Genomic DNA, 72,089 nt, shown 5'->3' on the forward strand with positions numbered 1-72,089 from the left:
ACGGACGGACATTGCTCAATCGACTCCAAATTGTCTGAAACAAATTTCGTCCAAATATACATGGGGTCTAAAACCATTATTTCGATTAGGCACATTTGGCCCGTATGAAAGTGTATATACCCTCGTTAGCAAAAATGCTGAGGGTATAAAAATGTAGAGTATCGTCCTAAATCATATATAAAAAGCGAAAGCTTTTGGAGATGTCAAATATTATAGCTACAAATTTCTTTTGCTCAGAGACTCATAATGAAATTTGATTTGGCACATTTCTTCTTTTGACACAATCCCCAAAAAGTGAAGTATTTTAGGAGATTTTGACTAAGTATGGAATAAATTTTAATTAAGAGTCTAAAAGTTTAAATATCTGGTTTTGTCGCCATTTTCTTAAAGTATTTTACTCAGTATTTTACTCAGATAACCACGAATGCAATCTTTTTGCTGGGTATAAACCCCTTTGTATTTTTCTAGACAAAGTTGCCATATTTCCTATGATTCGTTGTTCAATGTTTTTACCAAATCTCAACTGTCCTCCTAAAATTATGCTACAAATTTACAGACCATAATTTTATTTTCTGGGTCAAACGAAAGTGAAATTTTCAGTCTGATCGCAACAGTTGTTGATCGATGGATGAATCATTCAAGCGGCTGGCTCAGACGTTAGTTGTGTCTCAGTTGCTGCATTTGCTTGTTCGTATTTTTTCAAGCACACAAGCTCGTATTGCATAACATTTAAGCTGGCATTGGAGTTGTAAGTTGTTGCCACAATGTAAATGACCGGCTCTTAAGCCAAATCAGAGCCATGTGTGTGTAATCTTGGTAATACAACAAATATCGCTTCAATGATAATTCGTACTTTTCCGTGATTGCATTTTTATCACTTGAAACCTGGTTTCTTGTGGACGAGAGTTGAGTGGAGAGGTAAAAGGCAAAATAACAATAACATAAACACATCTGATTTTCGATTTTTGTTTTGCTTTTTATTCGTTGTACTTCTTTATTATTGTTATTTCTCGAGCAGCAAGATATTGCAAGGTGATCTTGAATTGGCATATTTGTTGTTGTGAGACTGCCTGCTGCAATCTTGTCTTCATCGTCGTTTAAATGTCTGTCACATAATTTGTGTTGAGGTGTTTTTTGGCACCTAACTATGCAAAGTGGTTATACAGTGGGAGATTTTGCATAATATTTTGAGGCTACTCTTGGGATACTTAATGCAAACAATAAGAAAATGCTCTAAACTTGCTTAGATTCCGGAAATTTTCAAAATATGCTATTAAAGATCAGTTAATCTTTCCAATATTATAGAAAAACTTGTCTCGTATTTGCTTTAAAAAAATTTAAACAAAAATCTTCCACTGTTAATTGATTTATTTTAACAAACCAAAAGGTTCAACCTCACATTTATGCGCCTGAATAAGTATTTGTTTGCATTTGTTTTTGACATGGCTTAAACCACCGGCCGACCCCGTGTGGGATTAACAGCTGTTGGCTGAGTAGTGTCTTTCGGCTTGCGATCGTCATAGTAAAACGGTACGTTGTCGCGTTATGTTGTCTTGACGGTGAAGTGAATTTTAATTTCGTTTTCATTATCGTTTATGAACGCATCGGATGGACAGACGACCGGCGGTGGTTGGCAGACATAAAACAACAAAATTAATCACAAGTGTTTGAATTATTTGTGTCAATTGCAATTCAACCATAAACGATCGTTGATTTGATCGTTTGGTCGTTTAACGGTTAATCCACTGCACTTCCCCTTTCCGTTAAAAAGCAACGCGCGTGTTTGTTTTTACCAAACGTCATGTTCCTTAAGCGTCGTTATTTGGCAATACTGATATTGCTTATCGTGAATTTAGTTGTAAATTGTCATTGTAGCGGTAAAAACATTTCACCTGCGGTCTCGGATTACGAGGATGATCTTATGACCTCATCGTCACGTGTTGTATATACAACTTCCGCTTCTTCTTCTTCGTCTATTGACGCCGCTGACGAAGAAGATGAAAATCACCATCCAATATCTTGTGAAATACCAAATGAAGATAAACCTGGTTTGTGTTTGAAAGTGAGTGAGTGCACTGCCTATTTACAAGTTCGAAATTCTACAAATTTACCGGCAGAAAAAGTGAATTTCCTGAAAAAAGTTCAGTGTGTTAGCAATATTTCGTTTGATGAAAGTGGTGAAAATTTAGAACCTATGGTTTGCTGTACAGCCAACGGTCAGGATTATCGTTATCCAAGTTTGAAATTTACAAAATTCGAATATCGTCGATTTCAGGATGCCACTGCCCGATTTAAAAAGAAAAAACTCAAACGACGCATACAAACCGTGGAGCCAATCGAAGGTTTTAATTTGTGGAACGAATGTGGCAAACAGGTGACACATCGTATTTATGGTGGTGAAATAGCTGAATTGGATGAATACCCTTGGTTGGCGTTATTAGTATATAATACAAGTGAGTTTATATTTATGAAGTGAATGTGTGAAAAAGAACTGATTGTAAATTTAACATTGAAATTTAAAAAATTAACAGAATACTTCCTTTCCTTCTTTCCTGTTAACTCCCTCGCCATCCTACTACATTTCACTGTGGGAATGTCGAATATGTCCAACAAAGACACGGAAAGGGTTAAACAGCGGCATAAGAAAAATATCCCATGAACTGTGTGAAAAATACAAAATATGATATAAGGAAAAAAAAATAAATATTCCCTTTACAAGAAATAAACCTGCGGAAATATATCGTTACCTAAAATCTTCAGGTGTCGAGATACAAAGATTATCGTAGAGTGTATAAAATAGTTGTCTTCAAGAAGCTGCAAGACGTTTTTAAGAGGTGACAAATACGTAGTTATCCTCTTCACGAACGGTTTGACGTTTTGGTTAACATGTAAAAAAGTAGTAGTTGACAGAAATATGTATACCCTCAGCTTGTGTCATAATGAAGAGAAGCAAATCCAGTATGGTTGTGTTTGCATGACCAAAATTTTGGAAGTTCCTGTTTGCAAAAAAATAGTATTTAACCAAGTTTTAGACTTATATTACTGATGAAGTAATTTTCATTACAATTTTTCATTTAAATGCCGTAAGAATTCTTGTGCATTTTTCCATAATTAAGCGAAGTTAATATATTTTCAATACAATGGATCTATCAACAACACCGTCCGACAATTTTCAAAAAATTTTGTTACACTTGAACCGGACTATATACGTTTGAAATTATAGGCAAAATGGAATATAATGGTATTTTATATCACCTTTGCAAATATGTAAAGTAGGTTGCCGTAGGTGGTATAATAATAATGACGAATATCACAGCTTTGGTTGGGGACCTTACCAAAGCAAAGTCTGACTATAAAAGTAGAAAATCCCATATTTACAATGATGCGAAGTAGGTTGGCGTAGGTGGCCAAATAACGGAGATATCGCAATAGTCGGTAATACAACCCATTTTTCCATTTTTTTTTAAACACGCTACAGGTCGCAATTTTGATCGGATCGTCATGAAATTTTGGGGTCTAATGGGGTCCTACAGAGGAAGAAGCCTATTGATTTTGGTAATTGTCGAATATTATTCGGGAGTCGGAATTTGAAAAAAAAAAACTTTTTTAGAGAAAAAGTCAACGTTTTATTTCAAGCGAATATCTCCACATCTATAAGGGGTATATCAAAAGAAAAAACTGAACAAGTAAAAAAGTATCAGTCGGCTTTGGCGACAGAGATATACCCTCAGCCTGTGTATATTGAAACAATTTTCCCCAAAAAACGTATGTATTTAGGGGGTTTTAAAAATTTTGGGCGTTTGAACCGACAAAAATGTTGATTAGGATTAAAGATCAAAAGTTTTGCGGAGGAGATACTACAAGGAATGGATCGACATTGACCGTTACGGAAGTGGATCTCCAGCCGCAACATATGGTGCCACAGGGGGTTTTTACACTCTTCGGGCTGTTTGCTCAAGAAGTATGGACTTGCCCATCGTAAATGATGCAGCGAATGCAAGTTGCTTCAACAAAAATCAAAGTGATTCGATATCAGGTCTTAAAGTGAACTTATCCGAAATGTTGTGTGGGAGGTACCGGATAGAGTGGACAAATATAGTCCATATTTGAACCTGATATATATCTGGTAGATATATTAGGATGTGTAAAGTATAGACCAATTCGGCCACTCCCTTCAAGAGTTACCGTACGAACATTTTTGAACTTTTGTGGGGGTGGTACCTGAAGGAGTGGACCGATATGGCTTATCTTCAAACTTAAACTATGTTTGGACAAAATATTACTAAGACCATATTTTGGACCATAGGGGTTTTTTTGCAACTTTCATGCTATTTTCTCAGGAAGTATGGAAGTGCCCCTGATGAAACATGTACCGTCGTATGGAGGGCAGTGAATACAAGTTGCTAAAACAAAAATCAAAGCGATTCGAGAGATGGCCCTAAACTGAACTTATCCCAATTTTTGTGTGGGAGGTACCCGAAGGAGTGGACCTATTGCGACCATATTGGAACCTCGAATTACTCTGGTAGAAAGTTTACACTATACAAAGTATGGACCAAATCGGTCACTCCCTTCAAGAGTTATCGTGCGCACAAACTTTCCGAACATTTTCGAACTTTTGTGGGGGAGGTACCGGAAGGAGTGGACCGATGTAGCTCATCTTCGAACTTAAACTAAGTATTACTTAAACAAAATATTACGAAAGCCAAAATTTGAACCGAATCGGTTCATCCGTTCGAGAGTTATCGTGCGCTCCAGCCAGCAGGACAGACAGACGGACGGACGGACATGGCTAGATCGACTCCAAATTGTCTGAAACACATTTCGTCCAAACATACTTGGGGTCTAAAACGATTATTTCGATGAGGCACATTTTCATCGTATCAAAGTGTATATGGTAAATTTCAAATTTCCTTTATAATTCCATAGAAAAAAAAATTAAAAATTTTTTTGGCGAGCACATCCGCCATTTTTGGTACATGGGTTACGAAAAAAATTGTGGTTTCAAATCTGTTCGCGTTCACAAAATTGGATGCTGCACTCAAAAGTTATGGGGGGTTTTACTCTCTTATAAAGAAAAAATATTTAAAAATTCCTATTGTGTTGTAATAAGAACATGTATATATGAATCGTTAACAGTATTTGATATCTATCCGTAGATGCTAAAATAGTTGCTAAATTTATTTTTATTTTCGCGAAAAATCCAAAAATTTTAGAAATCTTGGAGTAAATTTTATTTATTCTAACTTAGAGTTCATAAAAATCTCTAAAAAAATAATTTAAAAATACGCACAGAATCTAGACAACTCGTAGAAAAATTTGAGACCAAAATTATAAAGATCGCGTTTATAACTTGCATATTACAGCAACAACAAAGAACGGAAACTTATTGTTGGAAATTATTTCAAAAACATATTTTTTGGTTAAATACGAAAAATTAAAACAAAAAATGTTGGGAGTTATTCTATTATTTCGCTAAATTTCCATACAAATCCTGAAGTATTTTGCATAAACTTCTACAAGAAATGTAATTAGTCATCGGGGAAGTATATTTGCTTTCTGTGATAAGCAATCGAAATAAGTAGAGAATAAAATTGAAATTACAATCAAAGAAAAAACATAGATATTAAAAACCGTATAATTCGCGAATCCGTTTAAATCAGTTGACGTGCATGTGCTTTTCGGATACAGGGAGTCCATGTCTATCAATGTGTATGGATTTTCCCATGTTTCATTCAGCGGCCAAAGTGTGCCATCAGTTGCATCTTACTATTCAAAAAACCTTCAAGTGGGCAAAAGTTACGGGATGTGCATATGATTATAAGGTGCATCCGATTTCAATGGCCGCCTATTAAAAATACGTCAATATAAATTATTTTAGACAGATTCGTCAGGAACTGCGGATGTGCCACCACATTCTATTTTGGGATAAATAGGGATATTACTCCCGACTCTTTATAATTTGTGACACACCTTTTTGGTAAATATTTTAATCGCGTATAAAGGATTACATTTATGTAAAAATAATCAACGAAAATCGCGGTTCAATTCGCGGAAATCAAAACTTTAATATGTCAGCATCGATTTTAGGGGGATGCAGTGTATATATCGAAAAGTCATACACTAGAACCATATTGCCTAAGGGGTATTATTTAGTTCTTTCTTTGAGCACAGGTTTGAATTTTCCGTGGTTTGGCCAGAAATCAAGAAAGAACACAAAAAAACTTGTAAACTTCAACACATTTTTCCCATTTCTTTTTATATTACCACCAGCGCAGCTTCCACGAAAATTATTTGTTATGGTCCATATTATGAGATCGTAGCTAAAACACTTCAATATATATAAACGTATTCATATTTTATAAAATATATTAACAGTTCGCGAATTATTTAATGGTGAACCTCAACTTCAACGATTGTAAAACTTTTTTGAATATTACCATATACCCTCCTTAGCCTATAGGCTGAGGGTATAAAAAATATGACCTTTACAACGATGTATAGTAGGTTGTCGTAGGTGGTCAAGCAACGAAGATATCGCAATAGTCGTTAATACAACCCAATTTTTCATTTTTGCGATTTTAATTATGATGACGAATATCACAGCTTTGGTTTGGGGGCTTCCAAGAGCAAAGCCTGACAATGAACGTAGAATATCCCACCTTTACAATCCACTAAAGTCCCAATGGCAGGTTTCTGAGACAAAAAGTCTATTTTTGAAGTCATATATTTGGATAAAATAGTAAGGGGGTTAGATTCTTAACACTTTGAGCCACTTAGAAACAAAATCATTTCAACCTGGCAACGCTTCATAACCACATACCGGGTTGTCAAATATATTGCATCATACATTGTAAAATTGTTTAAAAATCTATCAAACGAAGAACAAATTTGTTTCGCTCGACAATTAAAAACCGCTAACATAATAAACAGTTTTTTTTAATGGATAACACGTGTATAGGTATATAAATTAATATTCTGATTAAGAATTAAAAAAGTTAGATTTGGTAAGGAATATTTGATGTAGACTTGTGGTGTATTTTTTGCGTATTTTGGAATAGAACTCTCCAGGGACGTACGCAGGATTTCAATTCGAGGGGGGCCCAACTTGACCAAAAATCATGAAAGTTAAAAATGTTGTGTAGCATTACGTAAATCTATTTTAAAGGTTTTTAGTTGATTTGTGTGTATATGCAATATTGATACAAGATTGTAGTTTGGAACAGAGTTAAATGTTTAGAATTGAAAATGAACCATATCAGACCACGTTCGGTATAGTCCCCATACAAAAGTTGTTATTCAAATTCTCCAACCGAATTGAAACAACAACAAAAAAATCTTTCAAGTGAATATTATATATTTGTCCTTTATTTATATCTGCATGTCTTACATAATATAAGTTCATTAATTACATAAATACAAAACAGATGTAAAAAGTTCAGGTTGAACAGGGCTCTCTCCATCTTGTTCTATCGTTGGCCAGGTATTTTGCTTGACCCCAGGCAGGGACGTACGCAGGATTTCATTTCGGGGGGGGCCCAACTTGACCAAAAATCATGAAAATTAAAAATGTTGTGTGTCGTTACGTAAAGCTATTTTAAAGGGGTTTAAATTGATTTTATGTATATTCAATATTGCCACAAAGTATATACATTCAAAAGAGAGAGATCACAATATTTTAGATACAAGATTGAAATTTGGAACTGATTATAATATATTAGTCCTTGGATGAACCATATCAGACCACGTTCGGCATAGTTTCCTTACAAAAGTTTTTAACCAAATTCTCCAACAGAACTGAAGCAATAACTAAAAAATCTTTCAAATTAATATCCCAGAATTTTCAACCACATTAGCTCTTACTTGAGGTTTTGGGTTCTAAATCCCGCAGCGAATAGCTTTCGAAATATTTTCTATATTCGAGGCTATTGGCATAGTTTTTAAAAATATAAAAAATAGTAATATGGATTTTGGAAATCATTTTGTTTTTGTCATCCACGTTCGAACGCAGGGATTGCAATCGCGAATATGTCGAATAGATATATACATTTTTTGGAGGATATAAACAGTTCCTTCTGAACATAACGCCGTTTCTTCTCTATCACACACTAACTTCAGTGCCATTAAAAAAGTTTGGCATTATTGTAAGAAAATAATATTCTTTAAGTGCATAAAAACACCAAAACTTTACTATTTTACCAGAAGTGATAGAGTCCGTGAAAGCCAACTATGAAAATTCATAACTTTTGTTTTCTGGAAAACAAGTAAAAAGTAACAGTGGGGTTTGGCTACAGAGATATACCCTCAGCCTGTGTGAGTTGAGACTTTTATAAATAGACAGATCGAATACGGGCAAGAAAGCCAATTTTTTTCTATGAATTGAATAGCGAAGAAGTTTCAGAATTTACCCCCTGTTTTTGTAACTATTTTTTGTTCGTTCGTCTATATTCGTAATAATTTGGGCATCGATAGCTCGGCCCCTAGATGACATACAGACCTAATTCTTCGTAGATACGTTCTATATATAGTTAAGAATTCCTCATTCAAAAATCAGCGTTCCAAATTTGCGCTAAGGCGAGTAAATCGATCTACAAAATTTGACATTTCGTGTGAGAACAATATTTTTTTTTTTACAAAAACAGGGGGTTAATATGTACGTTATTTTAGGATGTTTCGGTCAAATCGGATAATTGAAATTTTGTGTTGGAGGTATCTGAAGGAGTGAATTGATGTAATCCACATTGGAACCTACTCTAGGTCTCGAAAAAATCGGATTGGACTTTGCTCAAGATTTTAGGGAAACATTTTGAAGTCTGGTGTCCAAAGGAAGCTTGGACAAAATATTGCGAGATCCAAATTTTGGACCAAATCTGTTGATCTCTTCGAGAGTTCTAATGGGCACGAGCCAGACAGATGGACAAACTGGGATAAATCGACTCCAAATTGTTTGACATATGATTAGTCTAAGAACATTATTTCGATGAGGTACATTTTTATCGTTACCCTAATGGTTGCGGGTTCAATATCACGGTGCTCTTGAACCAACGTTAAATGAATGGAGCTTACGACTGGGAAGTTTTTGTGGATTCTGAAACAGCAATGTTCATAGATGAGAAAAATCCCAAAACAAGAAAAAATCGCTGGAGGGAATTTTAAATAAGTTCACATTTTTAGGTTTATTTTAGGTTTTCGCGATTTTGCTGGGAACCCACAACTCCTATCGAAATAGGGCTAAAGAAAATGTTGTAACTTTGAAAATTTGTTTGATTTGTTCCTAGGTTTCACCATTTTTGAGATATATAAGCTTAAGTTGGGAAATTGTAGTCCTGACATTGTTTTATAAGGAGACGATACAGTCAGTGAATTGTTTACATTTGAACTTCTATATCTTAGAAATGGTAAAACCAACGAAAATATCATATAAGAACAATATTGTAGAGCATTTGCACTGCTATAACATTTTCTTTAGTTCCATTTTGATAGGGCTTGTGGCTTCCCAGCAATTTTTTTTTCTTCTTTCATTTAAAGTTGGTTCAAGAGCACCGTAATATACAATACAAATAACAGCGGATTTTAATACAATACCATATAACGAAAGTTTGAGCATTTATTTCGTTTACGGTTGATTTCAGCTACAAATTTGTTACTGATAGGAAAAAAATTCAGATGGGCACACTATTTATAGCAGATATTATCACTTTATTATGCACAACAAGACATTTTTCTCCATTATTTTATCCCACTGTTTAGTTGATATAAAATAGGAATACAACATATGCCAGAAGGTATATGTTGGCACAACAAAAACAAAATTAAAAACTAGACTCAGTGGTCATAAGTCTGACCAAAAGTCAAAAAACAAACCATTAGAACAAAAAACTGCTCTGGCAGTACATTGTTCCCAAACAGGTCACATTCCGAACTATAAGGATGTGAAAATCTTAGCTCAAGAAGATAATTATAAACGTCGATATATTTTGGAAATGCTCCACATAATAAATGTTCCTACGGAAAAAAGAATAAATTATAAGTCAGACACAGAACACTGTGCACAAATATATCGAAATGTCATCCAGAAACATCAAAACCAAAAACAGAAACATCAGTTCAACACCACCAGTGACAAAGGATGAAAGTTGTTTGCTAGTTGAATAATACCAAAAAAAGTAAATATTGTTTTGTATTTTTGTTATTATTTTATATAATTAATATTCATGTTTATTTTAACTAAAATAAAGATCCCTGATGATGACCGTCGAAGACGGCCGAAATATTGGAAACAAAATAAAACAAATAGAACAAATGTAACGCTGTTTTATTAAATAGAGACCTACAGCCGAACAAACTACAACAATATAAAAAGATCAAAGGTCGACAAAATATTATCAGGCAGTAAAACAATTTTCTAACTGCTTTTGGAGATATACTCCACGGAAAACCTTTGATATGTCGTATATATTGTCCAATAGACATTTCATTTTATGTACTTCTAACCCGCACAATACTGAATTTGTAAATATTTTGAACACAAAATGAGTTTAAGGCCTCAAGACCTTTATATTTATTACAGAATTCCAAAACACTGGCATGGCATAAAGAAGGAATTCAGTTTCACTGGAACTTTCTCTAAAAAGAGTATTCAAACAAAAAAAAAAATTTAAATATTTCTTAGACAACTTGATGACAAAGTACATTTTCAGTACAGAACCCTCAGAAAAATATCAGTTATCATTTGAAATTTTAAAAACAAAAATTATTTTATAGAATAAATGTTAATAATTTGATAAGTAGCTCAAAAAATTGTAGTCGACCAAACCATTTCGGGGGGGCCCGGGCCCCCAGTGCCCCCCCCCCTGCGTACGTCCCTGACCCCAGGTGATATGGACTGACTCAAGTTCTTTTTTGGTACAGCGAATCCAGGTGTTTCTTGGACGTTCTCTTTTTCGTTGTCCTTGCGGATTCCCGTCTAGCACGGTTCTGGCAATGTCACTGTGAGGCACGCGTAAGATATGGCCTAACCAGACACATTTTCTCCTGCGGATTTCTATTTCAACAGGACTACAATTAGTTCGGAGCAGTAGTTCTGAATTTGATATTTTGTTCGGCCAGAAGATTCGCAGAATTTGCCGTAGGCAGCGGTTGATAAACACTTGAAGTTTCCGAATCGTCGCTTGCGTGAAACTCCAAGTAGAATAGATTTTACGCTGCTGTTAAATATCCTTTTTTTTTGTTGAGGTTGATATGGAGTTACATCTCCAGACTTTGTTGAACGAACGGAAAGCATTTCTTGCCTTGTTTATGCGGTCGCTGATGTCTGCTTCTGATCCGCCGTCTTTATTAATTTTGCTTCATATATATTTTCAACCACATTAGCTCTTATTTGGCATTTTGTGTTTTAAATCTCCCAGAGAATTGATTTCGAAAGATTTTCTATTATTTGCGGCTATTGGAATAATTTTTAAAAATATCGTCTATAATATGGATTGGTGGGAGAACCTCCATGCAAAAAGTGGTGAAAATAGATCTCCGTTTGAATACAGGGATTGCATTCGCGATATATCTAATAGAGGATATAAACAGTTCGGCCCGAACATAAATCCTTTACTTCTTTAAAGTGCATATCCAGATATCATACACTAAATTCATTCCCATTAAAAAAGTTTTGTATAACTGTAAGAAAATAATATTCTTTAAAGTCTTAATAAAACACTGTTAAAACACCAAACCTTTACTATTTAACCAGAAGTGAGAGTCCGTGAAAACCAACTTAAAATACAGAAACATCAGGAGTCGGGCGATACAAACTCCGACTCATAAACTCCGAATCCAATTCGCAATACTGAGACTACGTAAAAACATGGTCGAAAAATATTTCTAAAAAGCTCGCCAATATTTTAGCTCAGTCCTGAAAAAATAGGTTAAGTAGAAAAAACTCCATCTGATACCTCAATGGTTGTTGTTTTGTTTCTGTCTTAATTGTACGAGTAGATATTTATTTACTCGATGACATTAAAAATTGTCCAAGGAAAATAAGTAAAAAAGTATCAGCCGAGATTGCAGACGATGATACAACGAATAAAAAAATCTTTTTCTTAAAAATTGTGTAGTCAGGGAGTTTCAGAATTGCGTTATCCTTTTTGGGCGTATATACTTTCCGACCAAAATATTGAAACGTTTAGGGTAGACAACTTCACGATTGTGGGCGTTGCGAATATGCTTATGTTGTGCTCATAAATTTGACTTCGATAAAAGCGCAAAAGTTTTGCACTTTTGTACAGAAGATACCTGAAAAAAAGCAACCGATATAGTCCATTTTTGAAGACATTACTTTTTATAGTTATGGTGTCAAGGCATAATTTTAGTCGTTCACCGTAAGATTTAGAGTTTTTGGACTATTCCTGACATAATCGTGGACTTACACACGAAAAATAGAATATCGCTGTAAACAAGACCGCAAGGAGTACCATTGGTCAAAATGTGCAATGGCTCCTGGAGCAGGCCTTCAAAACTTATGATGAACTTTTGTGAGGGATGTATCCGAAGATGTTGTCCCAAATAGACCCTCTTGGTACTTGATATATGTACGTCTGGAAGTAATTTTAGGATATTCAAAGTTCCGGTCAAAACAGATAATTGAAATAATCCATATTCGAGCCTAATCTATGTCTCGAAGAATCGATTTGGAGTTTCGATAGATATTGTGCGCATGATTTCAGGGAAACATTTTGAAGTATTGTGGGGAAAGTGCGCAAAGGAGTGGACCGATATGACTTAAAGTTTACAAAATATTGCGAGATCCAAAATTTGGACCAAATCTCTTGATCTGTTCGAGAGTTATAATGCGCTCGAGCTAGATAGACGGACGAACTGGTCTAAATCGACTCCAAATTGTTTGAAGCTGATTTCGTCAAAACATATGATTGTCTAAGACCATTATTTCGGTGAGGTACATTTTTATCGTTAGGCTGAGGGTGCAATACTTTTCAGCAAATTTTAATACCATATATCCAGTGTTCGTGATTCTAAATTGAACAGGATTTACCGTATCAAATGTTAATGCCATCGGATGCAAATTGTGACCTTAGTGCGCCTTATATATAAAATCGGATAAAATCGGTTGAAACATATATATGAAAGCTATATCTATATCTAAACCGATTCCTTCCAAATTTTGCAGATGTATTTTTATGCTCATTATTAACATCGGGGCTAAATTTGAAAGGTCCAGCGGCTTCCAGTGACTTGTTGCCTCATAAACATAGTGAAATGATGAAAAGTAGGTTGGCATAGATGGCCAAATAACGGACATATAGCAATAGTCGGTAATACATCCCATTTTTCAATTTTTTTCGAAATCGCGCTACAGGTCGCTATTTTGATCGGATCTTCACGAAATTTTGTGGGTTAATGTCGGTCCCACAGAAGAAGAAGCCTATTGATTTTTATGATGGTCTGATAATATTTAGGGGTCGGAATGTGCAAAAACTTATTTGGAGAAAAGGTCAACGTTTTATTGCAAAGCCAAGAGGTGTATCAAAAGCAAACCCTGTCAAGGAAAGTAGAAAATATCACCTTTTCATCGATGTAAAGTAGGTTGTCGTAGGTGGTCAAACAACAGAGATATCGCAATAGTCGCTAATGCATCCCATTTTCCGATTTGTTTGTAATCACGCTACAGGTCGCAAAACGAATTTTTTGGGAGTTGGTGCGGGTCCCACAGAGGAAAAAGCCTATAAAGTTTGGTGATGGTCGGATAATATTCAGCAGTCGGGGTAAGCGAAAAGCTTATGTGAAGAAACTTCAACGTTTTTTTTTTCATATGCGAATATCTCTGCCCGTCAATGGAAGAAGAAAAAATATCCTTTATATTGATACTATGTATGTTGGCGTAAGTGGGCAAACAACTGAGATATCGCAAAAGTCAGCAACATATCCAATTTTTAAATTTTTTTAATCACGCTAAGGTTGGAATTTTGATTGGATAGTCACGAAATTTTGGGGGTTGATGGGGGCCCCACGGATGAAGAAGCCTATTTATTTTGGTGATAATCGGATAATATTTAGGGGTCGGAATGGGGAAAAACTCATGTGGAGACAAATTCAAAGTTTTATTCTTTGTGAATATATCGGCTTCCGTTACATTGGTGTAAAGTAGGTTGGCGAAGGTGGTCAAACCAGAGAGATACCACAATAGTCGTTAATGCGCTACAGGTCGCAATTTTAATCGGGTGGTCACGAAATTTTTGTTGCTTATGGTGGTCCCAGACAAAAAGAGGCATATTATGGTTGGTGGTAGTCTGATTATAATCCCTAAAAGAAATGTTAACTAGTGAAAAGCTTATGCACAGGGGTAGTGGTGTAGGGTATCACATGGTCGGCCCTGTCACGGCTATAGCCTTTGCTCACTTGTTTGTGTGTTAAAAAAAAGGGATCGAATACTTTGCAACTTTTGGGGGAAGGTTCTAGAATCGATACAACGGGGACCAATAGCATTAAATTAAAAAAAAAGAAAAATTAGAGGCTAGTGGCCATATTTTCATATTCATTAAGCGACAATGTACTGATTTTGTCGATCCTTATTTTCGTAAGCTTATATACACTACACTTGTTAGGCCTAAGTTGGAGTATGCTCTGATAGTTTGGAATCCAACATCAATCACTCAAATTAGTCGTATAGAAAAGCTCGAAAAGAAATTTATAAAATTTGCTCTCTTTTCTTTAATCTTCACAAACCCTGTGCCATCTTATGAATCACGTTGCACTTTAATTCATTTACCGTTACTATACAATCGTAGATGTTTACAAACTATTATGTTTTTTCTATTTAAACTTATTAACGGATCTATAGACTGTCCACATCTTTTAGAACTAATATGTCTTCATGTGCCTAATCGTTCTTTAAGGAATACTGGGTACTTTTATATACCTTTCCATAGAACTATGTACGCTATGAATGAACCAATATTAAAAGCCCTTAGAGAATTCAACAGAATTAATATGCGATTTAATTTAGATTTCTCATATAAATACCTGAAATTTAAACAATTGTTAGAAAATATATATTATTAAGCATTAGTCTGTAAGGAACATATATCTTCCATAGACGAAATAAATTAATAAATAAATAAATTTTCTCCCGAAAAGTATAACTCTATAGACGTTTTTGATACAAAAACCTACATTACATTTTGGAAAGTTCTGTTTTTGGCACTGTTTGTAGTGTTTTGTACTACGCATTCGAGCTAAATTTCGTATTTACCCGGGATAGTAATTACATAGACATTTTTGTCCATTGGACCCTCCTGAAATAATCTCGATATTTCCAAGCAAAAAATTGTTAATAGAACATGGATGGAAGTAAAATTTAAAAAAAATATTCAAATTTCACAATTCCATTGCTAAACGTTCAAAATGCCGACAAAGCTTTGTACATTCGTAAATTTATAATAGTTTGAATTTCAAGAACCATTTTCTTATCTTAAACTATAACACGATATCAAACTAAGCACAATTTACAGTGGAACTTCTATATAACGAAGTTGTTTTTTGAACATAGGTGGGAATTCTCACACAAAATAATTTGTCTATAACGAATTTTTATACCCTCATCATTTAAGCTAACGAGGGTATATGGTAAATTTCAAATTTCTTTTGCAATTCCATTGGATGAAATGTTAAAATTTTTTTTGGGAGCACATTCGCAATTTTTGGAACATAGATTAAGAAAAAAGTCGTGGTTTCAAATCTGTTCGCGTTCACAAAATTGGATGCTGCGCTCCAAAGTTATGGGGGGTTTTGTTCCCTTATAAAGAACAAATATTTAAAAATTTCATTTTTGCTGTAATAAGAAAATGTATATATAAAGCGTTAACAGCATTTAATATCTATCCGTAGATGCCTAAATATTTACTAAATGTATTTCTATTTTCGCGGAAAATCAAGAAATACTGAAAAAATCTTGGAGTAAATTTAATTTATTCTAATTTAAAGTCCAAATAAAACTCGAAAAAAATAAATTAAAAATACATACAGACGATAACGATAACGATAGGATTTATAACTGCCATATTACAGCAACAACAAAAGACGAAAACTTATTGTTGGAATATTATTTCAAAAATATATTTTTTTGTTTAATACGAAAAATAGAAAAAACATTTTTGGGAGTTATTCTACTATTTCCCTAAATTTCGATGCAAGGACTGACGGAATTCGCTGAAACTTCTTCAAGGAAAATGCGATGACAAACCCGAAAGTGTATTTGCTTACTTTGATAAACAATAGGATTATGAAATAGAAAGTAATATTGAAATTACAACCAAACAAAAAACATAAAAGTTAAAAAACGTATAATTCGCGAATTCGTTAAAATCAGTTAAGGCGCATGCGCTTTTCAGATACAGCGAGTGTATCTCTATCAATATGTATCGATTTTTCCACTTTTCATTCAGCGATCAAAGTGTGCCGTCAGCTGCATCTTACTGTTCAAAAAACCTTTATGTGGATAAAAATGGCGCGATGTACATAAGATTATAAGGCGCATCCGATTTCAGTGACCGCCTATAAAAAATACGTCATTATAACAAATTTTAAACAAATTCGTCAAGAACCGCGTATGTGCTACCAAATTCTATTTTATACGAAATACGAATATTACTCCAGAATCTCGGTAATTTATGCCACACGGTTTTGGAAAATAATATAATCGCGTATGAATGATTCCATTTATGTAAAAATAACCAAAGAAAATCGCGGTTCAATAACCGCCGTTTTAGTGGATGGATTTGAACTCGGAAGGGTTCGTTAGATCCGGCGCGTAAAAAACTAAAATCACGCGGGGTTCAAGGGTACATGAGTCACAGTTGTAAATTTTGAAGCCAAAAAATAGGTTTTTAAAGAAAATTTACGCACCAAAATTTCGACTTTGGACTCTTATTACTAGGGAGATGTAGGAAGCACACTCATGAGATATACATCAAACGACGTGGAATCACGAGTTCTACAATCCAATAAATAGTTTGGGAAATTATCTGGTTGCGCCCTCCAATTATAAGAAAAATTCAAAAAACCCAGATTTCAAAACTTCAAAATGTCAGCATCGATTTTAGGGGGATTGAGTGTCTGGGCGTATATATTGATTACAGGCTTGATTTCAGATCACACATTGACACGTTATTTCCCAAGGTTATTTCCATTTTGCGTAAATTGAATTGTACTACTAGTGCCCGTAATTTCTACGCATAGTTATCTATGAGTTCATAGATATCCCCCGTGTAAGCAAAATTTCATAATTTCAATCCATAGATAACGTTACCGGGTCGAAAACGGCCGTGTTACTTACATCAAGGATTTTGCCTGGTTGAGCGTTGCCAATGTGTTAAAAATTGTAAAACACTTATATGTGGCAATGTTTTTACGAAATCATGAATGAAAATCACCAATGTTACCACATGTTTTTTAAATTTACACGCCTCGGTAAATGGCACGTAGAAATTACGAAACGAGTAGGTAAAGATAACTAATAGGTAGCTACCTACCCGGTTACCTAGGGCTAGAAATTACGGGCATAGTCCGGTCAAAATAGACATTGAAATAGCAAAAATTTCCACAAAGCTGAATTTTGGTGAAGAGCTAGGGTTTGCCATTAGAAGCAACGTCCTAAAAGTCCCCATCAATCCCATGTGTGCAAAAAAAATTATTCGGGGTCAAAGGTCAAAATTTAAGAGTTTTTAGGTTTTCGGATTTATTTTTTGAAAACGGTTGATCTAATCAAAAAGTGACTAAAGTAAATATTGTAGACAGAAAAATTATCTACAAGTTTGACCCTTATAATTTTTTTCTTAGCAGGAATCATCCTTGAGATATAGCTGTTCTAAAAAACAGATGATTTTTATGCACTTATAAGGGAAATATGCACATATTCAGACGAACCGGCTAAAATAAGCGAAGTAATCGGGTCTGTCCCCCAAAAAATATATATTTTCTTGAAGAGCGAAATTATAGCTATCTTCTAAAAAAAATTCCAACAAAATCGGAGTGTGTTTAGTAGAGTTATTCAATGTTAGAGTCATTTTATGCAAAAATAGCCCATTTAACCCACATGTATAATCGAAAGCCCAACGGGAACGACCCCAACGAAATCTCTCCGATTTTTTTCATGTTTTGTCCGAAGGTAGGGTTTGTTGCGCTAATTACGGAATTGTATAATTTTCAACGGTTGTGGATCCGGTTTCCCGGTTATTCGACCCGAAAAGCCAAATTTAAAAACCGGGTTAGACCCGGTTCTACTGAACCGATTGCTGCAAAGTGGATATCGTTTGAAAGCTTACGGAAGTATCTAACACATAGTGTCGTTACTTTAACTGTTTCGCCTCATAATGTACTTACGCGGCTAATTCTTTATTTGACCTTTAGATCGCGATATCTCGAAAATGGTAAGTCTTTTTTAAGAATCATAGAGACCACTCTTGTAGACAATTATTGAATCTACAACTTTTACTTTAGCCGGCTTTTGCTAAGTCTTACCGTTTTTGAGAAAAATTAAAAAAACTGAATAATGCCTCCAAAAATGACCTTTGACCCCGAATAACTTGTTTTGCACACATGGGATCGATGGGGACTTTTAGGACGTTGCTTCTAATGGCCAACCCTAGCTCTCCACTAAAATTCAGCTTTGTGGGAATTTTTGCTATTTCCCCCTTATACCTTCCTTTCTTTGTAAGACGGCAGCTTGCATATTCGTTGTTAATGTCAACTATCACCTATGGTATAGAGGTATTCTCTGGCGCTATTCAGTCGTGCCTCGACAGAATTCTTATATTAATTAATATGGTAGTTCGATTTGTATATCGTTTAAATTATAGAGATCATGTCTTCAGTTATACTTTGCAGTTTTTGGGACTTCCGTTTCAATCGTACATAGATTTTCGGGTTATGTCATGCTTTTATAAAATTATTAAAAACGGTACACCGGAATTACTCTGTTCAAAGTTCATTTTCTCACGATTCTTACGCAATCCACAAATCTTACTCCCTCGCTTTTGGTCCGGTATCTATGATCGATCATTCCTTGTTAGAGTAGCAAGGCTTTGGAATCACCTGCCTCTTAACTTGCGAAGTTTTGCATATTCACCCAATACATTTAAACGTAATTATATAATGTGCCTAAATGCGTAGCCCGGTGCCTGTAGTACGTGCATTATTATTAACATGGGATTTTAATTCATTACCTTTTATTCTTTTTTGGCTGGGGAGCAGTTTTTCTAGTTTCTGTTTCTTTTAATTTTTGTCATTATTTTGCAAACTATATTTTTTTATAATGTTATCTCAGTCATGGATTAAACAGCAAGATATTTTGTATTTATTTGTAATGCGCACTTTGGTCTTAAGGACTTTTTGCATTGCTATGTATGAATAATAAAATAAATAAAAAATGTGCCTCATCGAAATAATGGTTTTAGACCCCAAGTATGTTTGCACGGAATCCGTTTCAGACAATTTGGAGTTGACTTAGCCATGTCTGTCTGTTTGGCTGGCTATATTTTGTCCAACCTCAGTTTAAGTTCGAAGATGGGTTATATGGGTCCACTCCTTCCGGTACCTCCCCCACAAAAGTTCGAATGTGAGCACGATAACTCTTGAAGGGAGTAACCGATTTGGTCCATACTTTGCACATCGTGAAATTTCTACCAGACTTAAATGAAGTTCGAATATGGGTTTAATCTGTCTATTCCTTCGAGTACTTCCCACACAAAATTTCGGAAAAGTTCAGTTTATGGTCTGCTTTCGAATCGCTTTGATTTTTGCTGTAACAACTTGTATTCAGTACAACAGTGCAAGTTTCATCAGGGGCAAGTCCATACCTCCTGACAAAATAGCCTGAAAGGTGCAAAACAACCCTGCGACACTTTGTACAGTGGTTGGAGCGCAACATAACTCTCGAACGAATTTGCCGATTCGGTCCAAAATTTGACCTTCGTAATATTTTGTTCAAACTAAGTTTAAGTTGGAAGATGAGCTTTATCGGTCCACTCCTTGAGGTACCTCCCCCACACAATTTCAATTTCCATTTCCTTATTTTATGTACCAAACATGCTACTTATGTCCAATTTCAATGAAATTTGGAATATGTGACGGAACTTGGTCTGGAAATAAACGAGCCAAATTATTTAAAAATCGGTTCAGATTTGGATATAGCTCCCATACACATATATTTTCGGCCGACTTCCTTATTTTATGTACCAAATTTTGAACGTCTGACGGAATTTGTTCTAGAAATAAATGTGCCAAATTATATCGAGATTGGTTCAGATTTGGATATAGCTCCTATATACATATATTTTCGGCAGATTTCTTTATTTTATGCACCAAACACGCTATATATGACCAATTTCGCTGAAATTTAGAATGTGTGATGGATATTGGCCAAGAAATATATGTGCCAATTTATATTGAAATCGGTTCAGATTTGGATATAGCTCCCATATATTTTCTGTCGATTTCATGTATTTGAGACACCAAACACACTATTCATATCCAATTCCAAATTATATCGAAATCGGTTCACATTTGGATATAGCTCCAATATATATTTTCGGCCGATTTTCCGCATTGGATGCACCAAACACGCTATATATGTGCAAATTCGCTGAAATTTGGAATGTGTTACAGAACTTGGTCTAGAAATAAATGTGCCGAATTATATTGAAATCGGTTCAGATTTGGATATAGCTCCAATATATATATTCGGCCGATTTTCCACATTTGATGCACCAAACACGCTATATATGTGCAAATTCGCTGAAATTTGGAATGTGTTACAGAACTTGGTCTAGAAATAAATGTGCCAAATTATATCGAAATCGGTTCAGATTTGGATATAGCTCCTATATATATTTTCGGCAGATTTCCTGTATTTTATGCACCAAACTCCCTATATATGTCCAATTTCGCTGAAATTTCGAATGCGATAACGGGTCTAGACATAAATGTGCCAAATTATATCGAAATCGGTTCAGATTTGGATATTGCTCCTATATATATTTTCGGCCGATTTTCTGTATTTGATGCATCGAACACGCTATGTGTCCAATGTCGCTGAAATTTGGGATGTCTGACGGAATTTGTTCCAAAAATAAATGTGCCAAAATATATCGAGACCGGTTCAGATTTGAACACAATATATATGTCCAATTTCACTGAAATTTGGAAAGCGTGACGGAATTCGTTCTAGAATATGTATTTCCGGTCGATTTCATGTTTTTGTTACGTATGTTCAATTTCAATGAAATTTTGAAGACATAGCAGTCAGTAGAAGTCATCATTATTTAGACTTCTTAAGATTTATGTTTTACTAGCAGACCCCGGTCCGCGTTGCTAACCCGTCGTAATGAGTTTTAATTCAAAAGTAGGTATTTTCTACCTCATTTCTTCGGTCCATTGTCAAACCGAGAAGGATTTTAAATTTATCTACAGATTTCGTCTGTAAACTTTTTTTTTCTCTTACGGACTTTGTCGAATTTTTCGCCAATTTATGCTTTTAGGATTTATTATCGTCCATGTCACTGTCTTCATCCTAAAGCGATCTAATAATAAAAGTTACAAAAATGATTAAATCGAATTCTCCCGCTTATTTAGACCTATATGTTTTAGTTGTACATGGCTGATGGACCGTTGAACCTCACCATTTAAGTAAATTTGTAAATATGTAGTTTTTCTTGATCGGGGGACAACCTGATGCACTCATAAGTTTAACAAATACACCGATTATAAAATAATAGGCCCCGAAATTCGTCTATAAATATATAGCATTTTGGACCACGGGACATTCCTGAATATTTTCTGAAAATTAGGTTCAGTAGTTTTGGAAAAATAATGTTTTGAAAAGATTGGGCGTGGTCATCAGTTTTCAAGATATAACATTTTAAAAAAAGTGGGCCTGGTCCGGTCCTAGGGTGCACACAGCTTCATTGCCTACCAAAATGTATGCTGAAACCCATATAATCATAAGTTTGGCTTATACATATAGCGTTTAACAGAAAGGCATGGGGAAGGTACCCCACATAACAACGGCGAACATTGAGCTTTTGCTGCAAATCTTATGGAAATCCCTTCAGTAGTATTGGAGTTATGACATACTAAAAAAATGAGGCTTGGTCGGGCCTAAGAAGTACCTAGATTGTAGATTAATCCGTAAATTTTTATTCCGATACATACATAATTTTTGCAAATATAACGTTTTCTTTTTAAATATCGCATAGGGGAGGTACCCCGCCCCCTGTGGAATTCAATAAAATATGTAACCTGTTTTCGGGGGCGTGGTAAACTTTTCTTTCCAAAAAACCTAAGTTGGGTTATGACAGAATTTGATTTTTATTCATAAAGGAGTTATTTTAAATATGCCCTCTTCAAAATTCAAGAAAATATGCCTGTACATTCCCTGACATTTTCACGAATATCGGTTCAGTGGTTTTGTAGATGTAACATATTTTAAAAAGTGGGTATGGTCAAGTCTGTTGTTCCTAAAAAATAGGTAATCTCGGAGACACAACCACAATTGTCTCGCAAATTAACTTCCAAATAGATACATTTCTAATTATTGTAAATATAACATTTTTAAAAAAAGTAGGGTATAGGGGAATTTCCCCGCCCTTTCCGAAATTCAACTGAATTTGTAGCCTATTTTAAGCGGGGACCATCTCTGTACATTCCCTGGCATTTTAAGGAAAATCGGTTCAGTAGTTTTTGTAAAAATGATAAAAATAGAAAATTGAAAAAGTGGGCGTAAAAGTGGGCATGGTCAAATTTTCATTGCATAAAAACCCAAGTCGAAAATCGGTCTAGCTGTTCTCAACTGATGCCATTACCAACGAACGATATTCGATTTTTATTTATAAAGATTTAAAAGCTTAGACAAATCGCGATTTTCTTGAAAATCCCCTGTAGATATAACATAATTAGATAGTGAGCGTGGTCGGATCTTAAGTCACAAAATGAGTACGTAAGGTTGGAGACACAATCGCCATTGACTCGTAAATAAATTCCCAAACCGATACATTCGTATTTGTTGCAAATATTGCATTTTTACAAAAATAGGGTATAGGGGAGGTACCCGCCCGATCCGAAAGTCAAAAAATATGTAGCCTATTTTTTATCGGGGACCAACCCTGTACATTTGCTGAAAGTTTCAGGAAAATCGATTTCGTAGTTTCGTAGATATAACATATTTAAAAAGGTGGGCGTTGTCCAGTCTTAATGCCCCAAATAAGCACGTAAGGTCGGAGACACAATCGCCATTGACTCGGAAATTAATTTTCAAGGCGATACATTTGTAATTGTTGCAAATATTGCATTTTTACAAAAATAGGGCATAGGGGAGGTATCCCGCCCGATCCGAAATTCAACCAAATATGTAGCATATTTCAACCGGGGGCCATCACTCTACTTTCCCTGCAAATTTCAGGAAAATCTATTGAGTAGTTCCGTAGATATAACATATTTATAAAAGTGGGCGGAAAAGTGGGCGTGACCAATTTTTCTTTGCATAAAAGCCTAAACTGGACTATGACTAACATTTCCACAAAAAATTATCCAAATCGCTCTAGCCGTTTTCAACTGATTCAATTACCAACAAACGACAATTGAGTTTTATATATAAAGATTACGATATATCTAAATCATTAGGAATACTTATAGGCGGAAAGGCTTTCGGAGGAGTGATACATCCTGAAATATAAAAAATACCATAGCAGCTCCATAACAACCCTGAATAGGTATATAACGCCTTCATATCTTCTATATTTATTCGTTAAAATATTAAAAACGTTAATATTTCGATGGCATTCCATTATATTTTATCGTAGACGGGGCAGCAAAGTGCACCGGGTTCAGCTAGTAGAACTATATATAAAGTACTAAAATAATTAAGCACTGTACAGTAACTATGTAATTTAATCTTTGTCAATGTCAACTTTTTAAATGTAAGATGTATGCATTAGGGTGAACAAAAAAAATTTTTTTTGATTGGATTTCCAACCCCTTAGATATAAACATGGTCTATAGGCTTTTGCAGGGTTAATAAAGCTTTATTTGACTTATACGCAAGGGAATTGACATTTGAAACCCAGTGGGTTTGTTAAATCTGGTAATATACTATTAAAAATAAATCTGGTTATGTACTATTAAATTCTTTCCATTTCAAACTTTATATATATATGAAATTTTATGACGATCGATTAACGTTAACCCGTTTCAAGCCAGCGATCTTTGTTTCCATAGCCCAGTCGAACTTCTCTATAACGCACTTATCTGTAATGCATTTTTCTCTGTAACGAATAAAAATTAAAAACACAACTTTTTCCCACACATTTTCACTTTAGAGCACAAGGTAACACTTGAATGGATCTGCCGATTCGGTCCAAAATTTGGCCTTAGTAATATTTTGTACAAACTTAGTATAAGTTCGAATTTATGTCACATCGGTCCACTTCTTCAGGTACCTCCTCGACAAAAGTTCAAAAATGTTCGGAAAAATTGTGCGCACGATAATTCTTGAAGGGAGTGGCCGATTTGGTCCATACCTTACACATCCTAATATATCTACCATATGTGTATCAGGTTTGAATATAGACTATATTTGTCCACTCCTTCGGTACCTTCCCCACAAAATTTCGGATAAGTTCACCTTAAGACCTGCTCTCGAATCACTTTGATTTTTGTTGAAGCAACTTGCATTCGCTGCCTCAATTACGAAGGTAAATGCTTTTTTAGGGGCAAGTCCATACTTCTTGAGAAAACAGCCCAAAAGGTGTCCAAATTTAGTTCCAGTTCCAAAATAGGCAACAACTTCCTGTACTTTCCCCAAAAATTATAAAATGTCACTAAAATGGTATGCACGATTTCCCTTGAACGGCACATCCAAATTGGTCCAAACGTTGGATCTCTTTTGTCCAAATTTAGTTTAACTTCTAATGACCGATATCGATCTTCTCCTTATGGTACCTCCCCCACAAAACTTCAACAATTGTGTCCGTAGATGAAAGTATCAATTCAAATTGGCTGAGGGTATATCTCTGTCGGCAAAGCCGACTGATACATTTTTACTTGTTATTCCAATGTTAGATAGTCGCAAAAAATTCTATAATCTTAAAAAAATCCAAAAATTGCTTTGAACCCTATTGGAGACTTTTAGAACATTACTCGTAATGACAGACCCCACCTGTCCACCAAACTTCAAATATATGGGAAATTTTGCTATTTTAATATCTCATTCAAAATGGGAACGTTAAGATATTCGCTTTCGGGTCTTGCTTAGTTAAGTCACAAAGTATATGTGTTTTAGAGGGGTCCTAAGTAAACAATCATCTCAAATCATATTTTCTGTAATAATCCTTTGGCGTTATCTTTTTTTCACATTCTAATTTTGTTTTTAGAATATGAAACATTGAACTTTGTTCTATGTCCTAATATTTAATTTGCTTAAAAGGAATTCGTTCAAACTCTAACTTGGAGCAAAAAAAAAAAAAATAATATTAAAAAACAAAATATGTATAAATAGTACTTATTTGTAGATCACGTCAACTTTAGAAATATTTTCGTATTGAAATAAATCAAATATTTGAACATGTGTACTGTATACAAAACAAAAGGCGTGCCACATTCTGGCCAAATGATGAAACAATGTATTAACTACAGTCGAACTTCTATATGACGTAACACTTGGGGACCGATGTATTACTATGTTTTTTTTAATTAAATTCATATCGGTTTACATAAAATGTGTACATAAAGAGATGGTTTATAGAACCTTACATCTACAATTAAACATTTAATGCATCATATATGTACACCGTTTGTGACGTAGGGGATGAGAGATAGCAAAGAACGGTCCTGACCGGCTTTAACATGGCAAAGTCCAGCATTTATCTTGATCCCTCTCTCATCTCAAGTGGACACTGACCTCCCCGTGGTGTCACCTGGGGAGCTGCCTTTAACACCCGTTAAAAATGGAAAGGAAAATTCTTTGGCCCAACAGTCGGAAAATTCAGTTTCCACAATGAAACATCTGACAATGGCATGAGGCTGATAGACTTCGCAGCGGCAAAAAGCATGGTAGTTAGCAGCACCAGATTTAAACATCTCGACATCCATATGGGCACCTGGCTGTCTCCAGATCAGAAAACAAGAAATCAAATTGATCACGTTGTGATAGATGGAAGACATTCATCGAGGGTGTTGGATGTGCGCTCGTTCCGAGGAGCAAAAATAGACTCGAACCACTACCTAGTTGCAGCAAAGGTACGCACCCGGTTAAACGTAGCAAACAAAGTACGAACAGACACAACACGAAAGTTAGACATCGGTAAGCTGCAATCACAACAGATAGTCACAGCATATTCCACTCAACTTAATCAAAGCACTCCTCATCCCGATAACATATCAGCGCAATGACAAAGTATTGCCCACTGCATGCAAACAGCCACAAAATCCATACTTGGATACCAGAGACCTCTAACAAGGAATACATGCTATGATCAGGAGTGTCGTGCTGCTACCGAAGAGAAAAATGCGGTATATAGGGCTACTTTACAATCCGTTGCAACGCGTAGTGCATGAGAGAGATATGGGGAGAAAAGGAGAGAGGAGAAACGTCTTTTTCGCAGGAAAAGGAGAGAGATGGAAAAGCGGGAGTGAGAAAAATCGAGATGTACAGGAGCCAGAATGAAGTCCGAAAATTTAACCAAAGAGTGAAGCGTCAAACTTTGGTGCAGGCACCTCCTCCTGTAGAGACCAGGAAGGTAATTTGGTAACTGATGCAGATAGTGTGCTCAGGATATGGAAAGAGCATTTTTCAAACCTGTTGGTATCCAGCGAAGACGACGAAGATACCACAGATCCAATCCCAGAAGATTGTATTGCATGTATACCGCCCAGCCAAGTTGAGGTTAAGACAGCAATAAACCGGCTGAAGAATAATAAGGCATCAGGAGCCGATGGCTTACCAGCCGAAATGTTCTAAACAGGAGGCGACACGCTGATAAGGTTTATTGATCTGGCAGGAAGAACGAGTACCAGACGATTGGAACCTGAATATCCTGTGCCCCGTCCATAAGAAAGGAGATAAGACTGTATGCTCTAACTATAGGGGCATAGGTATACTCCCGATTGCCTACAAGATCGTTTCAGGGATATTGTGCGAACGACTAAAGCCTATGGTCAACGAGATAATTGGGCCATACCAATGCGGCTTTAGACCTGGCAAGTCCACCATTGACCAGATATTTGCCCTGCGGCAAATCCTGGAGAAGACCCAAGAGATTCAGATCGACACCTACCACCTTTTTGTCGATTATAAAGCAGCCTTCGACAGCCCGCTACGTTCAAAGGTATTCCAAGCCGTGTGTGAATTTGGTATCCCCGCAAAACTCATTCGGCTTTGTAAAATGACTCTAACTGACACAAGATCTTCTGTTAAAATAGGAAAGAACCTCTCCGAAGTATTTTGTACCAAAAGAGATTTCAGGCAAGGAGACAGCCTCTCGTGTGATCTCTTCAACATCCTGCTGGAAAAGGTTATTCGAGAGGCAAACGTCAAAAGAAGTGGCACAATCTACACCATTAGCCACATGCTACTTGCTTATGCTGATGATATAGACATCATGGGACGATCAGTAAAAGAAGTAACAGATACCTTTATGAAGGTCGAAGGAGAATCTGCTAAAGTGGATCTGGCGTAATCGGCGGGAAGACTAAGTTGATGGTGTCGACGCGCGATGCGTCCATAGAGATCGGGCCAACTGTTGACGTTGGGTCCCATAATGTTGAGGTAGTAAAAGACTTCGTCTACCTCGGCACCGCCGTAAACACAACCAACGACATCAGCTGTGAAATAAAACGAAGAATTGTATTGGCTAATAGATGCTACTTTGGCTTAAGTAAGCAGTTTAAAAACAAATCCACATCTCGTCAAACAAAAATAACGCTTTACAAAACACTGATACTGCCCGTGTTGATGTATGTTTGAGAGAAAAATTCTTCGAAAGATCTACGGACCAATCTGCGTTGGCGGTGAATATCGACGTCGCATGAAACGAGCTGTATCTGCTATACAACGACATCAATATAACTAAACGTATTGAGATGGAACGATTGCGTTGGCTAGGCCATATCATAAGAATGAGCGATGATGAACCCGCTAAAGAGGCGTATAAATATGAGCCGCTTGGCGGTGCACGCAGTATTCCAGAAAGAGAAGCAATAGATAGAAAGAAATGGAGATCTTTTCATAGTTCGGCCTATAGAACAAATGTTCGGTAATGGGTAAGTAAGTATATGAACACCGTTTAAATGGAGAAGGAAAAGATGACGAAAAAAAACCTTCAATAAAATATAAAATTACTATGTTATAAAGAAAATTCGTTATAGAGAGATTATTTTGTGTGAGAATTTCCAATTATGTTCAAAAAATAACTTCATTATAGAGAAGTAATCGTTACAGGGAAGTTCGTTATAGAGAAGTTTGACTAAATATCACCAATATTTTTGAAAATTTAACATAGCTGAAGCCAAGGTTTACCCTTTTAGAATACGCGACTTGTGGTTCTATATTATACAAATTAAATGTTTCTGGATAAAATGAAATGTGTTTGGACACGGCAAAAAATATTGGCCCTAAAAGATAATTTGCATGGAAGCTGTGGCTATATTTATGTTAAAAAATGTGTAAAAATGGGTTGAAGCCACCATGTCTTTTTTTGTTTTTTCTCGATTTGTGAGTAAACCACACTTCTCTCGATTTTCCTGTCAAAGTAAAAGTAGAAGCAAACTAAATAATGATCATCTCACTAATGTATTAGTTTTCAAAATTTTAAGTGCTTCTACCATTAAATGATGTTGACATTTTGAAGCCAGATTTACAGTGTTTTTTGAAACTTTCTTCTAATTTCATTCCGCAAACAGGTTTTTCAAAAAATCATATATAGGATTGTAGTACTTGCGATTCTGAGTTATTTGATACGTATATCGTGAAGGTAGTCTGCACAGCTTCATAGTAATCTACATCCAAATGCGGAAATTTTGTGTGAACATTTTTGTAAAAAACATATTTTTCGGGCCTAATTTGTACAATTGTCATTCGATTTGCTCGTACTTGATTGCACATTTTAGTTTTTTACGTTCCGGATCTAATAAATCATTCCCCGTGAAAATCCATCTACAAAAACGCGAGTTACAGGAACGTCCAAAGTAGAAAAATCACCTAAAATTGTTTTTGGAAATATCGCGTAATTTATCGCGTTTTCTGCGGTTCGTTTCCACTACAATGAAACAACTAATACAGCATCTTCGTTTTAGCGGAAACAGAGATTTGAAAACTTCACTGATAAGGGAGCTATATTCATTTTATCCAAAAAAATAGTGTGTGATGCTACATCCACGGTTCTTCATTGATCGCCTTGAAATAGATATATATCGATGTAGATTTTCATGGTGGACATTGAAATCGGATGCGGACAAAAATTGTATGCACTTTGCGCAAATTAGCGATATTTTATAGGTATTTTAATGCTAATATGCAGTTGATGCTACATCTTATCCTCCAAATTAAATTTCGAAAAATATATACAAATTAACAGATATGGTCTTGCTGTACATGAAAATCACATGCGGACAAAATGATTTTGATAATTACGCGATTTACACGTATTTAAAAATGCATTTAAATAAAAATGGGTTATTTGACCTCTATTTCCATTTCAGAAGCTTTGACATATATCCTCATCAACGCAATTAGCTTCCCTAATGGGAAAGTTTTAATATGAATGTCAATAAAGCAAAATCCGTCTATTTTGTTGGGAGATTTAAGCAAAATGAAGGAAGTATTCCTTTAAATGTTTACAATATTTTCCACTACATAATGCATGTGAAAAAATATTTTTTCAAACAAAAAATAATTTTTTTTTTACCATAATATGTATTTATTTCGGCTGTAACGTCCAAACTATAAAACCAATCTGTATGATTGTAGTCTCATTTGATTCGCCGTGAAGTTTTGATCCACAACAAATTTTTATGTAATTTTATGACCACTAAATGGGCCTTAATTTTGAAAAAAATTTACTTATATTCAATAATTTATCAATTTTATGTACATTCCGCGAATTTTGTGTAACATTTTGCAGGTATTATGCAATCTACTCGCTGAAGTCATTTCGAGAGAACTTTTTTGCAACAATTGTGCTCATTAAACTAATTAGCGTTTTTATAATATTTTCTTTCTTAAAAAGCGAAATAAAAGCGCCATAACTTTTGTCCGCAACATCCAAAAATTGGCTCGCGACCAGATTCGTACTGGGAATTTTTTTCTTGACCTACATATCAAAAATCGTTGATGTAGCGCGAAAAAAATTTATCATTTTTTTCTGAAATGGAATATGAAATAATTGACAATATTCGTGATATATGAATATATTTTTATAAAAAATACTTGGTATGTAAACATGTTAACACAATCTGAAATGACTGTTCTTAGTAAATAAGGCCTGTACATCTTTAAAAAATATGAAACTATTCTAGAGACATAGAAAAAATGACATACGACAAGTAAAACATGTCGTATGTCGTTTTTTTTTTTAATCTGATTATGCTGAACTTTGGAGTTTGGAATTTTAAACTTTTATTTAGCCCCTAAACTATACAAGCTATACATATATTATATTATTATTACATATATATACTATTATTTTTACACTCCAACAAATACAGCTTTTTTACCATACAATGCATTATTATTATATAAGGTATTTTGATTAATATTAAAATAGTTTTTTGCAACTTCAATTTCAGATGAATACGGTTGTAGCGGAGCTTTAATCGATGATCGTCACGTTCTTACAGCCGCCCATTGTGTGTACGGTGAAGCCTATCGTGCGAAAAAGGGATTGTAAGCGGTATAGTTTATTGCCAAAATTAAGAGTCACATCATCTAAATTTTCATTGTGCATTTGATTTTGCAGAAAATATGTGCGTCTAGGTGAATTCAATGTCAGGACCGAACCTGATTGCATAGAAGAGCCAAACTATTTAAGTTGTGCTGATGCAGCCATGGATATGAGTGTTGAAAAGATCGCTGTACATCCGGATTATAAGGACTATTCATTCAATAAATTAAATGATATAGCCGTGATAAAGCTGAAGAATCCTGTGTCGTTTACACATTTTGTAATGCCCATATGTTTGCCGAATAAAACAGAGGATAGTCCATTTGAAAAGGATCAAATGTTTTCGGTATCAGGTTGGGGAAGGACAGATTTCTGTAAGTAATTGTCACCAAACATATAATAATGGCTCAATGTTATTTTTTATTTTCTTTCATTTTTTAGTTAATAAATATTTCGTTAATATCCCAAGTCCAATAAAACTAAAGCTGCGCATACCTCTAATGTCAAGAGAGAACTGTACGAAAGTTTTGAAAATGTATGGTATTGAGTTGGGGCCCAAGCAATTGTGTGCCGGTGGCGAACACGCCAAAGATACTTGCGCAGGTGATAGCGGAGGGCCTCTCATGTTTTTCGATCGTAAACATTCTCGTTGGGTTAGCTATGGTATTGTTAGCTTTGGTTTTACTCAATGTGGTCTCACCGGACATCCGGCAGTTTACACAAATGTTGCTGAATACACAGATTGGATACGTAAAATCATCAATGATTAGTGGGAATGTTTAATTTGTTCAAATCTAAAATGTATATTTATATATAAATGTGTATTTGATAAGTATTTTAAGTGGTAACTCATTTCTATTGTTAGTTAATCAATTTGTCAAGAGATTGTAATTTATGCTCTAGTTTTTCAAATACATACAAAATGTAAATATTATTAAATTATTTAATTAAGCTATGTAACTGTAAAAAACGAAGAAAATAAATAAAGAGTAAAATAAATATTAATATTGGTGTAAGTAAGCGATTTAACAATCAGACATCTAAATTTAAGGAGTGAAAATTGTAAATAAAATGTTAATAAATTTAACACTTTTAGTGAAGCAATTTAAGGGTTTCAAAATGAATATTACTAAGTTGCATAATACAAAAAAGCCTCCCTATTCAGCTATTTGCATTTTTCTCAAAATCGGTAAGTCTTACCAAAAATTGGCTAAAATAAAAGATTACGATTTTTAAAAACAAGTGTTTATTTTCACTGAACTAATAGTAATAACGGCGTTTTTATACCCAGCACCACGAATTGTATTGAAGTAAATAGAAATAATTACACCAAGACCTCGCTTTGCGTCGTTGATAATTTCCAAAAAAGACACGACTCAAAGTGAAACGAAGCAAAGCGAATTCAGATTTTCTATGGAGAACCATGTAAAGTTCACAAATAGTTTCCAGGGCAAAAAACACGATTTTTCTCATGTCCAAAATTTTAGGTGGATAAATTACTTGAACAACTAGGAACCATAAATGACCAGAAAATGTAGCCAAAACGGTCAAAATATCTGAAAAGTTTCTACATCACTGGGAACATTAAATGTCAAATTGTTCTGAAAATGTTGTTAAAATGTTAAAATACCTGAAGTCGGGCGGTACCGTTGTATGGTGGCTATACTAAAACGTGGACCGATGTAGTCCATCTTCTAAGTTGATCTAAGTTCAGACGAAATACACATGTTTTTAAATTTCAGCCCTCTATCCCAAATCATTTGGAATATAGTGTGATTACAGCAAACGGACGCATATGGCTAAATTAACTTACAGCCTGTTCATGTATGTCGATAAGAAAATGAATGCGCAAGAAAGACTACCAAATTTGAGTGTGTTTTTCAAATTTGTTTTTGTTTTGAAGTAAAAGCAAAGGCAATAATATTTCAAAAACTAAAGTTTGGGTGTGTTTCATGCGCACACATTTTCGTTTCGAAATACATAAACTGGGGGTTAGAATATTACGATGATCGAGAATATACATACATTATAGTCTCGATAATCCGGACACCACATGTTTCGGCGATGTCCGGACTATCGAATTGTCCGGATTACCGAGTAGTTACAAAAACACATAATTTTATAAGTTAAAATCATCAATATCCGAAGTTTCATAGATAACAACCTGACATCTAAGGTAAACGAATTCATATTAAGCAAATATCACGTGTTGCGACCATTTTAAGCAGCTTTCCTGGCCACCAAATTTGCTTCTTAATTTTACTCTTCCAGCGTAATTTAGGTAACATTATCATAGTTTTTTTTTCAATGATATAAACTTCGTCCCATATGCACACATTGATTTTCAGTGTCTATTGAACATCAGCCTCTTACGACTTGAGATATAACTTCAAGATTCAAATGCACTCATTATGGTGAAAACATTTTAACCATTTCTGTGAACATCAGCAACTGACTTTATTATGTCGTCGAAACCAAAAAGGTATTGTTTTATACAACAATCCGTAGTTGCCGGTTTAATAATTCATTGAGATTTCTATACAAGAATTGCGATTCTCTAACTAATTTTATTTGCGTTACCGAAAAAAAACACAGTAGAATTAAATTGTTTATAATTTTGGTAATTAACGATATATTTCAGTAAGTTAGCGACCAAAAAAGTAGTTGTTACGGGGTCGATTTTGTATTACCACTAAACTTGAGTTGCCTTGTCAATTGTCAGCACAATTGAGATAAAATGTCGTATCGTTGGTGTCAACCCAACTGGGTGTTATCGATCAGTGTTTTTTCAAACTTGTGAACTCTAAAATCTAAACGGCACAATTCGCCAAAAAAAAAGCTATTTTAAAATGATAAATATGTTCAGTGTAATTATTTTTTGATGATGAAGAAAATGTACAGGACTGACATCTATTAGAAGAAATTTGAGGGACAAGTCGAATCCATTGGAATTGCCGTCTGCACTGTAAGTTGAAGCTAATGTTGGAAAGATCTGCATAATCAGAAATTATTTTAGGTTTAAGGCGTATTTTCGATTGAAAAGGATGCCGTAGTTTACATTGTGGAAACGTTAAAGGATAACTTCATATTAAGTTACAGATCAATAGCAATACCCCCACTTTTAAAAGTGTGCGCTGCGTTGAGATTTTTTGCGGGGGGAAGTTTCCAAAAGTCCCATGACAATGATTACAACAATTGCATGGCTCAATCTACATTGTCGAAGGAATTGAAGGAAGTTGTCCACTTGATAGAGGACAAATTGTGTCAAAATTGGATCGTTTCGAAATTGTCGGAGGAAGAAAAAAGACAAAACAAAAATTATTTTTATTCAAAAACGAAATTCCCTCGTGTTGTCGGCTGTGTATATGGAATCCATGTGCACATTGGATTTGCACTCAATTTATTAATTAATATTTCAAACTGTTGTTTTATTGTTATATTCACCATATTTTTGATAGACAAAATTAATTAATCATGCAAATAATCAACAATAGCTAAGAAAATGTTTTTTCCTTTCAATTTTACTTCTTGTTTCTTCGAAAATATCACTGCAACTGAAAATAACTGGTTGCTGAAAAATAGCCGGTTCGTTAACTGAGATTCGCAACTTCAGTTGAAGGTTGCCATACATAAAGTAATTTTGACAACTGATAACTCCACTCAACGATAATTGCTATCGATAATCGACCCCTAAGTTCTGCCTAAAGCAAGAGTACTGTCAACTTTTTTTTTAACTGTTCATTCATGATTTTAAATTTAAAAATTTTACCAAATTTTTGCCGGTAACTCAAAAAATGATTTAGAGAATATAAAAAAATGTAAAAACTAAGTTATTAATCCCAACGCTTTAAATGTTTGAAACCTGCTCCCAATTGACTTTTTCTCTAATCATAAAGCTTATGAACTAATTCCTAATTTTCCTTTCAATTTTACTTCTTGTTTCTTCGAAAATATCACTGCAACTGAAAATAACTGGTTGCTGAAAAATAGCCGGTTCGTTAACTGAGATTCGCAACTTCAGTTGAAGGTTGCCATACATAAAGTAATTTTGACAACTGATAACTCCACTCAACGATAATTGCTATCGATAATCGACCCCTAAGTTCTGCCTAAAGCAAGAGTACTGTCAACTTTTTTTTTAACTGTTCATTCATGATTTTAAATTTAAAAATTTTACCAAATTTTTGCCGGTAACTCAAAAAATGATTTAGAGAATATAAAAAAATGTAAAAACTAAGTTATTAATCCCAACGCTTTAAATGTTTGAAACCTGCTCCCAATTGACTTTTTCTCTAATCATAAAGCTTATGAACTAATTCCTTCAAGGATGAGGAACACCCAACATCGATTTTTATGGGAGCTAGGATACCCAACACTAGATTTAAAATACTGTTGCTTATCATAGTCAGCCACAAATGGATGAAGGGTAGAAAAATCATTCAACAGATTCAAATGGCTAATTCCATATTGATTGTATAACTGAGTAAATAGTGGCTAGCCAGAAAGGCGAGATGTGGACCGAACCTTTGAAAAACTCAATTTTACTGACTTATACATCGATTGTTATTGCTAAAAACCAAACCGTCAATGAAATAAATAAGAATCGAATGCTCAAGATAGGAAAAAATATTGATGTCCGGATTATCGAAGTACGAAAAATATGAGATGTCCGGATTACCGAGTCTACAATGTAAAAAATTCTAGTGTCCGGATTACCGCGTTGTCCGGATTAACGAGTGTCCGGATTATCGAGACTACACTGTATATACTTTATTTACTTATTATACTTATTATACCCTAGATATTATGGTGGAGGGTAAAAAAAAATAAGCACTCAAACTTAAAAAAACGCAACATCGAAAATAGAACGACGCATAGTGAAATAACTGAACAACGAAGCACTTTGAAAACAACGCAAAGTGAAACGACGCAAACCGAGGTCTTGGTGTAGTTTTAATTTAATTATTACTAAGCATTTCCTCGTCCATGTTAAGGCTTATTCCTTGAAGGATTCGAACATTTTAACTGATGAAAATCACTTTATATCGATAATTTTCTGCATGGAGGTTTTCTACCCATTGGAGTCCATAAATATACTTCAGAAGGAAAATGTAGCAAAACCCTTTAAAAGAGCTAACATGGGGCGTCATGGTTGCTATTTCCAAAACATGGACCAATATAAACAATTTTCCGAATTGAGATTTTGCATCCTCTGGCAATACCCAATACAGCAATCTAGGTTTGAAAATTTGACATTAAAAATAGGATCGTTATTTTTTAACGTAGAAGCTGCTAAAGCATGTATTTTAGTCTTACGTATTAGATTCAATTAAAAAAACTAATTTTGATTTTTTTTGAGATATGACATGTTGTTATTGTACTAGTGTTTATTATTATGTTTGTATTTTCGTTCTTCTGTTCAATCTGGCTCTGGGTCTATCTCCAGTTCCAGGAAAGTGTCTGCTTCGATGGGATGTAACCACAGATCCACTGGAGTTAGATGAGTAGGTTTGGCGGGGCAGTTGAAAAAGTGTTTTGTGTCGTGCGGGTCCATGCCGCATACTGAGCAGATGTCTTGCACGGCGCGGTCGATTTCCGCCCAATAAGAATTTAGGCGACTGCAATATCCCGATCGTAGTTGAGCAAAAACTACTCTAATTTGTCGTGGCAGCTGAAGCTCCTCAGCTACGATAGTTGGGGATGTACTCCGAGGACTTTATTAACACTATATTTGCTTATGGCCTTAGCAACTGTATCCGTGTGAATATTATTTAAACCTGCTTGATATGCCTGTTGATCTAGGGGTTCTTACCTATATTGTTGGACCACCCCTTCTAGAGCATGAATATCCTTCCTGATATGCCTTAATGTGTCGGTCCTAGCCAGCAGATGGTGATTGGGATGGCTCTCACTGTAACACCCAACCAAGGGTTGTCTGCTCAATGTCCTCAATCAGCGTTGAGTGCCTGACTGTATCAAAGGCCTTTGATAAGTCAAGCGCCACCATCACTGTTCAATCTGACTGTCTCTGGTTGAGTCGTTGACAAATATATGTGGAGATCGCGTGCAGCGCTGTTGTCATGCTGTGCTGTCTTTGCTACGGGCGACAAAAGCGAAATCGGTCTGTACGATTCACTTTAGCTGCATCCTTTCCAGACTTCGGGAACAATGAGGGTGGCTAGCGATAAGTTGAGAACTTTGGTGAGATACTCCACTCCCGGCACATCCAGCTGCTTCAGCATTACCATGGAGATTCCATCTGGGCCCAACGCTTTGGATGATTTAGCGTTCCTGATGGCATTCGCAACATCATCCATTGTAAACTGTGGTGGTTCCTCCTCGGCAGGAAGAGATCTGATGCGACGTAATACTCTCCTCTTCGCCCTGTCACTCTCGGGGTGCTTGACAAACAGTCGATTGAAATAACTTGCGCACCCCTTCGGGTTAGTCAACGTAACGTCGCCAAATGTGACTGAGGTCCTATCTTCCATTCTTCCAGGGTTCGAGAGTGACTTAACCGTTGCCCATTGTTCACTTATACCGGCTCCAATGTTGCAACTCTTCACATGATTTAACCACTTATGTTCGCCGACCAGCCTGTTAACTTCCAGTGTCAGTTCCCTGACTCTAGGGTCATTGGGGTTGGCTCGACGAAGCTCATCACGCTCATTTGCTAATCCCGTTTTATTTCGGGTATTCGACCAGCAGAGCGGCTGCAGCAGTGATGATGTCTCGGAACGTCCTTTCCGCTGCCCGAACATCAGAAGGATTGGGCAGTTCTCTGAAGCGGTGATTGGTGAACTCTCTGAAACACGGCGAATCAGCTTTCCAATGATTGGCGAACGTGCGGCGTTCAGAGGTGATGAAATCGGGTGGTCTGCTAATGGAGACAATTATGGGGAGATAGTCTAATCCAAGGGAAATGACGGGTTGCCAGGTAACGTCATTTGCCAGACCACGTGACACCATGGCTATGACTGGCGAACTGTGACACTCTCCTCTAATTCTGGCGTCCTCATTGACCATGCAAAACGTAGAGCTATCAATCTGCTCAGTCAGCTCTGTACCCCCCTGGTCGTTTCCGAGGGCCGAATGCCACATCTCACGATGCGCATTAAAGTCCCCCAGGACCAGACGAGTATGACCTTCCAAAAGCGGGCTAATGTCAGGCTAGTAATCTGAGATACAGCTATTTCTCGGCAGGATGTATACGTTCAGCAACTCTATCTCGGCAGTTCTACGCCTGACTGCTGCCCCCATACATTCGATATACGGGTCATTAGAGACAGGCTCAAGTGAGATAGGTCTGTACTGGACAGACTGGTGCAATAGGAAACATGTGGAGATACGACTTCGGGCATTTATGGTGACGATATGAATATATTCCCTTACGTGCAAGAATCTTCAAATGTTACCTCTTTTTACTCGAAGAGCGTTACCTTACTTCAGATACCATACAATTGGTATGGGAGCAGTTCACAACTGATTTCTATTTTTGCCACTTTTACCATTTTTAAAAGTAAAGGAACGTACCAATAAATACAGACAAAAACAAAATCAGAAATTACGATAAATCGTCAAATTACTTACAAAATGTCAGTCATTTCGGTTGAATAATGTGGATACAACATTCAAAATACCGAAAGTAAGGGATACCGTTCCATGGGTCATAATGTACATACTTCTAATGTTACCTTGTACTTCCCCCACTTACGGGGGCTATTCTATACCTAGTCGGGTATTTATTATTTAGTAGTTTATTTCCATTAACAATAGCATACATAAAATGTCAAGATTTTTAAATATTTACCGAAGGCTAATTTGGAACTAGCAAAAGATTAGTTTTACGAACATCGAAAAATAATCTTCAAAATTTGGTCTGGCCATCCCGTTGCGTAAGTTTTTGGTTGAGACATAACGTCCGGTCTACTTTCATGTATATGGGGCATAGTAGGTAGAGGTCCCAACTATTGGGTATGCTTTTCACAAGCTAAATGTGCATATTGGCCTATATAACGTATAAATTGACAAACTAAATCCAACTACAAACTGTAGGGTATAACAAAATAAAACATTACCATTTTCATGAATAACTACTGCTGCTCTAACACTCTCAATCACCAAAACCAAAACATTGACAAGGTGGCACAGACCATAATAACAAACAACTGCTTTAAGACAAATCAATTTGGGTCAAGGTTAACACCAAATGGTCCACCCAAAGAAAATAACGAAAAGAGATGCTAATCGTATGCAAACAAAACCGGTAACACTTCCCCACACAGTGTTCAGATATTGTTGTGGTGATGAACTCATGCCATTATTTTTCATGGGACATTGTCATTATCATCCCAGAGTTAATGATCATATTCAATTCATGACTATTATTATTGATCAATCAATATTTGGCGCCTTCAGGTCTTGACAGTGATGACGACAAAATGTAAACAAACAAAAAATATAATAACAAGCAAGCGAATGATCGATAGATGTAAATAAACAAAACAAAAGTGGGATGAAAAAATAAATTGTTGTCTGTCAGTCCCAGACCAATAACAACAAAACAAAACGTTTATTTGTTAAGTCATTTGTCTGTGGGTCTTTAATATATGCACAAACACTATTATTGTGAGTGCTCATATGTCACACTGAATTGTAAGTCAAGTTCAAAAATGATTTGACACTTTCACTTTTCCATCGTCGATTTATCGTAATTGCTAACAAATCGCGCAGAAGTGCGTTGCACGTATCGATTGTGAATAATACTTATAAGTATGGGGAATTGGGTCATAATGTTGCTAGGTGTTCGTTCCGTTCGAAAGGCGGAAACACTTGTCTACAGGAAATTTTATGCACTACCATGCATTGAGGAGGGTATGAATGGTTGTTAAGACATAAAACATTGAAAAGGTTATTCAGGTTATCCTACCCAGTAAAGAGATCCCTTAATGCCGAGTTGTTAAGTCCCGGTCTACACTAGAGTAATTAATTCACTGAAAAAAATGTGATATACGAAATTGTATTAAATACTCAAATAATACCTGAAAATAAACCTTCGACTGATGTTAGCGTGTAAGGCTTGGTATCTTCAGTCTTTCCTTCCGTAAGTGCATCAACCTTCCGTTCCCTGACTGTTACTAAAAGGGACATCGACAGCGATTCACTCATTACTGTCACCAGTAACTCGAGTTACTTCGTGACACAAAAACAGCACGACGTCGCGGAACTCAACGACATATGTGAAATTTTTTTCACTGTCGAAAGATAAGGAAGCTATGAACACGGTGATCCATGTATCCACCACCAAATCGCCGGAAAGGATGCTGAACCGACCTGTTCCTTTGGACAACACTTATTAACGGCGGTTGAATGCTTTGGCGGAGAAAGTTGGTAATGGAGAATCATCCATCAAAACATGCCGAAACAATAGAAGCAATGCACAATGTATCGAAGGGCCGTAACATAGCCCAGTCGATACATCAAAAAGAATCCAAAAAAACCTCACTGAACGGGAGTTTCAGCCGAAATGAACGCTCCCCATGATTGTGAGGAAGGTCGAAAAGAAATATCTTCATCTTCCTACAAGGGAACTTTTTATCAGCGAAATTCCCACATCGAGTGCAGGAGTGACCCTTGTCGAGACTCCTAGGAGGTAACGAATGTGGTAACCTCTTTTTCTAATAACAGGATAGTTTCAAAGGGTATGACACAACCGCAACCCATTTGCTCACTGATGCTACATTGAAATTCTCCCAAGGTCTGCTGTACTGCTGTCGGATGAGTCAATGTTAGTTTCGGGACAATCAGGTATCTCTGACCTGGTTAGCGTGGACACAGTTGCTTCCATTGTCCACTTTCCTTTGGCTGGGCGGATGTTATTGGTACCAGTAGGTTTACCACTACACCTTAAAGGAGAATGCGATGGTGTTGATATCATGAGATCCCCCTCTCAATGCAAAAAAAGACTTCAAAGAATGCGTATATGTCATTGTCTTCCAAAAAGACAGCGACGAAGCCATAAACGTGAAGAATGCATCTAACAGCTCTGCGACGGTTTCGTTGAGTACCTCTCCTGCCTCAGTTCCCGAATCTCATACCAGTCTGATGGATGTGAGACAAAAACAATCAAACAAAGACGCAAACGACTAAAAACGAAACAGTGATGGATCTGTGACTGCGTCGACGTTTTCAAAGGCCATAAGTCCACAGTCGGCCTCCCTGAAACCATACTAAGTGGTCTTGAAGAGAATGAGGTATTCCTAGAAAGAGCAGGCACGGCAAAAAAGTCGACATTGTCATAACGGATCCATCCGTGTGTTTCGTATGCCTCGGTGGCGATGATGTCCCTCTTCATGATAACAAAACTGTGCTCGGTTGGTCTCGAATTATCTAAGGGTTACGATAATAGATAAGGCTGATCCTATTAGTGTATCAGTGATCAGTGTATTTTTCATCGAGGGTTATCTCAGGGACATCCTCCTCTCAAACGAAGTGGATAAGATCAAAGTTGGACGAGCAGTACGCAATCTGCCCTGTACAAATGAGTCAAAGTTATTAACAGCTTTGGAAAGCCAGTTATTTGGTGGTCGTATCAGCTACTGCGATCCAGTGAGTGATGGTAACTTCTCCTCTATGGAGATGGACAGGATACTGAAGTTAGTCGATAAGCAGAACATCGGTCTTTAGATGGGGAATATGAGAAGTCTAAATTTCTTTCCGAAGAACAACGGACTTGTCACATAGTTTGCAACCGAGCACATTGCGGAAGAATACTTAAAAATTCGAGTGGGTGCTTAACTTTGGATTAAGAATGATGATGTTTTTCGAGGAATGATAGCGCGTCGCGAAGAAGTCGTCATTGTTTCATATGCCTCGGTGAAGAAACTTAAATCCTGAAGAAACATAAATCCTTTCGCAGCAACATTGTACAAGGTTAGTGGGAAGCCCTTACTCGTCGAACCCGAATCATGACAAAGCTGTGTGATGGTTGGTCTCAAATGATATGATGGTTGTATGTCTGATTCCAATGATGAAAGTCATTGGGTGCTGATCGAGTGTCATATCAAGGACATCGTCCTCTGAGACTAAGTGGATCAGATCGACCAGACAGCCCTGTGCAAATCCGTAAAATTATTAACTGCTACAATAAGAATGTCTCTATTTACAGTTAATGGCATTGGTTCGCAGTTATTGACATTCGATCCCGTGTGAGACGGTAATTTTTCCTTCTATGGAGGTGGAATGGTTCTGAAGTTAGTCGAAAAGCTGATGGGCAATTCTAAATTTCCTTCGAAGAACAACGGATTTGTCATAAAGATTGTCATGGATCAAACTATTTAAGAATACCTAAGAATGAGAGGTGTGCTAGACTTTGGATAAAAATAAGGTGAGTGGCTAAGCGGTCTTATACTGTGTCCAGTCCATTCATTTGTAAGTTATTAATTTCTCGCCGCTAGACTTCAGGCAAACAAATTATACTTTGTACCACTCAGAAGTAAGCGTCCTATGTTCCTCAAGCCGTATAGTAACCATATGGTAAGTTTAGGCGAAGAGACAGGCGACCATTTGCTTCAAAGTACCGCTTCCACGAACAACTTTCGTTGGATTTGGCTAATCTCAATGACCCCCACGGTCGATTGCTGTTTTGTTTCGGGCTCATACGAATAGATCCAAGATTTGTCATCTCTTACGATCTTATAAACGTCGCGATTGTATTTATTCACAATTTTTTTGCACCAATGAAGAAGAGCCTTTTTTGAGCGATTGTCAAATTGTGCTGGATTTAACCAGAAACCCCCATTTTTGTGGTCAGGTCTTTAAGCAATATCAAATGTTAGTTGGTGGAAGAAATGCCCAAGGATGCCTCTATCTCACCACAGCAAAATGTTAGATGCCAAAGATGCTATTCAAGAATGGGTGCAAGTGAAGTGGAATGTCATTTTTTCAGCATCTTCACTCATTCTTTTTACAAGAGCGTGACCCCCAAAAGATGCAATTCATTTTCAGATCCTAAGCATGTCATCTTTACTAACTCGATGGAATGACATCTTCAACAATTCTTTGGCATGGCATCTATACTAATCCTTTGGCATGCCATCTTAATCAATTCCCAAGAATAGCATTTTCACTAATCTTTGGCATGTCATTTTCACCAACCCTTTGGCATGTCATTTTCACGTCTTGTTCGGAAAATGGAAAATGCTGTATTGAAAAATGATTTTAATTTTTTTATTTTATTAATTCAAAGGAATTAATGAAATAACTATAATTTATTTATCATCATAAAGTTTACATCTATAATTGCAGTTTGTTCTCGTTGTTGTAACAGTAGTTAATATGTTTGTATTCTCATATTTCTGCTTAATCTGAATCTGGGTCTATCAGTCGTAAGAATGTGGCTATTTCGCTATTTATATGGTTTGTAACCACAAAGCTGCAAACTTAAGTTTCTTAGCAGGATTGGTAGGGCAATTAAAAAGGAGCGGTGTCTCGTGGGGGCCTGTGCTGTATGATGGGCAAATGTTTTCCACGTTACGATCTCAATGCCGTCTGCAGCTTTTGATCTTAAATTCTACGTACTACTGTCATCCACACTTAAAATTTATTATCCAACGTTTCAAACTTGGACGGTGCGTAGTCTGCTCGATGACATCAAACAACGAGGTTGCTTGACAATATCAAAGGGCTTTGCTAAATCAAGTGTCACTATCACTGTTCTATCGCACGGCTTGCTCTGTGTGAGTCCTCGGCTAATATGGAGATGGAGATGGCCTTCAGCGCAGTTGTTGTGCTGCTTACGGATCCTATGCTATTGATCGGCAACTGGAATGTTATTTCTGATGCTGGAAGAACTAAAGCCACAAGTTTCGGGCTCATACGAATAGATCCAAGATTTGTCATCTCTTACGATCTTATAAACGTCGCGATTGTATTTATTCACAATTTTTTTGCACCAATGAAGAAGAGCCTTTTTTGAGCGATTGTCAAATTGTGCTGGATTTAACCAGAAACCCCCATTTTTGTGGTCAGGTCTTTAAGCAATATCAAATGTTAGTTGGTGGAAGAAATGCCCAAGGATGCCTCTATCTCACCACAGCAAAATGTTAGATGCCAAAGATGCTATTCAAGAATGGGTGCAAGTGAAGTGGAATGTCATTTTTTCAGCATCTTCACTCATTCTTTTTACAAGAGCGTGACCCCCAAAAGATGCAATTCATTTTCAGATCCTAAGCATGTCATCTTTACTAACTCGATGGAATGACATCTTCAACAATTCTTTGGCATGGCATCTATACTAATCCTTTGGCATGCCATCTTAATCAATTCCCAAGAATAGCATTTTCACTAATCTTTGGCATGTCATTTTCACCAACCCTTTGGCATGTCATTTTCACGTCTTGTTCGGAAAATGGAAAATGCTGTATTGAAAAATGATTTTAATTTTTTTATTTTATTAATTCAAAGGAATTAATGAAATAACTATAATTTATTTATCATCATAAAGTTTACATCTATAATTGCAGTTTGTTCTCGTTGTTGTAACAGTAGTTAATATGTTTGTATTCTCATATTTCTGCTTAATCTGAATCTGGGTCTATCAGTCGTAAGAATGTGGCTATTTCGCTATTTATATGGTTTGTAACCACAAAGCTGCAAACTTAAGTTTCTTAGCAGGATTGGTAGGGCAATTAAAAAGGAGCGGTGTCTCGTGGGGGCCTGTGCTGTATGATGGGCAAATGTTTTCCACGTTACGATCTCAATGCCGTCTGCAGCTTTTGATCTTAAATTCTACGTACTACTGTCATCCACACTTAAAATTTATTATCCAACGTTTCAAACTTGGACGGTGCGTAGTCTGCTCGATGACATCAAACAACGAGGTTGCTTGACAATATCAAAGGGCTTTGCTAAATCAAGTGTCACTATCACTGTTCTATCGCACGGCTTGCTCTGTGTGAGTCCTCGGCTAATATGGAGATGGAGATGGCCTTCAGCGCAGTTGTTGTGCTGCTTACGGATCCTATGCTATTGATCGGCAACTGGAATGTTATTTCTGATGCTGGAAGAACTAAAGCCACAAGGGTCCTTGCTACGGGCGACAAAAGCGAAATCGGTTTGTAAGATTCACCTTTGCTGGCATCCTTTTCCAGACTTCGGGAACGATGTGTTTGGCAATCGACAGGTTGTAAATATAAGTGAGAAACTTAACTTGCAGTCTAAACACCGCCGCTGCACGTAACAGAGTTTACTTCCTCCGCAACAGGTTTTGATTCATCTTACAAAAGGATTTTACTTCCCATCAGTGCAGTGCAGATTTCGACATTGACTCCAACTGCAGATTACTATTTCGTGAATTTTAGTTTACAACGTTTTGGAAATGTTTGTTGTTTTGTAGGGATCTACAAATCGACTTGTTGAGCAGGGTTCTCTAGAGCAGGCAAGGAAACTTTTATAATTGGTCTGTTCCTTTACTTTTAAAAGTGGTAATTGTTGCAAAAATGGGAAAAGTGGTGAACTGCTCTCATATAAATTGTATGATTTTAAAAGTAAGGAAACACTTTGCGGGTAAAAACTGGTAACCTCAGGCACGTAAAGGAACACGACTAATACCAAAGAGTGCAGTCCGACTCTACTTTTAGCTCAATGATTGGGACTTCCTAGCATAATAAATCTAACATTGCTTCAAACGTACATATTTAGATAAATAAAATAATATATACATACATGTGTAAAAATAAAAACACAAAATTTATCTCTATTGGATCGATGGAATGGGTTCAAATGCTGATGAAAAGATCGGATCTTTCACGACTTCATTTGAACCAATGCAAAAGATCCAGTGAAATCGTGGCATCTCATGGAACCACTCCCATAAAATTTTGCTGGGACGATATATAACATGGAGATCTTGCATTATTCGTTCACTTAAATTTTTTCTGGCACAACGGCCGTTTTTGGACGACCCTCACGACCTTCTTTTTTAGCGAGTGTCACCCACTATTGAATTCATTACACCAGTTTTTCATAGTGCTATAGGATGGCCCTATATCGAAATACAAAGACTTAATTCGATCGATGCACTCTGGTCCTGATTGTCCACGTCGAAAATTGTGATAAATTATCGGATTAGAATGTTCACAACTAAATTCCTTTTTATACCCTACTCCACAATGTGGGAATGGTATTATAAGTTTGTTTTGCTAAATTCATGTAACACGTAGACGCAATTATGGACCGATCGTCACGAAATTTGGAATAGAGGTCGGTTTCACATCAGAATAGATCGCTACTTTAATTGGTGATGATAGTGAAATATTTAGGGGGTGAACCAAAAACAAACTTTTTATCCGAATTTGTATCTACTCTGTAGGTCGCAATCGTAGTCCGACGATAATGAAGCTTGCAGTTGTACATGATGATCAAATAGTTTTTAGCTGATGAAATGGACAGAAACTTTTGTGTGATAATTGGCAAAAACATATAATATATATCTCATATCTTTAGTCCTGGTAGACACGTTCCACGTTCGTGAGTTATTTTTGAAACACAATCTCTCGACCTTTCCATGCCAATTATGTTGATGTACGTGCTCAGATAACAGAGTTACAGCCTAGTATATACAGAAATTCCACAGTTGCAATTGTGTGTCAAGTAACCATAACCATAATCGGTCCACTCCTTTGGAAAAAGAATAGTTTAACAGGTCTTCTCGAACCGTTTTGAATTTATTTAAAACATGTTCGCCTTGCGTGCCATTTTACGACGGTGCGATTTTTTTTTTTTGGACAAGTCCATACTTCCTGTGACGACGCAAACTAAACTGTGCAGTACCTAAGATAAACCTTGAAGGTAGAAACCGGTTTGGTCTTTGTTTTGTACATCGTGTTATTTTTTAGAGACTTGGGTTACATCCGAATATGGACTACATCGGAACAATCCTTCGGGTGCCTCCCACAAAAATTTTGGAAAGAGTGCTGTTTAAGGTCTCGGATTGTATAAATTTTTTGTCTTTGTGGCTCTTGTTACGACGGTACAATTTTTTTGGAGTCAAAGTCAATTCTTCTTGAGAAATTGGCCCAAAATTAAAAAAAAAAACATTGAGTTTACTTATTTTATTTGTGTCCAAGGCTAAGGGTATATCTCCGTCGGCATAGCTGACTGATACTTTCTAACTTGTTTTAATTATATGTAGCGAAAAAGCCCTGATTGGTCATTATAAAATACGAAAAATAATACCTTATGTTTCCAGTAATGACGGCGCATATATGTATGTATATTCTATATCTCTGGTATGTTACCATATATATCAACTTATGTATGTATGGCTGGACGGCTAAAATATGTCACAATCATATAAAAGAAATTCCTTGGAAAATAGTGCCCAGGTGTAGTGGAGTAGGGTATCACATAGTCGGCCCTGTCCGACTATAACCCTCTCTTACTTGTTTTTGTATAGTGATTTTTTCAAGTCAATGTAACTGCTGTAGCTAATTAACAACGGGACGTACACAAACCACAACAACGTACACTGAGCGTCCGTATTCCCCAAATACGTTGAGTCCAAAATCACATTTCAAACACAAAATCCGCGATCAGAAGTTATTTAAATGTTTTCATTCGTAAAATAAATAATTTCCCTATGTAATGAATTGTTTTGTTTTCAAAATACAAAATCCATACATACAAAACATATTATACGTTCTGTCATAGTTAAATTCGTTCAACTTGAAATAAAATACGCTAGACGTATTTCGGTAGTATTCAGTACAATACATGTGTTCTACCTTTTTCACCACATACGTTTTGGGAATACGGACGTATTTAGGCATGTCTCTAAAACTCACAACTCGTATATCAAACTGTCCTGAGTACGTTTAGGCTAAAAACTGTCAAACTTTTCAAATGGCGCCCGGTAACACGCAGTGTTGCCTAGGCCAGAAAGTTTTCGTGCAACCCTCGTATTATCAGCACAATAAGAGTAAACATAATGATACATTTTCCGCATACTCCAAAAATCCGATAAGCACACAATTGAGTTGAAATAAGCATAAATCACCATCAGAAATTTTTGTTTTTCTAATTTACAACCTACAACGAAACCACTGTCACACGATGCAGCAAAACTCATTTATCAAAAAAACACCATTCGGACGTTGCCGAAATACTGTTAATGAATCAAAATCTAATTGAAATTGTATACACATATTTAAGTTAATTTTTAATTGTCGGGCACACACATCTGGTCATTAGAAAATGAAAATGGCATTTGAATAATGTTAATTGGTTTCGGGAAATCGTATGGAAACTGTATCTATTTTTAGATATACGACGAACAAAGAAACAAAGACAAGTCCGTTGCTTTATCTGCCTGCACGTAAAAATCATCATTTGTGTGCATTGCATGTAAACGATGGTCATTCATTAAACTTTGCAGACATTGTAATTCCGTTTCCTCGACCCTCTCAACACTTGTTTTCTTGTAGTTACTTGTAAATTGTATATAATATTTATTGCATCACACTTATTTTTATTTTTTTTTTGTACTGTTTATTGTTTTTACATTGCTTTTAGTAAATATTTCGTTTCTGTTTGATGCAAATTTTGTACAGTTGAGTAGGTTGTTTTCATTTTATAAGATTACACTTGTATATGTTAATATGAGAAAACAAAACAAAATGCATGAGATTCACTTTATGTCTTTATCAAGTTTTTTAATGAACTGACCAATTTCGAAAAACCAGATAATGACAAAAACTAGACATGCAACCATAAATAGTCAACAAAAGATTGATGTATCGATCTTCATCTGTTGAGCCATCCCCAGCATTTGTCGAAAGATGACAAATTTTACCTTGAAATCGGCGAATAATGTTCTCGAAGTTGTCGCGCATAGCGTTTTCCACAGTTCAGCAGTTATTTAAAATTGTTATCGATAATAAGACTGCATTAAATTTATCCCAAAAGTAGTGTGTGATACTGCGAGGGCTGAATGATAACTTTCGGGTCTAATAATGAAAACGCGAATATTTAGAATAAAAAAGAGTTTTACTGTTTTCTTAAGCATTGTTTTCTTCAGTCTTCAGCATGATTTATACACTTTTTCGTGCGCTCAAACCAATTGTTGAAGCAATTTTTCCGCTCCGATTGTGACACCTCCAAAATATGGTTTTTGAACGTTTTTATGGTAATTTCTGGCGACGAAAATCGTCGTTTTTTTCATGACAAGCTTGAATAAAATAAAGTCATTGGGTGTCAAATCAGGGGTGTACTGGGGATTACCCATCAATTTCATGTTTTGTCCGGTCAAAAAGTCGATGGTTTGAATCTATGTGTGAGAGCCCACATTGTCATGGTGCACAATGATTCGACTTATCTTGTTGGTTTTTCGATTTTCTCAGGAGACCTAAGGCGAAACAAATTGTAGTGTACCACTCACAATGCTCAAGCCGTGTAGTCGCCACATGGCACAGTGGTCCCACTTGTATGGAAAAGAGTGCCAAAAATAGTTCTAATCGAGCTACCGCCTCCAAATTTTAAACATAGGTTTATAACAAGCCAAAAAGATAGAAAACCATTTTTAGTGGATGTAGGTCCACATTTGGGTATAGCTCCCATAGAAAGGTACCGCCCGATTTGTGGTATTTTGACGATTTTGGCCAAATTAACCAACCGATTTGGATGTTATTTTGCATTTTGAGTTCTGAGTGAATAAACTACCCCCTTGCAAAAAATATTCAATATAGGTCCACGTTTAGGTATAGCCGCCATATAAATGTACCCTCAGATTTTCGGTATTTTGACAATTTTAGCGAAATTTTCCAACTGATTTGGCTGTAATTTGGCATTTTGAGTTCTGAGTGAATCAAATACTTCTATGCAAAAAATGGACAATATGGGTCTACGTTTAGGTATAGCCCCCATATAAACGTACCTCCCGATTTTCGGAATTTTGACGATTTTACCCACATTTTCCAACCGATTTGGCTGTAATATTGCATTTTGAGTTCTGAGTGAACAAAATACTTCCTTGCCAAAAATGTTCAGTATAGGTCCAAGTTTAGGAATAGCTCCCATATAAACATACCTCCCGATTTTCGGAATTTTGACGATTTTACGGGCGTGGTATAAGAGGTATAACATAGCGGGTGGTAGATGGGGGCAGCTGGACTTTTTTAGTCGTAAACTAGAGGCTTTTCCCTGCATTCTAAAAAAATTTTCGAAACTCACAAATGCTCACAACATTAGTAAAACTCAACCTAAATTAATTGTAATAATATTAAAAATGGTGCAATGGTATGCACGCCCGCCTTGCACGCAGAAGGTCGGGGGTTCGATTCCCCGACCAGGCAACATCAAACATTTTTCAACGGTGGCAAAATACCCCTCAGTAATGTTGGCGACATTTCCTGAGTATTTCAGCCTTGAAAAACTTCTCCACAAGTGGTGTCTTAAGACACGCCGTTCGGACTCGGCGATAAACAGTAGGTCCCATATCATTGAGCTAAATATGAATCGGGGTGCACTCATTGATATGAGAGAAGTCTCCCTTGTCCCGTATGGGATGTTGTGGAACAATGTTTGTTGTTTTGTTTATATTAAAAATAGCAGAAAAAGTCATTTATTAAGAATTTATTTTTAATGAAGATAGAAAACGAATTATGAATTTGTTTTTTCGTAAAAATATTGCCAATGCCATCGCCTATAAGTTTCATTTTGAAAATGGCACATTTACCTCTCCAATTTTTTATAATTTTACTCATAACCTACGAATGCTTTGCGGATGTATTTTTCGTTTTTAAGGGCTCACATACAAATCACAACTTCTTCGACTTAACTTGGCGTATAACCGCTGTTAATTTACAAAAATAAGGCTGGATGTTAAAAATTTGATATGTTTAGAGAATATTTATTTCAACGGCAATAAAATTTGTCGCCATCAATTTTTCGATTTTTGTCCACGGGCGGAACCACTGTGCATGGTCAGTTTTACCCAAGAAATAGGCAACCATTTGCTTCGAAGTGCTTCTTCCATAAACAAATTTCCTTGGATTTGGCTCGCCTTCGAAAACCCACACGGTTGATTGCTGTTTTGTTTCGGGCTCATACACATGGATCCAAGATTCGTCATCTGTGACGATATTATAAACGTCGTTTTTATTTGCAATTTATTTGCACCAATCGACAACAGCCTTTTTTGAGCGATTGTCAAATTGTGCTGGATCTTACCAATTTTACCAATTTACATTATACGTTCATGGACGACCCTCACAAACTCACAACCTTCGTTTTTTGGCGAGTGTCTGCCTCGGATTAATTAAACCAGTTTTTCTTAGAGATCCTATAGCTCTATGAAAAACTGGTTAATTAATCCGAGGCAGACACTCGTCAAAAAACGAAGGTCCTTTATCGACATACAAAACATGTAACATGCTTGAAAATTAGGCCTTTGGCTCCTACCTTATTATGACTGGGTGGTATACATTCAATACATTTTTGGGGATTGGTTATGTGGTATTAGGATAAACGCTATAAGTGGATAACAGCAAAGATTAGTGCTTTTTCATAACCTTAGAGTCCTCAGGATCTGTATTTGCGCGCATCTCTCTAAATTCCCCATTCTTATTTTCCCTAGCAGCACGACACTACTTGTCATACATACTATGAGTTCCCTGGTAAGCGAGTACGGATTGTGGAATTGTTTGCATTTCGCTAGAAAATTTTTGGGCGAGGAATGCTTTCGTGAAGAATCAGTTCTTATAGCACCTTTTCTATGACCAATGACTATTCCCACTTTATTCGCTACGTTTAATATGATGATTAGCTTAGCTACAAAAAGGTAGTGATGTGAGTCGATGTCCGAATATGCCGAATATCTTCAATCTATCACAACGTGATAATTTTGATATCTTGTTTTTATCAGGTGACTGCCGCATGACCTTAGATGTATATGCCGAATAATAGTGCTGTAAATTACCAAGTTTTTGTTTCGGTTGCCACCGTGGCACATCAAATTTTCAACGGTGGCAAAATATCCCTCAGTAATGTTGACGACATTTCCTGAGTATTTCTGTCATGTAAAACTTGAGCTAATATGAACCGGGGTTCACACATTGATATGAGTGAAGTCTCCCTTGTCTCCTCTGGGATGTTTGTGGAACAATTATTATTATTTTAATTTCTTTATTAATTTTTTCAATATCATCTCTTTAGGTCATGTAGCTCGATAAATTAAATTAATTAAAATCTAAAAAGGCAAAACTTAAAAATTATTATTAGAAAAATGCTGGACAAAAATGAAATTAAAAACAAGTAAGAACGGCGTTAAGTTCGGCCGGGCCGAACTTGTTATAGCCTCCACCACGAGTGGTATTGAAGTAAAATGGAAATTTCAGGTAACGTTCTATAGGGCTATATCGAAAAGTGGACCTATACCGACGAATTTCAGTAGGAAAGGGTTTTACATCCAACGTAGACTAAATACCAAATTTTAGCCATATCGATGGGTTGTTGTGGCCACAACCTTCAAAATACTGAAATTCGGGAGGCACCGTCCTATGGGGGCTATATGAAGACGTGAACCTGTACGGACAAATTTCTGGGGGGAAAGTTTTATACCCCAACGAAGACTAAATACCAAATTACAGCCATTTTGGTGGAATATTGAAGTCACTAACTTCAAAATACCGAAAATATGAAGGCATGAACCTATACCGACAAATTTAGAGGGGATAGTTGTATATCCCCAAAGAAGACTATGTACCAAATTTCAGCCTTTTAAATGGGTTATTGTGGCCATAACCTTCAAAATACCGAAAATCGGGAGGTACCGTTCTATGAGGGCTATATTAAGGCGATGACCTGTACCGAGAAATTTCTGGGGGAAATTTTTATACTCCCAACGAAGACTAAATACCAAATTTTAGCCATTTCGGAGGAATATGGAGACCACAAACTTCAAAATACCGAAAATCGGGTGGTACGGTTATATGGGGCCTATATGAAGGCGTGGACCTATACCGACAAAATTCTGGCGGAACGTTTTATACCCCAAACGATGACAAAGTACCAAATTTCAGCCATTTCGGTGTGATAATGAAGCTAAAACCTTCAAAATGCCGAAAATCGGGTGGTACCGTTATATGGGGGCTATATGAAGGCGTGGACCTATACCGACAAAATTCTGGGGTAAGGTTTTATACCCCCAACGATGATTAAGTACCAAATTTCAGCCATTTCCGTGTGATAATGAAGCTAAAACCTTCAAAATGCCGAAAATCGGGTGGTACCGTTATATGGGGGCTATATCAAAACGTGAACCGATATAGCCCATTTGCAATACCAAACATCCTAGGAGTAATAGAAACTTCTATACCAATTTACAAAGCTCTATCTTAAAAATTGCGAGCTGTATCTTGATTTCAACGGACGGACGGACAGACGGACATGGTTAAATCGATATAGAATTTTACTCTGATCAAGAATATATATACTTTTTGGGGGTACGATGAATATTTCGATGTGTTACAAACGTAATGACAAATTTAATTATACCCTCCATATTATGTTGGAGGGTATAATTGCGGTTATAGTACTTATTATACACTCAGCATTTCTGCTAAATAGGCTATATACACTTTCATACGGGCAAAATGTGCCTTATCGAAATAATGGTTTTGGGGTCTATGTTTGGACAAAATCCGTTTCAGACAATTTGGAGTTGATATAGCAATGTCCCTCCGTCTAACTGTGTGGCTGGCTGGAGTGCACGATAACTCTCGAATGGATCAAACTATTCGTTCCAAAATTTGACTATCGTAATATTTTGTCTAAACGTAGTTTAAGTTCGAAGTTATTTCGGTCCACTCCTTCCGGTACCTCCCCCACAAAAGATGGAAAATGTTCGAAAAATTTGTAACCGATTTGGTCCATACTTTGCACATCGTGAAATTTCTACCAGACTTAGATGAGGTTCCAATATGGACTCAATCAGTCCACTCCTTCGGTACCTCCCACACAAATTTTCGGAAAAGTTCAGTTTTAGGCCTGCTCTCGAATAGCTTTGTCTTTATTGTAACATTTTGTATTCACGGGGCTACCAATTTGGTCTAAACATTGGATCTCCTAATAATTTGTCCTAATTTAGTTTAACTTCTAAAATGGCCGATATATAGATCTTCTCCTTATGGTACCTTCCCTACAAAAGTTCAACATTTGTGTCTAAGTGCAGTTTAGGGTCTGTTCGAAGATCCTTCCAAAAAGATCGGACTCTAAAACAAGATGCACTTCCATAGTCCATTATGGAAGTCGGTCCATTCCTTTAAGTATCTTCTCCGCAACACTTTTGAACTTTAATGCTAATCCACATTTTTGTCGGCAAGTTCAAATGTCCAAAAAGAGCCATACAATTCTGAAAAGACCCTAAATACATTCGGTCTGGCCGTAGATGAATGTTTCAATTCACATAGACTGAGGATATATTTCTGTCGGCAAAGCCGACTGATACTTTTTTACCTTTTTAACATGTTATTCACATTCAGGTTGTTGCTTAAAATCTGAATATTTGGTGGAAGCCTAGACCAAGGACGTATTGTCTGTATAAAGAATTGTTTCTCAGACTTAAAAGTTTTGAAACTGAATTATATGATTTTCTTGCCTCTTTTTCGAATCGTAATCTTTTTTATATATGACTATTCTTTGTTGTTTCTGATTTTATGTATGAATGCGAGACTTTTATATTTCAAGTAGTTTTCAAAACTCATGTTGAATACTTGGTAGACAAAAACAGAGATCTGACCAAAGCGTTTTTTATTGAAAACATACATATATCGCTATATTGTTATATGTAACTTTTAGTTTTTGATGATCCTCATAGCCACAGTTTTAGAATAATTCAGTACCATTAAGAAGTGTAGGAATTAGATACGATTAGATTCGTGAGCAGTTGAAGCTTGAAAAGTCCAGGGGTTTCGTAACATTACCTTCGGATAACTATAAACTCAGCCCAAAGCTCGCGTCTGGCAGTAATATAAAACTTGTCAATTAAAAATTTCCTATAAGAATTATGGACATCACGTTTACAGATTGACAGATCATGTTAACACGTTAGACGTTTAATATATGTAGGTCCCCTGATGATGTCAGTGCCCACTTTGTTAAAGCCAGGTAAGACTTTTACATAGTATCTATCATACCTTGCGTCTCAGTATACACTACATATTTGTTTTCCTTAGTAAAGTAACGGAGATATATTTTAAAATCTTTTAACAAAAATTAGAAGGCGATAAAAATTCACAAGAATGGAGTTATTTTCAAGGGGGCGGAATTAAGATAAACACTGTTTCTATAGGTGTTTCACACGTGCTTTGTTCGAAGATTACCGTGCTGATTAACTACCTATTTTATCTGAAGAGAGTTAATAAAAAGTAAATAGGCACAAATTAAAAATAAACAACAATGTTAGAGGAAATAAACGCAGCGTAAGCATATCCACCCACTAAACGTAAAACGTGCAAAAATTCCCCCACCAAGTCTATGGGAAAATCTAAAACATTCATTGAGAGCCAATATAATTATAATGCGAACACGTTTTTCGCGTTTGTTCAACAGAATCGATTGTTTGCTAGCTGGTTGGTTGGTTGTTTAGCAACTGTTGACAGCGACATGTTGCAAATAATGTTCGGCATTTGCTAGATGTGAAATATTTTTAATAAACATTTGAAAACATATGCAAATTTTCATAATGTTTAATCGAAATCCATTTCCATAATTTTAATAACCGACACAATGACATGAGAATTATGATGATAATGACGGTATACTAGACTTTGTTAGTGTTGTTGTTGTCATTTTTAATAATAACTGCAGAAGTTGGGATAATGTGTCAGCGATTGTAATGATTATTGGGAAACTTTTTCTTGTACAACTTCTCAACGAATTTTTGGTGGGGCGCCACAAGTATAGGGCGGGTGGGATGAAACCATGTTTTAGAAATTACATATTAAAATTATTATTTACCAGTTTTCCATTGATTTCATTGCAAAAATCAAGGATGTCATTATTGATGATGGCGCTGATGATGAGAAAGATGATTTGCATGTGTTGTCTGAAGCATTGTTGCGATGCCAAATGATATTGGAGAGATGACACGTGCTACTGGCGCCTCATCTTCACAGGCAAATACAGTATGCAAAGTTCATATTCGTACACCCCTAAAAAATGAATAAAATCCTTATTAATTCCATATTTTATGTGCAAATATGAAATAATTGATAGTAATTACCATAACGAAGAAAGATTTAAGAGTATCAAAACAAAATTTTAATTTATTCCGTCATTTAGGTATAGATGGCGCCTGTGTGGGTGACAAAGTTCGTATTCGTACACCTATAAGCAATATATATTTTGAGTTTTTAAGGATTTTTAAAGCAAAGTACCGCAAATATTTGTTCCTTTCTTCTTTTGGAATGCCTTTGCTATAGAAATATGTAAAAATAACGGTAATTTTATTAAAATTTTTGTATGAATAAAAAGTCGGACGAATATTTGAAATACTTATGAAAAATGTGTTAGATATTATTAACTATTGTAATTTATTCCCGAATTTTGGACGAAAATAGCTAAAAGCAGTCCTTCTGTAACAATATTCAAGGTCTAATATGAAAATAAATGTGGTCAGCGTTTGGAAATGCAAAGAAACTTAATCCGGGCTTCAGTAAAGTAAACACATTTTTGCTATTTACTTAGTGAAAATCGCAAGTCTCGTTTTATACTTGACATTAAATGTATTGAAGTTTTAGAATACGGTTTCGAAAATCATTTTATATCAAGAAATATCAGAAATTACGAGGAATAACAAAATTTTAAGAAAGAAAATTTTCCCAGAAATAATGCATTTCTTCAAAAGGTTACCCCACGTTCTTTCCTGGACAATTTACTTCATTCTTTTGACATTTTTGTACTCATTTTGGATCCTTTGGTAAAGAAATATAATTTTCAAGAAGTAAAAACCATTATTTTCGCAATTCGGCAGCCATAACCCCCGTTCATAGTAAACGTAGAATTTCAGTCGTACGCAGACAGTATGAAAACTTGTACAGTTTCATTTTTCTTAATAATTTCTCAAAGTTTTCGGCATAAAATGATTTTCGAAACCGTATTCTAAAACTTCAATACATTTTATGTCAAATATAAAACGAAACTTGCGATTTTTACCAAGTAAAAACCAAAAATGTTTTTGCTTTACCTAAGCCCGGATTACGTTTCTTTGCATTTCCAAACGCTGACAACATTTATTTTCATATTAGACCTCGAATATTGTTACAGTAGGACTGCTATTAGCTATTTTCGTCAAAAATTAGGGAAAAAATTGCAATAGCTAATGATATCCAGCACATTTTTCTTAATGATTTTAAATATTCCTCCGACTTTTTATTCATGCAAAATTTTTAATAAAATTACAGTTATTTTTAAATATTTCTATAGCAGAGGCATTCAAAAAGAAGACTGAAACAAAAATTTGCGGTATTTTGCTTTGAAAATCCTTAAAAACTCCAAATATATAGTGCTTATAGGTGTACGAATACGAATTTTGCCACCCACACAGGCGCCATCTATACCTAAATGACGGAATAAATTAAAAATTGGTTTTGTTATTCTTAAATCTTTCTTCGTTATGGTAATTCCTATCAAATATTTCATATTTGCACATAAAATATGGAATTAATAAAGATTTTATTAATTTTTTAGGGGTGTACGAATATGAACTTTGCATACTGTATGAATATGAACATTTGAAGAGTAAGAAAATTGCTGCTTAGCTTATGGGGAAAATGAGCTGTGAAATGCGAATAAATGTGTAGGGGTGTGGATAAATATTTAATTTCGGTCGCTGTTGTTGTTCAGTGCCCGCCTAATGTTTAAGGTTATTGGATAATATTGTAATACAATTGAAGTATATTTTTAGGGTGATATATTAATGCCGTACTTGTAAGTAACACACACGGACGAACACACTCATGAGTTTCGTATGGAATCAGAAAAGTGGTGAGTTTTATTTTGTTGAGGTACAGTTGAGTTGTACTTGGAAGTACTGTACATTGAATTTTGTCGAATAACTAAATAACACTGAATGGCTTAGATTTCGAATATGGCGCCGATAGTCACGGATATTTAAAAGTCATGAAAATAATAGAAAAGCTAGGTGATAAAATAACAATGATACAATAATATTTCCAAATCCTGCTAGAGAAAAATATAATTCTGTCCAAGACCTACTTACGTAAGATATAGGCATGTATTACAACAACTAACATATTTACAAAAACAACATTGCTGTTATTGAAAATTTAATGTCAAAGAAAATATTGAATAGAAAATTTTCTCATTAAAAACATAAATACATTTTGAAAATCCTCTAAAATATAACAAATTTGAATCAAAATGTAAATATAAAGCATTTCAGAACTGCCGTAGGTCATTTTTATTACACGTTTAGGATAAAAATAAGTATTTTATGGTAGCAAATGTCGAAGTTCCAAATTTCATGAGTAGACCCTATTACATTTTGCAAACCAAATTTACAGAAAAAGTAAATTACAGCTGATTGTCACTTCTACTTTATATAAATGTGCCTGATTCTATCATACCCAAGCATATTAATAGTCAAAACTGAAGAATTCACAAATTCACTTTGGTCTTTTGCAATGCTCCTTTCATTTGAATTGTGGAACATGGATATGTATTCTACAGGTAACATTTTCATTGGTTGCTTTGAAATTAAAAAAAGTATTTTACTTAGTTGGCCCCTACAGCCGAACTAAGAAAAGATTTCCATTCCTCTCTATTTGTTGCATTGCTCTTCCAATTTTTGATACCATGTTTTTCGATCTCGTCTTCCACTTGTTTGTCCCTTCCAGTTCTGCGTGCACCACCATTTTGACCGTATTTGTACGTCTTTTTGCGGGTTAATCATTTCACATTCTTATGACATGACCTACGAAGGCAGTTCGGAAACTTCTTAGCCTAGCACAAAAAGCGCGGTATAAACAGAAAAAAGTTAAGTGTTTTGGAAACATCCATCTCTGTTATGAACACATGTTAAATTTAGTTTCGATCTGGCAACTCCTTCATATAGAAACAGGTGTTCCAAAAAGACGAATACGCAATTTTTTTACAATGGAAAAATTAGAAATGCGTGCTGTCATTAAATATTTACATAAAAAAGGTTTATCGGGACAAGAAATTCATAATGATATGGTGAATGTGTTAGGTGAAAGTGCTCCTTCATATGCAACAGTAAAAAATTGGGTTGCTGATTTTAAACGTGGTCGTACAAGCATTGAAGATGAACCACGTAGTGGACGTCCAAAAACAGCAACAACAACAGAAATTGTAGCCAAAGTGCATGATATGGTATTAAATGATCGACGAATAAAAGTGCGTGAAATTGCTAATATCATGGGCATCTCAAATGATCGAGTCCATTTAATTTTGCATGAAGAACTACAGATGAAAAAGCTTTCTGCAAGATGGGTGCCGCATTTGTTAACAGTCGATCAAAACGCATAAGAATGAACATTTCTCAAGCTTGTTTGGATCGTTTTAAGCGAAATAAAATGGATTTTAAGCGTCGTTTCATAACTGTTAATGAGACATGGATCCACCACTATACTCCAGAGACAAAAGAACAATCCAAACAATGGACTGAAGCTGGAGGAAGTGCCCCAAAGAAGGCAAAAACAATTCTATCGGCTGGTAAGGTTATGGCAACGGTTTTTTGGGACTTCAAAGGTATTTTATTGATTGACTATCTGCAAAAGGGTAAAACAATAAATTCAGAGTACTGTTGCAACCTTTTTGATCAATTAAATGTACAAATTCGAGAAAAACGTCCTGGCTTACAACACAAAAAAATAATTTTTCATCAAGACAACGCACCAGCGCACAAGAGTGTTTTAACAATGGCTAAAATGTATTCATACGCCTTTTTAGCGGGTTCATCATCGCTCATTCTCATGATATGGCCTAGCCAACGCAATCGTTGCATCTCGATACGTTTAACTATATTCATGTCTTTGTATAGCTTATATAGCTCGTTGTTCATTCGACGTCGATATTCACCGTCAACTCGGCCCGTAGATCTTTCGAAGAATTTTCCTCTCAAACACACCTAAAGGTATCAGTTACTTCCTTTACTGATTGTCCCATGATGTCTATGTCATCAGCTATTGTGGCTATTGGTGTAAATTGTGCCATTTCGTTTGACATTTGCATCTCGTATTACCTTTTCCAGCAAAATGTTGAATAGGTCACACGAAAGGCTGTCTCCTTGTCTGAAACCTCTTTTGGTACAAAATTCTTCGGAGAGGTTCTTTCCAATTTTAACTGAGGACCTAGTATCAGTTAAAGTCATCTTACAAAGCCGGATGAGCTTTGCGGGAATACCTAATTCAGACATTGCGTGGAATACCTTTGATCGGAGGGGACTGTCGAATGCTGCTTTATAATCGACAAAAGGGTGAAATATGTCGATCTGCATCTCTTGGGTCTTCTCTAGGATTTGCCGCAGGGTAAATATCTGGTCAATGGTGGACTTGCCAGGTCTAAAGCCAAATTGGTATGGTCCAATTATTTCGTTGACCATTGGCTTTAGTCGTTCGCACAATATCCCTGAGACTATCTTATAGGCAATAGGGAGAAGACTTATGCCCCTATAGTTTGAGCATACAGTCTTAACTCCTTTCTTGTGGACGGGACATGGGATGCTCAGGTTCCAATCGTCGGGTACGCGTTCTTCCTGCCAGATGGTGCTAACTAGCTGATGCATACACCTTATCAGCGCGTCGCCTCCGGTTTTAAACAGCTCGGCTGGTAAGCCATCGGGTCCTGCTGCTTTATTATTCTTCAGTCGGTTGATTGCTGTTTTGACCTCATCTTGGCCGGGCGGTATACATTCTATACCATCTTTTGGGATTGGATCTGTGGTATCATCGTCTTCGCTACTATTGGATACCAGCAGATTGGAGAAATGTTCCTTTCATATCCTGAGCACGCTATCTGTATCTGTTACCAGATTACCTTGCTGGTCTCTACAGTAGGATGTGCCTGTACCAAAGCCATCTGTTTGATGTTTCACTCTTTGGTAGAATTTTCGGACTTCATTCTGGCTCCTGTACATCTCGATTTTTTCACACTCCCGCTTTTCCATTTCCCTCTTTTTCTTGCGGAAAAGACGTTTCTCTTCTTTCCTTTTCTCCCGATATCTCTCTCGTGCGCTACGCGTTGCTACTGATTGCAAAGTAGCTCTATATGCTGAATTTTTCTCTTCGGTAGCAGCACGACACTCCTGGTCATACCATGAATTCCTTTGTGGAGGTCTCTGGAATCCAAGTATGGATTTTGCGGCTGTTTGCATGGAGTGGGCAATATGTTGCCATTGTGTTGTTATGTTATCGGGACAAGGGGTGCTCGCGTTAAGCAATTGGGCTAGTTGAGTGGAATATGCTGTGGCTATCAGTTGTGTTTGCAGCCTATCGATGTCCAACTTCCGCGTTGAGTCTGTTCGTGCCTTATTTGCAACGTTTAGACGGGTATGTACCTTTGCTGCAACAAGGTAGTGTTCCGAATCAATGTTTGCGCCTCGGAACGATCGTACATCCAACACGCTGGATGAATGTCTTCCATCTATGACAACATGATCAATTTGATTACTTGTTCTTTGATCTGGAGACAGCCAGGTGCCCTTATGAATATCGAGATGATTAAATCTGGTACTGCTAACTACCATGTTTTTTGCAGGTGCAAAGTCTATCAGCCTCATACCATTGTCAGATGTTTCACTGTGGAGACTGAAGTTCCCGACTGTTGGGCCAAAGATATTCTCCTTTCCAATTTTGGCATTAAAATCGCCTAGAATGATTTTAATGTCATGGGCAGGGCAACGGTCATATGTTTCTTCTAAGCGCTCGTAAAATATATCTTTGGTCTGTTCGTCCTTTTCTTCAGTGGGAGCATGAGCACAAATAAAGCTGATGTTGAAGAATTTAGCTTTTATTTGAATTGCAGCAAGTCTTTCATTCACTGGGGTGAAGCTGGATACCAGATGTTTTAGTCTCCGACTAACTACGAATCCGCAATCAAACTCATGCTTTACGTCATGGCAGCTATAATACAGTGAGTCACCTTTAGGTGTTGTTGTGACGCCTTTCCCAATCCATCGTATTTCCCGTATGGCAGTAATATCGGCCTAGTACTTTTCAAGTACGTCTGCCAATGCGAAGACTGCACCTTCTCTATAAAGAGTGCGAACATTCCAGGTGCAGATTCGCAGATCATGGTCCTTAAAACGTTTGCGGGGTTCCTCAACTTTAGAGGGGTTTGTTTTTCTTTTCATTCGTTTTTTCATAGTAGGATGTTTTTTCTAGGGGAGGGTTACTAACCCGACGCCCAAACCCAAGTTTTTAACGTTCTTATGGGTGAACGCGCGGCACATGTTAGCTCACTACCTTTAACGGGTGTTAAAGGCAGTTCCCCAGGTGACACCAAGGGGAGGTCAGTGTCCACATGAGATGAAAGAGGGACCAATATAAATCTGGGCTTTGCCATGTTAAAGCCGGTCAAGACCGTTGCTTGGTATCATTCATCCCCTACGTTTCAGGAGATTATATTGAAAAATAAAAATATTTTTGAAAAACTAACTATTCTCTTTCATTGATAGGCTAAGAAGTTTCCGAACCGCCCTCGTAGTCAATGGAATCGTTGTACCTCGATACGTTTAACTATACTGATGTCGTTGTATTGCCGATACAGCTCGTGGTTCATACAACGTCGATATTCACCGTCACCGCATATTAGCCCGTAGATCTTCTGAAAAATTAGTCTCTCAAACACACCAAGCTCAGCCGTATCTGCTTCCGCAAGTACCCTTGGCGAGATGTGGTTTTGTTTTTAAACTGCTTACTCAAACCAAAGTAGAACTTGTTGGCCAATATTATTATTTTTATTTCACAACTGATGTTGCTTGCGTTTATGGCGGTGCCGAGGTAACCAACTTCCACAGTTGGTGTGAGTTCTATGGGCGCATTGCGAGTCGACACGATCAACTTTGTCTTGTAGCCGTTTATCGCCAGACCCACTTTAGTAGATTTGTCTTTGAAATTCTTAAAGGTATCAGTTACTTCTTTTACTGATCAATCCATGATATCTATATCATCAGCGTATTGGTGTAAACTGCAACATTTCTTTTGACGTTTCCATCTCGTATAACCTTTTCCAGCAGGATGTTGAAGTGATCACTTCAAAGGCTGTCTCCTGATCTGAAACCCTTTTTGGTAGTGAGAAGTTCTTTCCTATTTTAACTAAGGACCGGGGATCAGTTAAAGTCATCTTACAAGCTTTGCGGTGTTACCAAATTCAGACATGACTTGAAATGCCTTTGAATGTAAGGGGCTGTCGAAGACTGCTTTATAATCGACAAAAAAGGTGGTTGGTATAGATTTGCATCTCTTGCGTTTTCTTTAGGATTTGCCGCAGGGTAAATATCTGGTCAATTGTGGATTTGTCAGGTTTAGAGCCGTATTGGAATGTTCTAATTTGTTCGATGACCATAGTGTTTAGTCGTTCGCACAACATCCCTGACACTATCTTATAAAGAATAGGGGAAAGACTTAAATATGTCTTTGTGCCCTGAAGTTAGAGCATACATTTGTGCTCAGGTTTCAATCGTCGGGCACGCGTTCTTCCTGTCAGATGGTGCTAACTAGCTGATGCATACAGTTTATCAGCGGGTCGCCTCCGGTTTTGTACAGCTCGGCTGGTAAGCCATCGGCTCCTGCTGCCTTTTTATTCGTTAGCCGGTTTATTGTTGACTTTACCTCATCTCGGCTGGGCGGTATACATGCAATACCATCTTCTGGGATTGGATCTGTGGAATTTTTCGTCGTCTTCGCTACTATTGTATACCAACAGTTTCGAAAATTGCTCTTTACATATCCCGAGCTCACTATCTGTATCAGTAGTGCGATTCTCTAACTCATTTTTTGAGTTACAGACAATTGTAGGTAAAAATAAAATCCTTATAATTTCGGTAATTACCGATGTTTTTCGGAACGAATAAAAAACAGTCGTAAAGTTCTACCGAAAGCAAGAGTGTTGTCAAGTTTTGTTTGAACTTTTTATTCATAATTTTGCGTTTTAAGTTTACCGATTTCTGTCGGTAACTCGAAAAATGTGTTAGAGAATCGTACTACAGTTACCAAATTACCTTTTTGGTCTCTACAGGAGGATGTACCTGTACCAAAGCCATAAGTTTGATGTTTTACTCTTTTGTAGAATTGTACGACTTCATTCTGGCTTCTGTACATCCCGATTATTTCGCAATCCCGCTATTCCATTACTCTCTTATTCCTGGCGAAACTAAATTTTTATCTCTCCTTTTTCTCCCGATATATTTCTCGTGAACTACGGGTTGCTACGAGTGTTGCAACACAACACTCCTGGGCATACCATGGGTTCCTTAATAGAGGTCTCTGTTATCCAAGTATGAATTTTGATGCTGTTTGCATGGAGTGGGCAATACTATGCAGCTGTGCTGATATGTTACCGGGATGAGGTGTGACTTGATTAAGCATTAGGGCCCAGGGACGTACGCAGGGGGGGGGCACTGGGGGCCCGTGCCCCCCCCGAAATGGTTTGGTCGACTACAATTTTTTGAGCTACTTATCAAATTATTACCATTTATGCTATAAAATATATTTTGTTTTTAAAATTTCAAATGATAACTGATATTGTTCTGAAGGTTCTGCACTGAAAATGTACTTTGTCATCAAGTTGTCTAAGAAATATTTAAAATTTTTTTGTTTGAATACTCTTTTTAGAGAAAGTTCCAGTGAAACTGGAACTGCCATGCCAGTGTTTTGGAGTTCTGTAATAAATATAAAGGTCTTGAGGCTTTAAACTCATTTTGTATTCAAAATATTTACAAATTCAGTATTGTGCGGATTAGAAGTACATAAAATGAAATGTCTATTGGACAATATATACGACATATCAAGGGTTTTCCGTGGAGTATATCTCGAAAAGCAGTTAGAACATTGTTTTACTGCCTTAATAAAAATGTTGTATTCCTATTTTATATCAACTTGTTGCTAAACAGTGGGATAAAATAATGGAGAAAAATGTATTGTTGTGCATAAAAAAGTGATAATATCTGCTATAAATAGCGTGCCCATCTGAATTTTTTCCTATCAGTAACAAATTTGTAGCAGAAAACTACCATAAACGAAATTAATGCTCAAACTTTCGTTATATGGTATTGTATTAAAATCTGCTGTTATTTGTATCGTAAATTACGGTGCTCTTGAACCAACTTTAAATGAAAGAAGAAAATCAAAAAACAAAAAATTGCATTTTTAGGGTTTTTTAGGTTTTGACGGTTTTGCTGGGAAACCACAAGCCCTATCAAAATGGAACTAAAGAAAATGTTATAGCAGTAAAAATTCTCTACAATATTGTTGATATTTTGATGGGTATTTTCGTAGGTTTTACCATTTCTAAGATATAGAAGTTCAAATTTAAACAATTCACTGACTGTATCTCCTTATAAAACAATGTCAGGACTATAACTATAATTTCCCAACTTAAGTTAAACAAGTGAGCAACGGCTATAGTCGGGACGGGGCCGACAATGTGATACCCTACACCACTACCCCTGTGCATAAGCTTTTCACTGGTAAACATTTCTCTTAGGGAATATAAACCGACTACCACCAAAAAAAATATGCCTCTTTGTCTCTGGGACCCCCATAAGCAACCAAAATTTCGTGACCATCCGATCAAAATTACGACCTGTAGCTTGATTGCAAAAAAATTGAAGAATTGGATGCATTACCGACTATTGTGGTATCTCCCTTATTTGACCACCTTCGCCAACCTGCTTTACACCAATGTAAAGGTAATATTTTCTTCTTCCATTGACAGGCTTTGTCGTTGGAATACCTCTACTAGAAGCCAATATATTCACAAAGAATAAAACTTTGAATTTGTCTCCAAATGAGTTTTTCCCTATTCAGACCCCTAAATATTATCCGGCTATCACCAAAATCAATAGGCTTCTTCCTATGTGGGACCCGCATAAACTCCCAAAAAATTCGTGACGATCCGATTAAAATTGCGACCTGTAGCGTGATTACAAACAAATCGGAAAATGGGATGCATTACCGACTATTGCGATATCTCTGTTGTTTGAGCAGCTACGACAACTTACCTTACATCGTTGTAAAGGTGATATTTTCTACTTTCCTTGCCAGGTTTTGTTTTTGATATACCTCTTAAAGAAACAGAGATATTGGCTTTGAAATAAAATGTTGACTTTTCTCCAAATAAGTGTTTGCCCATTCCGACCCCTAAATATTATCCGACCATCACCAAAATCAATATGCTCTTCATCTGTGAGACCCCCATTAACCCTGAAATTTTCGTGACGATCCGATCAATATTGCGACCTGTAGCGTGATTTCCAAAAAAATAGAAAAATGGGATGTATTACCGACTATTGCGATATCTCCGTTATTTGGTTACCTACGCCGACCTAGTTTGCATCATTGTAAAGACGGGATCTTCTACTTTCATAGTCAGGCTTTGCTTTTGGAAAATTTTCAACCAAAGCTGTGATATTTGTCAATATAATTAAAATCGCAAAAATGAAAATTGGGGTTTTATTTGCTACTATTGCGATATCTTCGTTGTTTGATCACCTACGAGCACCTGCTTTATATCATTAGAAAGGTGATATTTTCTGCTTTCATTTTTGCTTTTGGTATACCCCATATAGAAGCTGAGATATTGGCTTTGCAAAAAAACGTTGTCTTTTTATCCACCTAAGTTTTTTGCCCTTTCCGACCCCTAAATATTATCCGACCATCACCAAAATCAATAGGCTTCTTCCCCTCCGGGACCCCCATCAACATCCAAAATTTCTTGACGAACCGATCAAAATTGCGGCCTGTAGCGTGATTACAAGGTTTAGATGGACAGACGGAGAGACGGACGGACACACATAGCCAGATCGACTCAGCTCGTCGAGACATTCATTTTGATATATATAAGTATGGGTCTACGACCATTATTTCGATGCGTTACAAACTTTTTGGCCAAAACCAACTTATAATACCCTCCCCACATAGTGGTGTAGGGTATAAAAATGGTACAACCGAGTAAAAAAGTAACGAATCCCCCCCATCTTGTAAAGAATTCGACAAGACTTACTGTTTTGAAGCAAATCGTGAAAACCTAACAAAAAAACCCTACAAATGTGACCTGAACTTCTATATTTCAAAAATGGTGAAACCTAGGAACCAATCAAACAAATTTTCAAAGTTACAACATTTTCTTTAGCCCCATTTCGATAGGAGTTGTGGTTTCCCAGCAAAGTCGCGAAAACCTAAAATAAACCTAAACATGTGAACTTATTTAAAAATCCCTCCATCGATTTTTTCTTGTTTTGGGATTTTTCTCATCTATGAACATTGCTGTTTCAGAATCCACAAAAACTTCCCAGTTGTAAGCTCCATTCATTTAACGTTGGTTCAAGAGCACCGTGATATTGAACCCGCAACCATTAGGCTAACGATAAAAATGTACCTCATCGAAATAATGTTCTTAGACTAATCATATGTTTGGACGAAACACGCTTCAAACAATTTGGAGTCGATTTATCCCAGTTTGTCCGTCTGTCTGGCTCGGTCCCATTATAACTCTCGAACAGATCAACAGATTTGGTCCAAATTTTGGATCTCGCAATATTTTGTCCAACCTTCCTTTGGACATCAGACTTCAAAATGTTTCTCTAAAATCTTGAGCAAAGTCCAATCCGATTTTTTCGAGACCTAGAGTAGGTTCGAAAGTGGATTATATGGATTCACTCCTTCAGATACCTCCAACACAAAATTTCAATTATCCGATTTGACCGAAACATCCTAAAATAACGTACATATTAAATTCTGAAACTTCTTCGCTATACAATTCATAGAAAAAATTGGCTATCTTGCCTCTATTCGATCTGTCTATATATAAAAGTTTCAACTCACACAGGCTGAGGGTATATCTCTGTAGGCAAACCCGATTGTTACTTTTTACTTGTTTTACAGAAAACAAAAGTTATGAATTTTCATAAGTTTGTCTCCGCTGTACCGACAGAAGTGATTGGTCGTTGGAAAGTTTTTAAGGTCATCGAGTCCATAAACATCTAGTCATACAATTAAGATAGAAATGGAGAAATGGATGGAATTTTTCGTCTTAAGCTATTTCTTCAGGATTTAGCTAAAATGTTGCCGATCTTTTTTGAGAGATATTTTTTCGACCATGTGTTTGCGTAATCTCAAACAGTACTGCGAGTGGGATTTATTAATGTAATTTTCTAAATTATTAGTTGGCTTTCATGGACTCTATCACTTCTGGTAAAATAGTAAAGTTTTGGTGTTTTTATGCACTTAAAGAATATCATTTTCTTACAATAATACAAAACTTTTTAATGGCACTGAAGTTAGTGTGTGATAAAGAAGAAAAGGCGTTATGTTCAGATCGAACTGTTTATATCCTCCAAAAAATGTATATATCTATTCGACATATTCGCGAATGCAATCCCTGCGTTCGAACGTGGATCTATTTTCACCACATTTTGCATGGAAATTCTCCCAACAAAATGATTTCCAAAATCCATATTACTGACGATATTTTTAAAAACTATGCCAATAGCCTCGAATATAGAAAATGTTTCGAAAGCTATTCGCTGCGGGATTTAGAACCCAAAATGTCAAATAAGAGCTAATGTGGTTGAAAATTCTGGGATACACCAAAACGTACATCTATATGGGTAATATCAAATTGAAAGATTTTTTAGTTATTACTTCAGTTCTGTTGGAGAATTTGGTTAAAAACTTTTGTAAGGAAATTATGCCGATCGTGGTCTGATATGGTTCATCCAAGGACTAATATATTATAATCAGTTCCAAATTTCAATCTTATATCTAAAATATTGTGATCTCTCTCTTTTGAATGTATATATTTTGTGGCAATATTGAATATACATAAAATCAATTAAAACCCCTTTAAAATAGCTTTACGTAACGACACACAACATTTTTAATTTTCATGATTTTTGGTCAAGTTGGGCCCCCCCCGAAATGAAATCCTGCGTACGTCCCTGTTAGGGCCAGTTGAGTGGAATACATATGTTGTGGCTATCTGTTGCGATAGCAACTTACCGATGTTGAACTTTGACTTGGCTGGAACACGGGGGTGTTTCGAGTCCATGTTTGCCCCTCGGAATGATCGTACATGCAACACAACGTGATCACTTTAATTTCTTGTTTTCTGATCTGGAGACAGCCGAGTGCGTGTATGAATATCGAAATGCTTAACTCCGGTACTGCTAACTACCATATTTTTGCCGCTTCGTAGTTTGTCAGCCTCATACTATTGTCAGATGTTTCACTGTGGAGACTAAATTCTCCCTTCAATTTTTTCTTCTTTCAATTTTTGGTAATAAAATAGTCTAAAATAATTTTTATGTTAATGGCAGGACAACGATCATACTTTTTCTTCTAAGCGCTTGAAAATATGTCTTCGGTCTGTTCGTCCTTGTCTTCTGTGGGAGCATGAGCGCAAACAAATCTAATGTTGAAAAATGTAGCTTTCATCCGAATTGTAGCAAGTCTTTCATTCATTGGAGTGAAGTTGGAGACCAGTTGTTTCAAACTCCGACACAATACAAATTCGGAAGCAAACTCATGCTTTGTGTCATGACTGCTTTAATACAGTCCATCAGCTTTAGGCACTAATGTCGGACTTGTTACATCGGTAACAATCATCACAATAGATACCGATTGGTTGTACATCTGACACATTCTAGAGATCTTCTGCGATTGCTTGAGCTTTCTGGTCTTTCAATTTGAGCACAGCCAACTTGATTTCTACAGATTCCGTCTTGAGTTGCCTAAAAACACTCTAATAAAAATATTGTAGTCCTACGTCCAAGTTTTCGTGTGGTTCCCATGTAACGAATCATCCTGTATTGAAGTATTTTAGTTAAGTTAACAACACATTGTTCCACCGAATTTGCTCTAATCAGGTACCAGGAGTTCGTACTGTATAGTAAACCTCCCCGCGAGGTTCAAAATGCAATGTCAGTATTGGTCCATGATTTGGTATACTCCCATATGATTTATATGAATCTGTTTGAAATAATGAACTCAGAGTTCAGAAAATGTGATATCGATCCACTTTTGACTACAGCTTCCATATAAGGTTACCATCCATTTTTGGTACTTTATAAGATTTAATCACTTTTTTCTGTAGAAATACGTGTAATACCGTATATTTGGTTCTCAGTGCGGGGAAAATTCCCACGCTTTGGCGCGTTGCAACATTAGGGTGTCCCAAATAAGAAAAAAAAATATTTATTAAAATGTATACCCCCAAACCTTTTAATTGTCTTTCACGAGTTTTCAGAGCGGCTCCGAGTTATGATGATAAAAGAAATCACTAATAGCTCAAAAACATTATATTGAACATATACCCAGCAAAATGTTCGATGTCAAAGATGTCATTCAATCATGGGTGCAAGTGATCTGGCATGCCATCTTTTTAGCATCTTCATCGATGAATTTTATATGAGTGTGGATCCCAAAAGATGCTATTCATTGTTGGATCCAAAGCATGTCATTTACACCAATGCTTTGACATGTCATTTTCACCAATGCTTTGGCATGTCATTTTCGCCAACCCTTTGCAATGACATTATCATTACGACTAGAGTTTTAACAACGTTGGTTGTGATTTCGAGTCTACGACGAAATCAAGCCTATTGTAAATAATTAATCTTACCCAGCAAAATGTTCGATGCCAAAGATGTCATTCAATCGTGGGTGCAAGTTATTTGGCATGTCTTCTTTTTAGCATCTTCATCGATGAATTTTATATGAGCGTGGACACGAATAGATGCTATTCATTGTTGGATCCAAAGCATGTCATTTACACCAATGCTTTGACATGTCATTTTCACCAATGCTTTGGCATGTCATTTTCACCAACCCTTTGCAATGACATTATCATTACGATGAGAGTTTTAACAACGTTGGTTGTGGTTTCAAGTCTAGACAGTTTTCATTTCATAATACAATTTATAATTGATTTAAAATGTTTAAGAAAAATAAGTAGTAGTCAATACAAGTCGAACTATATTTAACATTTCAACAGCATTGTACCTGCTGGATGGTTATACGAGTACATTTTTGTTTTTTAATAGCCGTTAAGATGAATGGAAATGGAAAAATTCTGTAAAAATAAAACATTGTCAGCTTATGAAGCTAATTGGTGATGTGTCAGGAAGTGGAAACCGGCGCTGGCAAAAATATTTAAAAAATCGCGAAATTTTTACAAAAATATTTGTTAATTTTAAGGAAATGTAAAGTTATTTTAAAAAAACTCGGTCGATTTTTTACAGAAATATGCTCATTATTTAAGAAAATAAGAAATGTTTGTAAAAAGATGTAAATACTTTCGAAAAAATGAAAAGCGCCGAATGCAAAAATAATTTAAAAAACACATCGCGCTATATTTTACAAAAAAAATCACTTCTTAAGGATATAACAAGTTTTTGTAAAAGTATACAAATAGTGTCTGGAAAACGAATAGAGCCGCAGGCGAAAATATTTTTGAAAAAATCGCGCGACTTTTTACAAAAATGTATACACTTTTTTAGAAAATAAAAAGTTTTTGTAAAAGTATGCAAATACTTTCTGAAAAAGGAAAGTGCAAAAGGCATTTATTTTTTTTTTTGAGAAAAAATCGCGAGATTTTTTACTTTTTATTCTAAGTCAACATCCCTCAAAATTGTTTTCATTTACAGCGACATGCATGAATTTCACTTGAATGACTTGCTAAATTTGTTAATACAACCCACAAAAAAAATTGTGATCCTTTTAAAAAATGTCTACTCTCCCTCAAAACCCAACCATGCCGCACTGTGGTTGTTGTCAAATTTCTAAACAATTGTTAAAAGCCAATTAGCCTTCTAACCCACTTTACCAGCAAACAAACGTTTGCCTCTATTAATTGGAAAATTTGATATTTCATCAACAATAAAGAAAACAAATTTAC

At 36.2% G+C, this 72,089-nt stretch overlaps 1 protein-coding gene across 1 annotated transcript; it reads left to right on the forward strand.

Moving 5' to 3' along the window:
- The first annotated feature begins 1,519 nt into the window (after window positions 1–1,519).
- On the forward strand, window positions 1,520–32,039 carry LOC141389501 (CLIP domain-containing serine protease B8). The gene is made up of 4 exons (XM_073961088.1): window positions 1,520–2,453; window positions 30,841–30,937; window positions 31,011–31,309; window positions 31,377–32,039. The coding sequence occupies exons 1-4, from the start codon at window positions 1,802–1,804 to the stop codon at window positions 31,703–31,705; spliced, it is 1,377 nt and encodes a 458-aa protein (XP_073817189.1). The 5' UTR covers window positions 1,520–1,801; the 3' UTR covers window positions 31,706–32,039.
- The last annotated feature ends 40,050 nt before the right edge of the window (window positions 32,040–72,089 follow it).

Source organism: Musca autumnalis, unplaced genomic scaffold, assembly GCF_047663935.1.
Source record: "Musca autumnalis isolate F117 unplaced genomic scaffold, ASM4766393v1 scaffold_1, whole genome shotgun sequence".
In the NCBI taxonomy this organism is placed as follows: Eukaryota; Metazoa; Arthropoda; class Insecta; order Diptera; family Muscidae; genus Musca; species Musca autumnalis.

Excerpts from the sequence above, each read along its gene's own strand:
- LOC141389501 (XM_073961088.1), top strand. The coding sequence starts at position 1,802 with ATGTTCCTTAAGCGTCGTTATTTGGCAATACTGATATTGCTTATCGTG. Across the intron at positions 2,454-30,840 it reads GTTATTAGTATATAATACAA|ATGAATACGGTTGTAGCGGA; the intron begins GTGAGTTTATAT and ends CTTCAATTTCAG. Across the intron at positions 31,310-31,376 it reads TTGGGGAAGGACAGATTTCT|TTAATAAATATTTCGTTAAT; the intron begins GTAAGTAATTGT and ends TTCATTTTTTAG.